At 42.5% G+C, this 72,089-nt stretch overlaps 2 protein-coding genes across 3 annotated transcripts; one reads left to right on the forward strand and one right to left on the reverse strand.

The window, feature by feature from the left end:
- Positions 1–16,741: 16,741 nt before the first annotated feature.
- Positions 16,742–41,034, reverse strand: cbarpb (CACN subunit beta associated regulatory protein b). 2 transcript variants are annotated; one of them, XM_049586920.1, is made up of 11 exons: positions 40,944–41,034; positions 38,936–39,155; positions 37,997–38,069; positions 34,301–34,449; positions 30,711–30,772; positions 28,194–28,356; positions 27,552–27,723; positions 26,631–26,783; positions 24,337–24,577; positions 23,585–23,774; positions 16,742–22,388 (listed from the first exon to the last, which is right to left on the reverse strand). In XM_049586920.1, the coding sequence occupies exons 3-11, from the start codon at positions 38,042–38,044 to the stop codon at positions 20,870–20,872; spliced, it is 2,697 nt and encodes an 898-aa protein (XP_049442877.1). In that variant the 5' UTR covers positions 38,045–38,069; positions 38,936–39,155; positions 40,944–41,034; the 3' UTR covers positions 16,742–20,869. The 2 variants fall into 2 exon arrangements, with proteins under 2 accessions (XP_049442877.1, XP_049442878.1); XM_049586921.1 differs by lacking the exon at positions 40,944–41,034 and adding an exon at positions 40,149–40,276.
- Positions 41,035–41,079: 45 nt separating this feature from the next.
- atp5f1d (ATP synthase F1 subunit delta) lies at positions 41,080–48,859 on the forward strand. The gene is made up of 5 exons (XM_049586923.1): positions 41,080–41,316; positions 42,377–42,530; positions 43,260–43,348; positions 48,438–48,567; positions 48,726–48,859. Exons 1-4 carry the CDS (start codon positions 41,200–41,202, stop codon positions 48,558–48,560), a joined length of 483 nt encoding a protein of 160 aa, XP_049442880.1. The 5' UTR covers positions 41,080–41,199; the 3' UTR covers positions 48,561–48,567; positions 48,726–48,859.
- The last annotated feature ends 23,230 nt before the right edge of the window (positions 48,860–72,089 follow it).

Below are 72,089 nucleotides of genomic sequence, written 5' to 3' on the forward strand. Positions count from 1 at the left end.
TCTTTGAATTGGAACATTTATTTTTCCATAGTGGAGCTTAATGAGCTGCCTGGAACTGTGACTGTGTCCACACAGGACCCAATTAAATTAAACATGAGGACCATCATTCTTCTCTGCCTTTACTTCTGTGTGTTGTGTTCCTCCTACCTCCAGAGCGGGAGGACACGCAGAGGGGAACGGTCTGATTCATTTTCTATTGCCAATTAATTGTAGGTTAAGAATGTCAGGCCGGAGTCTGGTGTGTTTGCGGTGGGAAATTAGATTACTTCCTCTTCCAATTTGAAGTGAAGACACATATATTGTTTTAACACAATTAAGGGACTGTACACGAATGATGAGTGAAGAGGGAAGGTCAGCAAAGGAGGTGGGGTCACGTATTTCTTTTCTGTAGTAAGACGAGGAAAGTTTGACTTTTTGGGGGGGAGAATCTTTTTTTTTAACACCCCAAATTAAGTGTGAAAATTTCAGCGCTCCCTTAAAGGATTAAAATAGTCATGAGCAGTGTTGGGATGTTACTTTAAAAACGTGTCCTTCCATTAACTGAATACATGCCCTAAAATACAACTGGTCACATATTCCATTAGTGGCACTCCTTGGAAAATTTGGAGGGACACAAACAACAGTTAAGGCGATGAAAGTCCGAGTAAGGTGGGCAGGAGGGGTGGTGGATGGACAAACACAGACCTTCACCCAGATATTGGCATCCTGTAAGATTCTAAAGCCAAACCCTGGTCTTTTTTTCCTTAACCTAACCACGTGTGTTAGCTCTTAGAGGCAAAAACACATCAATCCGCTGTGTTTTAAAGATGTAGTGCTTTTATTTTGAAAGAGATTGTATGTAAACTGTAAATTTCCTGTGAAAATGGAAAGGTATTTTGAAAGAAGACGATGCATGTAACAGGCTGAACTTGACATGGCGTTCAAGAACATCAACAACCAACGCACGTCGTATCTGGACGTGAAAGGTCCATGTCCAAACGTAGCTTTGTGGAGTACGGTCTCACTCCGAAGTCGTTGAAATCCAACACTTGATCAGAGACCTGCAGCGTCGGAAATCAACGATAGAAGGTGTCCTTTAACCTCGGTGTGATATGTCACAAGGCACCTCATGAACTCCCAGACGACGATGCTGGCACAGATCAATGCTACCAGGCAAACTTTGTGGTCTTGCTAAAGAAGGTGCTGACACTGGACGCCTCTGACAGAATCACACCAACTCAGATCCTTCAGCATCCCTTTATAACAATGAGCCATCTTGTTGGCGTATTTGACAGCAGCCCCCAGTAAGTGTGAGCCTAGATGCTGTGAGTATTTTAACAGTGCTGATATAAACAGGTGAAGTTGACTGAGTCATATGTCTTCCAGTGCAAAATGGTCTGCGGAGCTCATGAGTAACTGTCACTTTCTGGGCTCTGCTGATGGTGAGGAGACGACCTCCAACAGCCCGGCCCTCCACCCCAATGAGGGTCACACTGCTGAGCTGAGTGGCGAGGAGCAAATCAGCCTCCAGAGCATCAGTGAAGAAAACAGTCTAAGAAAAGGAAACGGGACTGTTCTGATGATTCACAATGTGACAACAGGTAGGTGTTTGAAATATCTTGTTGTATACTGATCTCATATTTTGAGCAACACTGTGGCAGATTTGGAAACTGTACTCTGCTATTATTTGCTTCCTTGCTGAGAATTTATGTGAATAAACAATAGAGTCGACCACATGGTGATCACCAGGAGGGAGGTAGTTACAGCACTTAACTCTTACTCTATTTTTCTTTCTGACATCGTCAAAAGAGGGAGGAGTGAATGTCAGGATGAAGCGGAGACAGTTGGACAAACAAGCGCACTGCTCCACAAAAGACGGAGGGATGAAGCAGGTCAACACTCAACCTCTGATATCACCTCCCAAAAAACAAAAAGGAGGCGTAATAAACCTCCATAAAGAACTGGCGTCAAAAGTAAGATCACCTATGGAAACACACGCACACACACACACACACACACACACACACACACTTGGGATTCATTTATTGAGGTCTTCTGTATCATAAATGGCTTCATATAGAAAAAATGACTGCACCATTCCCAGGACTGAACTTAATTATTATTGTTGAGAAAAAGGGTCAGAGTTGGTGAACCTCTTTTATTTTTATTTTTGAACTTCTGAGCGACTCACAAGAGGCCCCGTTCAGCTCGACACAGGTCCATCCTCTGAAGTAGAGGAGAAGAACCGCTCCAGAGAAGAGGAGGAGGAGGGGAAGTCTGCGTGAGGGAGACACCAGACAGATGAGGTCATCTCCCTCCAGTCAGACTCAGAGCTGACAAAACCACACTGAAGACTGAAAATCATCTTCCCATCTTCGATTTTTATTTATTTTTTTTTATATACGAACTTTTAAAATAAAACATTTTTTCATTAATTGCATACTTGATTTAAATATATAAAAACTGAGCAAAAATGACATTATTGGATTTAGAGTAAGACCTCTTTGTAAACTCATTACCTGGGCACACAATTTTCTGCCTAACCGTTCTCTGTGGGGAGCTGCTGCTCTACACCTCTAAAGCTGGCGGAGAGAGAGGTGGGGAAGAGTACAGTGGAGGAGAAGAGAACTTCTTCCACTGCTGCAAAACTTAAAACAGTACATCCTCCAGTTATCTTTACTGACGATCAAGTGATGAATCAAAGGTTTTCTATCTTTATTTTTATAATCAATCTGTGGTATTTGCAGTTTTACTGTGCTCAGGCATCACTGCACAAAAAAAGGGTGTCATAACTCTGTTCAGGGAGGACGTGCAGAGCAGCATGCAGGTTTAATGCGGCTGATAAAAAACATCCATAACAGGCAGGTAACTAAACAAAGTCCAAATGAAAGCAGAACTAAAACTAAACTGAAAACCAACCAGGAAAAAAAAGAAAATGAGGTAAGGTAAAAAGAAAAAGCCAAAACAAAAGATATCAGGCAGGATACAGAGCATGGAACAACACCAAGAGCCCAGAGATGAACAAAAGGAAACACGCAGGTATATATACACAGAAAACTAATCAAGAGAACGAGACACAGCTGAAGTAGGTGGACACGGGCAAAAGGTGGGAAATGGGGATTGGCTTACAACAAGGGTGTGATGGGGAACGCTAGGGTGGAGCAAACAAGACTAATACAGAACAGGTGTGAAGGGAAGACTCAGGGAACAGGGAGGGACTAACGAGACAGGTGTGACCGAAAACAGGAGGGAAAACACACAAAGACAGGAAGTAAAATCAGGCATGACACATGAGGAGAGAATCTACAAAATAAAGCAGGAAGCAGATTAAATATGAATGAATAACATGGAACAAGGAATCATTACAAACATTAACAAACGTTAGTCAACCAGAAAGGTCATCAGTCAGCAAGATTTCATTGGTCGCTTAGTCTTCAGGAAAAAACAAAACAAAAACAAAAACAAAAAAAGGTGAAACTCTATTAGGAGCTGCATCTGTATGACTGGACCATTTGGGAATTTAATTTGAAAGGACAGACACACAAAGTGTCCACGCTTAGCAGTCAGACAGTCACATTAATTTCCAGGGCTGGTACCTGCGGTTATTCCACAGGCTAGTTAATAACATGTCGGGCAGGAAATCCAAAGTGTGGGATCATTTTGAGAAGGTGAAGGACGAACCCAAGGTGATATGTGAACTCATCTTCATTGGTCGACTACTAACATGACGTATCATCTGAAACATGGAAGTAGCTACATGCCCATTAGCCCACAGCGTCATTAACAGGCGGCTTGCTCAGTGTGTGACGTGCACTTGTAGATAAAATATAGGCCTATATTAATGAAGGTTCATTAGTACGGTTTTGTATCTCTCTGTAATGTAGCACAGTGTTAACAATGTTACTGATACTATTCTTTCTCACACCTTCAACTCAAACCATTGTGTTGCCCCGCCCACAATATATAATCTAATAATTAGATTAATATCTAATTATTAGATATTAATCTAATTATTAGATTATATAGATTACTAGATTATTTAGATTAATATTGTAAACATGCAGGTGACTAGTCGACTAATGGCCCTAAATGATGACTATTGGTCGACTGTAGTGTCAGACGTTGGGTTTGACGCTACAATTATGCGGACGGGTTCGAGATTGCATTTTGGCCTCTGTGCTCTGCCTCATGCTTTACCTGCAGGCAACCAAAGCTCACTTAGACGTGTTTGGTCAAAACTACTCAGAATGCAAACGGAAACCGGAGCACTTGCAAGACCAGTATGTTGTCTCATTGCCTCCAGAGCAGTGGGACACATGTAGTGAGGTAAAATGTATTTGCTCCCAAAATCTGGAGGAGTAAAAGAACAAATACTTAAAAATTGTTGTTCAGCGCAGCACTTCCACTACAGGAAATCAAAGGTTTTATTCTGTGGTGTTTGCGGTTTTACTTCCAGCTCTACTTGTTACATATCACAGGAGGAACATACAGTATGAATAACTGGGACAAACAAAACTTTGGCTCATAATGAATTCTAAAGGGGTTTTAGTTTTGTGGTGGGAGGCCAGACTTTATCCTACATGGCTTTTACTTACCAAGGGCATTCGAGCTTCACACCCACACACATCAGTCCACTACAGCGGAGAGGAAGGAGCCGCTGGGTTTCATACTGCAGTGCTGAGAGACACAGTGAAAGAGAGAGCGAGAGAGGTGTGGTTGTAGCACAGCGTTTTGTTTTTGTTAATACCTTCTGCCTTTTTATATATATATATATATAGAGAGAGAGAGAGAGAGAGAGAGAGAGAGGCTTTAATGCTCCGTGTGTGCACCTGTACACTGCTCTCTGCTCCCTTTTACCCCCGATGATTTTTGGATACGTACATTTTCTCCCCTTTAGCCGGCAGCAGCTGAAATAGCACATTATGGAGGAGAGCATGTCTTTAAGTTGCCATAGCAACAGGGTGAGTCATTCTGCTGCAGTCAGTTTAGTCACACTCACACTGACTGTATGTTTCCCTCTCTTCCATTTTTTTCCCATCTCACTGTCCCTGCTACACACACACACACACACACACACACACACACACACACACACACACAGAGTCAGTCAGAGATAAACGGTTTAAATCTTGTCTCTCAGGTATCCTCCACTAAAATACAACATAAAGACGGGATTTAAAAAGGTGTGTGTGTGTGTGTGTGTGTGTGTGTGAGCGATAGAGCAGCCTGATAATAAGGGCGAGCGGAATGTCGCTGCTCTCACTTTGATTACTTATTTATGGATCAGGCTAATCAGTAAACCCACAGCTGAGAAGCACACTGCGAAGGAGGCGGGTAGTGTGAGGAGAGATGGGGGAGGCAAGAAGAGGAAGGGGGCACCTAACACTCTTTATTCTTCCAAGAACACTTGTTAGCTCTGAATAAATGAGCAAAACAAACTGCCATTACAGGAAGTTACTTCCTGTTTTTCTTACAACAAGTCTTTACAGCTGCGTCTTCCATCGTTAGCGCTACGCCCCTGCTTTACGAATGAATCATCAAACACCTCATTGTCAGTTATTCGTCACACGGCTTGGATGAAGACATGTTATGTTGGGAAAGTGAAAAAACGCTTTCTCAGTGTTGAAGTTGAGGTGGCGCACAGAGGCTGTCTGCTGCCCTGCTTTGCACCTGTTCGCCCAAAAAATAAATTAAGTCAAGGCCAGTTTTTTATGACAACTTGTTTACTTACCTTTGTTTGGGCTTTGTTTACCCTGGTCTGTATAATAGTCCTGTGGTGAGTTTCAATTTCATGTGCAACCAACATCCAATGATGGATTGAAGGCCGATGTCACCATTCAATGTCAGTTTTTTCTGTAGGCCTAAGCGTCGCCATTTTAAGAAGTAAATCAGCTTCATGTGAGGTACATGAAATAGTGCTGTGAGGCTTTGATGTGTCTAAAATCAGCTGCTTGCATAATTTGGAGCAAAAGTCTTTTACCATATTGTAATTACCACTAAATATGCAATAAGTAGTGTAACAGGTGTAACACAGGATCTGTTTTTATCTGCCATTAATCCATATTGACAACTGTTACTATATTTGCAATTCACACATGAACACTATATGACCAGATCCCACTTAAATCTCAAAATACTCACTGTCGTGTACATTTCTTCAAGCAGCATTCAAATATTGTAACAATTGGCACAAACTTTGGCACAAACATTGATGACCTGTAATAACTTCGGTGACATCCCTTATTTTCCACCGTAGCGCTTTCATCAAGCATTGGTTCAAACCAGGCTGCAACCTCTGAGGCTGAAAAAGTGGAAATGCCAAAAACTGCAGTTCCTCAAATGGCCACTTGAGGCTGGCTCCAAAAGTGAGTCCAATCCCCATAGACCGTCATGTTAAAATGTCCGACTTTACAGCAGAAATAAACATGTTTACAGCCTGGTACAAGAAATGATTTTGGTCTCTGTAGCTTATTTCCTCATTCATGACAATTGCACAGGGGATGAATTTTTATATTGGCTAACTCACTCATTTACATTCCATTAAGGCTTAAAGTTACAGATATTTGAGTGACAGGTGGGTGCCGTCCGTTGACAAGTTGCAAGCACGCCTACAACATTCGTTAGGTAATGTAAACATAGTGCAACCCCTGTTTCACAGAGTAGCGTTAGGTGTAGCTGCAGCCGTCGCTATTTCATTGTGTTTTCACTTCATGAAAGTTAACTGTAACGTTTTGGTTGCCTAAAATGTCTTGTTTGGTGTTTAGATGTACTAAAACACTTTCTAAGGAGTCTGAAGTTCAGTTTTGCTGCTAAGAACATTTTGTTTTAATTGTTTTAGGCCTGTTTTTTGTTGGCAGATATTAGCACTATCATTAATATTATCCCAGTTAACCACAGCCGTAAATACACTGTTCAAACCAGGCTAACAGCTAGTGTGATTATGTCTTGTCCAAATATGGTCACTTGTGGCTTTAAAAAAATTCAAAAAAAGAAATAAAAAAACAAGATGGCGATGGCCAAAACGCCATACTTCAGGCTTAAAATCGGAAGTCTGCATGCCAAATGTGGTGACACTGGTAAATGCACGAAAAGAACATCGTCCTGTTGTCACTGTGAACATGTTAGCATACTGGTGTTAGCTTCTAGCGCAAAGCACTTTGCGCTGCTAGCAAAGCTGTAGACTCTTTTGTTTCTCCATCGTTGAACCTGCAATAACAGATTTTTCGGCCTCTACTGGGTGGTGGAAACAAGTTGTGAACACAACACTGACATACCATAATCTTTTAAGCTGCAAACATTCAGCAGTTATGCAGTGACGTTAGCATTCATATATATCTGTCTCTCTAGCTGCTAAATGCTCCACTTTGTTTACCAGCTAGTCGATTACTGTGTCTGACTGTGATGCCGTGGTAGCTCACTGGGTGTAGTGTGTACCATTATACTGAGTTCTTACTGCAGCAGAGCAGGCCATGGATATATGTCACTGAATACTGGACAAGGTGGCGCCTATTCCGTCCAAAAGAATTGCTTGCATACACCAAAAATACAACAAGTGGCCACTGGGAAAATGGACGCAAGGCTGAGCTGCTTTCCTGGGAGCCGGTCTAGCCCAGGGCCCTTTGCTGCACGTTCTCCGCTTTCATAGTTCTCTCAGTATCAACGGAGCATGTAAAAGGCCCAGAAATATGTTACAAGAAAAATTGTGTCTGTCGTCTGTTTGCTGCTGAGCAGGTGGTGTGCAGCTGCCTGCTGCAGCCCAAAACGACACATGAGATTAGTGACAGTGAAGCAAAACAAGAGCTCTGTAAAGCCGAGGGAAGCTGCAGAAAATATTGATCATAGCCGCTTTAATCTTCTCTTTTTGTTTTTATCATTTCCTACTGGTCAGTCTCCTCAGCAACTTTATTCATCCCACTCACTTCCTGTGGCCCTGTGTGACCTACACCAGCATTGATATTTTGACAAGGAGGATAATTCGAGTCATAATCCTCCAGTCACGTCCCTGTGGCGTTGTTGACATTGGTGTTGGTATTTTAGATTGCATGTCCCGAGATGCAGTGAGTCACTCTTGTCGTAAGTGCTGACCCACGTTTCTCCCCAGGTTATCTTAAGGAGGACTGGCGAGATCAGCATCGTCACCGGCAGGCTTGTCTGAGTGCAAGCTGGACTCTCAGGAGTCTGTGTGTGACATGTTAACAAGAGCATCTCTGTATCTGCAGCATCAGACAAGGTCTGGACAAACGGGTTTCCACTCTCAGCTGCAGTGAGTACACACAGGTTCAGTGAGGAAACCCCCAACAACACATCCATACTACCATTTCATACAATCAACTGGCAGTTACATGAAACACAGAGATGGAAATTAAATCCCTGAGTTTCTAAAAGCTTTTCACCAAGCTTTATTATAAGGGGATTGTACAGGCTGCCTGATGGATACATGATAACTCTCCAGTGTGTGGAATAATGTCCGCGTGTGCGTGGGTGTGCTTTGTCCTTCAACCCATCATGAAGTGTAGCGGCTGTAACAAACGGCCCAAAAGCTTCAGTCTGCATGTAATAACAAAGCTGAGCGGTGGAGAGTTCTGCTCCGTCCCCCTGAGAGGTGGGAGGAGGGTGGGGGCGCACGCACAATGAAGTGAGCTGGATGACGCAGCTGAGAAAGGGGGGGAATGGATGGGAGCAGAATCCTGAACGAGGAGAGGAGGAAGAGGAGGAGGATGAGGATGAGGAGGCGGTGGAGAGAGTGAGCGTGGGCAGACTGCGTGGGAAGGAGATGCTGCATAATCAGCTTTCTAGGGTTTTCTCCGGCTCTCTTTCTCTTTACTTTCTTTGCTGTCTTTTTTTTCCCTGAGTGGTGCCGGCCCATTCATCCCTGCCAGCCCAATCTGTGTCTGCCTCGCTGGCTTGCTGTTCTCGTCTCCTTGTAATTTTCACAATTCCCTCTTTTTCTCTATGACTCATACAAGCTTTAATAGAGTCTCCTTCTCCCTGAATTCTTTCTAAAAGAATGAAGAATTGTCTCATCTTGTCTCACTGTCCATGTGCACCTCTGCAGGCACAGACAGTCATGGTGTCAGTGTTCTTTATATGACTATATTGGACTGTCTCTTGCTCCAGTTTCATGCATCATAAGCAGACAAACACAAAGAAAATGCAATAAATTAGCAGTGCACAATGCAATTCACAAAACAGCACTGTAGTAGTAAAAGCCCTTTTTAGCTTTATTGCCGTCTAACACACAGCTAAGGTCTGCTCAGTCAACATTACTTCACACTTATCAGCTTTTGGCATCACATTTATTTAGCCGCACATAATAAGTGAGAAGCAGAATAGCCGCCTGATCATGAGCAGAGAGGAACCCGGTGAGTCATCGGCATCTCTTGCACATTCGAACGCCGCCTGGAGCTGCTCTGTTGAAAGGAAATCTGGTGAGGGAGAGGTGGTGGTGGTGGAGTGGAGAGGGGGAGGGGAATGCGTGGGTGGAGGGGGTTCGGAGGAGCAGGTGGTGGTGGTGGTGATGAAGGGGAGGGAAGGAGGGAGAGAGGGAGGGAGAGGGTTTTCCTTTCAGAAACATCCCTGAACGCAGTCCTCTTATGGATGCAGAGCAGGCGGGGAGACGGAGGAGAAGTGGAGGGGACTGCAACTATGTGCTCATTCGTGTGTAAGGTAGAACCTTAAATGTGCAATGTGTGGGTGGGTGCGCAAAGCAAGGGCACCGAACAGGAAACACCACCTTCATCACTATTTGTGGTTCGAGACAGTTTGAGCAACAGTTGTGAATGGACTAAATAAGTCGGTGGAGTGATGTCACTGCACCAAAGATGTAACAAACCCTGACAGCTGAGGCAGCTCATAACGTCGTATTCATGGGGTTTGGATTTTTTGTGGCTTGTATGTCTGCCTGCAAGATTCTCCCAGTGGGCAAAGATCAACATCAGTTTTAATGCTGGAATGATAAACCAGGGATGCAGTGTAACGATCTAGGAAAACACAAAACACCTACAGGGTCAGAGTTCAAACATGTGAAGGCAGAAGAGTCCATAAATCCAAGCAGAGTCCAAAACCAAGGAATTAAACATGAGGGAAAGGCTGGAGAGCATGAACACCAGTGTGATCTGGCAACTGAATGGGTGGAAACACTGGGCTTTAACATGCCTTGATTACTAACTGCACACAGGTGAGTGGAGCAAGACGCAGGTGAAGCACATGGGGTCCGTCCCAAGTCTCTTATTTTTATAGTGCTACTGCTAGCTCCTCGCTTGAACTGGAAGTCGTTTGAGGTGCGCCATCTTCTAGGCCGTCCCAAGTCTCTTATTTGTGCAGCGAGGAGTTAGCGCTAGGAGCTAGCAGCAAGCTTTAAGCAGCTACGAGCTAGGATGGTCGAGAGCTTCCTATCCGGAAGAGTTTTTCAGCTGAACGCCATGACGTATAAATACCTGCCCCCTACATCTGGCTCATTTGAACGAGATGGCGGAGAAACAGCCAAAGTGTACCCATTACATGCATTCTTTGCAATGAAACGCTGTAATTCACATGCCTACGTGACTACAAAGAGTAATGTTAATGATATTTCGTGCAAGACTGTCATGCTGTAATTAAGTTTATTTCATTCACAACCTGTTGCGTTGTTCAGCGGACTGTCGATGATGTGTGGCTGTTAAATGTGCAGCTGCTCATGTCCAGAACCACACATGTTGATATAACACCATGCACACACACACACACGTACACACACAAACTGTGATTTGGTGTTACGGCTTTGATCAGTGAATATAATGTGACTTGGGATGTACGCCAAACGCTGGCTCCATTATGCAGCAGATCCAGCTGTGCCGCCATCATCAGGAATGGACGTCGCTTCATGCGACGCTTCAGTGGAAAGGACGTCTCATGTCTCTTAAACCGACAATGCTTGCTCATTGTTCCTAGCGCTAGCTCCTCACATTTTTTCCTAGGTGGGAGGGGCTAAACAGCTAGCAAAGTCGGCTAGGTAAGATAACTAGCAGTAATTTAAGAGACTTGGGACAGACCGTGAGGTAATTAACAAAGGTGGGAAAACCCAGGAAGTAAAAGAAACACTAAACACAATGAGGACACATTTCAAAATAAAACAGGAAGTGGGCACAAAGACACAAGCGTAAACTTGACAGAATATCACAGTGACAATGCTGGAATGCAGAATAAGAGGTGGAGAGGAAGGATCCTCTACACACAAGGTCACAGCTTCAGTCCTCACAGCAGCCATTGTCTCCATCAGGAGGCTCCATCTGGACTCTTAATTCATCATGTGCAATTTGAACTAGTCTAAATCTCTCTCCTTTTTTAGGTGGTCTCTATTGGTGAATAAATATTTTATTTTTTCTAGATATAGAGAAGATGTTTTGTTTTTTAGAAACATGATTGGGTGATTTCTAGTGCAGTGCATGCAAACCTGGCAACCCTTGAGAACGCAGCAGACACAAGGCAGCGTTCCTGGAGGGGGCTAGTTAAAAAAAACAACCTTCATCCGTCACTGCTAAACTACTCACAAAGAAAGGTAGCCAACATGAATGTGACTTTTGAGTAACTTATTAGCTTTGTGGCTGATCAAACGTTAGCTAAAATGCTAACAGTTGACCATGTCATCAGAATTTCATATGACTTGTGACTTACTTTACTTACAGCAGGGACTTGAATTGCTTGATTCTCACCACAGTAACTTGGGACATGTGTAAGACTGACTTACTGCATCAGTCTCTCTCTTCAATATTGTAAGACAAATTCCATGGTTTGGCCACTAGGTCAAATTGGCTTCAAAGCTCTGTGCCATTTGTCAAGACATGGCTTTTAACCATAGGCTGTAAACATAAATGAAGTAGCAACTGTGTTGTCACCTTTTGTTTCGTGGACTCTCATTGTGAAGTCTCAAGTTTGGCATTGTTTTTTTAAGCCAGAAGTGACCATATTTTGACAAGAAGCTGGCACAGTGGAGGAGTGATGGGTGGATCTGACTGAGAAGCCGAGGACGCTATCGGCTGACAGCCTGTTGCTTTTGATGATGGATAACTATAAGCCTTAATAAAATATTTACGGGCGAGTTAGATGAAAATTCACCCCCGTACAGTTGTCATGAAGGAAGAAATTAGCAATAGAGACAAAATCGTTTCTTGTATGAGGCTGTACACGTTTATTTTTGCTGTAGTGCTGGACGCTTGGGGGTCTATAGAGTGTGCCAGTAAACCCGGAACTCCGTTAGTGCTTTTAGCACTTCCGGTTCTCTCGTCTAAAAGTCAATACGTTTTTTGAATGGGATTTTGGTAAAATGCCTTAAATAAGGTCTGTGGTTAACAAAAGCTTAAGCGAGTTTCAGGTTTTGTTCTACGACATAAAACACGTCAGTGTATACCCTACTTGTGAATTTTTAAGCTTTTACGTGTCGTAAAAAAGGTGGTTGCTAACAAGTTGCTCAATACGACTACAAACCCTGTCGGGGACATTAAACGTCATCACCCCCGAACAGGCGAGAGTGGTGGCAGTCCGCCATTACAGCTTCTTATTTAGCTTAAACAGTCCGATTTCCCCATTATACAATGTTTTTAAAATAAAGTGGCCGAAATCAGTTGAAAGCTTAGTGGCGGTGACGTCAAGAGTCATGCGACTGTGGAGTAGTCATGCAGTCCGTTAAAGCCTAACGTTAGCTTTTTACTTCTGGCGATCGCATTTAAGCTTCAAATACGGTATGAAAGGTGTTCATATGTGAAGATTATCTCGCTGAACAAAACCTGTGACTATCATAAACTTGTGTTAGCCACAGAGCTTATTTTCTGACATAATCCAAAATCCAAAATGCAAAAATCACATTCACTTTCTCTTCCGGGAAGCAGCGCGATGCTAAACTTCCGGGTTTTGACGTCAGCCCTGGCACACTCTATGGGGACTGACTCACTTCGGGAGCCAGCCTTTAGTGGCTATTCAAAGAACTGCAGTTTTATATATATATATATATATATATATATATATATATATCTTACTCGTCTGTCTTTCAAACTTGGTGCAGACTAATTTGGAACAATGTTTGACTGCTGCTTGGGCGGAGACAGACGGTATTTTGTGGTGGTGCATTATTGCAACTAGGGGCTAAAATTAGCGCATACACCAGGGTGTTGGTTTAATACCTGAGCAATGACTGAGTTTTTGCTGCTTCATTTTTTTTTTCAGCCCTGGAAGTTGCTGCTTGTGTTTAACGCACAACGGCCCAAGGCTTATGGGTGTTTGTTAGAGGCTACTAATGAGGGAAAACGTGCGTACCATATGACATATTGTTGAATAAGGCTGTGTTCCAAGACTGGATTTTTAGTCATTTGTGCTATTATAAATGTCAGTGGGATTTTGAATCTTTATATGGAGCCAAAGTTGCTGCTGGGCCCTGGTTGCTTCCAAGTTCACAGCACACACAGCACGGAGGCTTACATTCACAGCCTCAAAGGATGTTACAGTGGATTTTCCACCCTGCACAGACGATGACGTACCCCCACATACTGCAGGAGGAACCCCCTCTGCAAACTAAGCATTGGCTGACCGTTGAGGTGTCATGCTCAGCGATTGGCTGACATGCAATAAAGAGTGACGGAGAAAAAGGCACAGGATGATGCAAAAGAGTGAAACGAACAGAGAGGGGCGGCAGTCTGAGGCTGTGACTGTCCCCCACCCTTCACTGAATGAATGGAGCTTGTTTAGACTGCACCAGTCATCCCTCAGTCCGTCAGTATGAAGTGCCAATTGATGTGTATTAAATCAGTCGACTGACAGTGATTTCATAGAGGACAATACATTTGCTGTTACGAAAATTGTATTTTTCTAAGTGAACAAATGACATGAAATGATATGGCTCGGGGCAGAGAGGAAAACAGACTGCGACTCAATCTACTGAATGTGTTTGACTTCATATAATCTTTGTTTTTCCTCTTTTTTAGGATCATTTAATGATCATTCAGAGACAACTGTAATTAATAACACAATATTTTGATAACTGCATGCCTGCTGTGTATTCATGACTTTCCTCTCTGCATCAGGAGCTACAGTCTCCACCTTATCCACCGACGCTCAGTTTGCTTCACCTTGACTTTCATATATCATCAGTGTCATGCAGTAGTAGGGGGGAGCGGGGTCAGTTGTGACAGGGGAACAAGTTGGGTGCCTTTTAAGCAAGTTATAGTGACAGGGTCAGGATTAAGGGGCTTGTCCTGCATGTGTTTTTTCCTTTGTTGCATGTTTTTGAATCTTTCATTTGATCTTAGAGTGTTTTTGTTATGACTTTTTATCATTTGAGTGTTTTTACTTGGATTGCTTTTAATCATTTAATCAGATACATGCCAAGATTGCTGTGTCTTTATTATTGCATGCACTCTGCCCCTGAAGTGCGAAGTGACAATCCTCAGGCTGCAATCAGCGAAACAAGTGTGGGATGTGAAAAGGTATATAACAAGGAAGCAGTGGGACTAAACGTGGAGGCCTACGGCAGAGAAGGATGGAACAATTTTCAGGCTTATTTTGTGGCTAAATATAATTTGTAGCTTCTTAAAATATGACTAAGGACAGCGATGGTGAGATACTGGCTACAGCTACATTTGTTATGTAGTAATGAAACAGTGAAAAACAGAAACAAAACAAGCATAAGCTGGACTATAATCACAATAAATACACCACGATAATATAAATAGTCAATGCAGATTAATCAGTCAATGAGAATGTGTGTGTGAGGGGCACAGGAACATACAGCGAGCAGCATCAGCAACCCACCATCTGACACTGGCACACCGCAAGGACGAAAACAGAGGGCTTAGCGGGAACGGAGCACCTGCGGCAGCAAGCGAACATGCTGTCTGTGGTCATTTTGACTTGACCAGCGGACTTCACTACAACCCAGTTGGCTGTAGACCAGCACAGATGCAGGTGACACCATGAGCCAGCTTGAGTCGAGCTCACACGTCTGCAACTTTTCTCTGCAACGTTCTAAAATGGTTTCATCTCATCGTAAATCATTGGTCTGAACAGGGCTCAAGATATAAAATGTCATCATTCATCATTTTATCTTACTGAAACTGTACATTGGGTTGGAATATGGCCAAAAACATGTTTTGTGAGGTCACTGTGACCTTGACCATCAAACTCTAATCAGCTCCTTCTTGACTCCAACTGGACGTTTGAGCCAAAATTAAAAAAACTTCCTTGAGGCCTTCTTGAGATATCGCATTCAGGAGAATGAGACAGCTGAAAGGTCACATTGACCTCGGCCTTTGACCACAAAAATCTAATCAGTTCGTAATTAATTCCAAGTGGATGTTCATGCCAAATTTGAAGAAATTCCTTCAAGAGGAGAGGAGGCATCAGTATGGAGGCGTAAAAAGTAGGAAAAAAATCAAGAAAGGCTTTTTTCCCCCCAAAATGACACAAACTCAAAAGCTTACTGAATTCTGTAGCCCACATGTAGCCTATGGTTACCATACAGTACAGCCAAATTCTATACCTCAGTAATTTATGAAAACATAATTCTACAAACGTTTTTCTCAAAGAACATATGAACAAGTGACATTTTAAATATTAGGTGTTCAAATTTAGACTGCATTGACCTATTGTCCTGACCTTCCTGGGGAGGTAGAACTCCCAAAATTGTGCCCTTCATGTTGGGTTGGGCTTTAAAAAACTTGATGAATTGTTAGTAGGCACCTGTATCTATTTCATTACTGTTGAAGTAGGCTGTGAGTAATGAAAGGTTATTTCATGTTAATTCAATAATGTTCCAACCAACCCTGCTCTCCCCTGTGGCTATATTTCTCTCTTTAGCTCTCTTCTAAACTTTGGCTCTGCACTTTAAGGCGTGGGCCAGCAGGATGGCTTTAAGGTCTGAAGAAGAAGAGGTCAGACATTTTGAGATGTTCCCTTTGTAGATCACAGGCTGGATTTTCTCTCCAATTAATTTGAAGGAGGTGATAAGGAGAGGCAAGAAATCAATACGAGCCCGAGCAACGGAGGAAAAAATGAAATGAGATTCATGAGAGGGAACCTTATCTGCGATCCGTTCCCACGCCTTGATTAACAACCATTCCCCTGAAATAAAGCGAGTTAGAAACACCTTTGCTTCATTCATTTATTCACAGATTGGAAAACAACCCTAAAATAACACCTTTTTTTATAATTTGGTCCCTCAAGGCTCAACAAAAGCAAAGTTGTTAAGAAAGCTCGTGTTTTTTTTTTTAATCTTTGAGAAATTAAGCAGTTTACTAACAAGCAAGGATTACAGAAATACTTTAACTTTCAAAGAGATAAATCTCACAAAATCTCATCACAGCATCCTAGCATGACTCGGAAAAGTACAAAATCTCTAGTCATACCAATGTTTCCACTTCTGCCTTTTGAACAAATGAGCAGTAACTATGGATCATTTTGTACCGTAAGTCTGAGAAAACATAAAGATCTGTACTAAAATGTTAACTCTCATGCAGACCTACACACAGCTATGCATCAATGCGTTTGACAGGCTACTGGTTAGTATACAAACACCATTAACCACAGTGTCCCCAGTTATACAGCATCTGTCTAAACCTAATAAAGGACATCCATTAAGTCTAGCTCCTGTGACATTGTGCTTGTATACACAGCAAAGTTTCATCTTTGTACACATGTAGGGAAAACCCTTATGGCCATTTTCTTTAAATGGTTGCTGTACTGTCATCTGACTCAGCGCTTAGACATTTTGGCTTTTGATCTGTGGGAAATGCAGCTGTCTTCCCCCTTCCTGTCTCCAACCCTGTCAGAATTTGCTGAGTAATTATTATCATCAGGGACTCATCAGTTCCATCATAACCATGAGGGGGATTAATTTCCTTTCTGCTGATTAGCTCCGCCATAAAAAGAACGTCGTTTGATTGCACAAAATTGTGCCGGAGCACATTGTGTTTCATGGTGACATAATGTGTGTGTGAGGGGAGCAAAAAAAAAAAAGAAACCTCTCTCCTCCTTATTTGAGTCCTTTCATCTCAGTCATTGCTCTCCTAATGAGGAACGCAGCTTCTGCACTTAGCCACAAGAGGAGACTCCTGTCACGCAGCGGAGAGAGATCTAATCTAGGCAGGCTGGAGAGGAGCATCATCATCATCACACCCAAACAAAGAGAGGAGGATAATGTTCTTTTCCCCCTGATTTGCTATTCAGGTCTTTCAATGCACTGCATGGTAACGGCCTCAAAGAACGAGGGAAGGGAGACGGGGGATGAAAGGCGGAAACCCCTCTCTTGTTATGATTAATATTCAACACCATCTTCTGCAGTGGCTCCCCTCGCTGCACGTGGGAGAGACGGAAAGCCCAACAGCCCCTCTGAGAATGAGATTTTACGAGCGTGACTGGGTTACAATCAACCTGCTGCTGCTGCTGCTGCTGAGGATGTAAAAGCAGAGATCTGTGAGCAAAGATGGATTTTCAACATAATTCTGGCAATCACTGCCCACAGGAAGTAATTCGCTTTCGGGGTTTCCATTCAAATGGCAGTAGCAGTTTGTTTTAATCTCACCAAGCGCCAAATAAGAGAGGGAAATAAAGTGGACTTAACTACAAACAACGTCTTTGTTGGTTTTACAAGCCGACAGGAAGTGAAGTCTTCGGCCCCCCCGAGGGAGGCATCTACTGCGCTGTCAACTTTCTCAGCAGAAGAAGAGGAAGAGGGGAAAACAAGAATGTCAGATGCGGACAAATCAAGCCTGTTCTGTGAGTCCCATGCACAAGGAAGCATGCCTTTCTTATAAATTCAATAAACACCAAACATCAGTGAGGGCAGCCATCTTGTCTCATAGCTTTAATGTAACTGCCCACCTTATGGCTGTAAACCTGTGCACGAGACTGAGTTTGTTCTCCCTGTCAGGACAGAGGTCATGTCAGTGACGCCTAGAGTACTAAGAGTCATAGCTTATGGAGATTACGATCGTGTCTATGACTGATAAAGAGTTTAGTTCTGTCTGTTGGCGCAGAACCTGTCCTCTTCAAACCTGCCGCGCTCTCTGTTTTCATTGTCATTTAAGCAAAGCAGACGTACAAAAATATATTAAAAGTCATAAAACAAACCAATAAAAAATAAACACAGTTGTCACAGAGCTGAGAGGCATTTTCAGTCAGAAACAACAAACATCATGACCAGTCGCCAGAAGAAAAGGTTGGCATTGTACATTTCTGCAAACCATGGTTACATTCATACGTTTCATACGAATCATATAAAAGTTTGTAAAGTGACGTAGTTCTGATTAGATTTATATGAGCTGAATTGGTCATCGGGAGGTGGAGGGGATGGATATCTGCCAAGCTGCACACCTCTGTTTTAGAGAACAGAGACGTGACATCAGCGGTATTTCCAGCCATGATTGTGCCACCAAAACTGGATGTTAAAACAAAGCATGATCTTTTCTTGGTTTCTGCACCTAAACGTGACCACGCATTAGTACATAATAACGTACAAATGCTACATATCCATGGATTGCAGTGACATACAATGCCAATATTCATTCTGGCGACTGGGCTGTAGTCAGACACGCAATGAGGACAATCAAAGCATATCTTCTTTTCAAAATAACACCTTATGGGAGAAACTTTTTTGGCCATTGCAAACTGTGTTATTCAATCGAAACCAGTGGTTCCCAACCTTTTTGGCTTGTGGCCCCATAAAATCAAGCACTGTCTACTTGTGGCTCCTGATGACTTGACTTGACTACTGAAGGCAGGATGAAGAATAGGGAGGCTATCTTCCGACATAGCTACCCAGCTGCATCCATGAAAAAAGGCCACAAAAATGGCAACAGGCATGGATGAGATGGACGTGACTGGACCATAGACTGAATACAAAGATGGACGACACGTCTGCCCTTCCTCCCATTGTACAAAAGTGAAGCCAAAATATCCCAGATACAGACAGTGCCATCTTCATCATTTGGAGTCTGTGCAGTAGCAATCAGAACGTGAAGCCGCTGTATTGAGTTCCTGCCTATACACACATCCGACCCAATCCCGAGCAGCGCTATAGATCATGAGCACACTGATTTACACACACAGCTGTCAATCATGACGTCAAACACCCTTTCAATAGAACCTTTTAGGGTCGACGTCACAGTGATGTCATTTTGTTAGCTGGAGGCAAATCATGACTCCACCACAGGGCTGTAGGCAACATATGAGTCTTAAAATGTCGTCTTGTTGTGTTACTGGGAGCCAGAATAGAAGGAGTCATGGCTCAAAACTTAACCTTTGAACACATACCAGCCATCACTGCCTGTCAATAAAAACGAGGAAAACTTTGGTCACATGCGATAAGACGAAAGAACTGGACGGAGGCGATCATCAAATATGCTCCCATGTGCAGCGCACACTTCATATCAGGTTAGGGGAAAAGTATTTCCTGTTGTAGGGATGAATAACGGTATGTGTATTATGTGTTATCATGTCCACCTCATCGGAAGTTGGAGAGGTAATAAGAGAAATATTGGATTTCTCCATAATGCTAACTTTTTAGCGCATTAGCTAACGTTAGCTTCGATAGCAAAACAAACTAAGTGACAGCGTAATGTTACATTTCGCCAGTTTGGTAAGTGTTTATTTATTTAAGTAACACTCACGGTCCTGCAGAGTGAGTGACCTGACATGGTGCGTTCGTAAATTCACTCGCATCATCTTCCTCCACCGTCTAAAACAAGCCAACGGAACTTGCTAGCTAGCACTGGCTAATGACTGTGTAGAACTGTTTTGCCTCCAGCTAAGCCCCGCCCACCAAAGACCGTCGTACTGTTAACTAATAGTAAAAGGGTCTATAACATCAAATAATTAAACATGTACTTTGATGGTTTAAGTTGGACCATGTCCTATCTGCTGACATGGAGGGGGCGGAGTTTATGACCTGCACTGCAGCCAGCCATCAGGGGACATTTGAGATGTTTTGGCTTCACTTTTTGGGAGCTGCCATGCTGTCAATCTTTACTGAGTTAGACAGGTTGTTGTAAATCGGCTCGTAGAATTAACAACATTTGATATCAATATCAGTGTGAAAAATATTAAGTGCTGCTAGAAGTTGCTGATTCATAGGGGACAGAGTCGTCCTTAACTATTAATCGCTTACGACAAAACCAACCAAAAAACAACAAACCAACACAAACCAAACCAAAAGAAAACCATAATTTTCTGTAAAAGAAATAAATAATTTTTTAATCATGTCAAACTTCTCGTGGGACCACCACAGGCTGGGAACTACTGTCCTAAACAACCAGTAGGAACAACTTAAGGATGCATAAAGCTTTGATTGATTAATGATGGTATACTAAATTATTTTTAAGCTCATGAATAGTGATACAACTACTTATTTTCCACTAATGCATGATGGGACTAGCAGGGTAACTATTGCGTCCAGATCTGTAGCTTTTTACTCGTCTAATAGCACCTGGTTTCACAGTGGATCAACAAGTACAGCTTCACTTATTCACACCAGAGAACAGGGACATGAGTGACAGCAGTAGAGACGGAGACAGACTGCAGACACAGAGACAGCTGATGAAGAAACAATTATTACTAAAACCATATGATATTTGATATGTTAGCTCTGTTTGTTATTATGAGTTGTATCTTTTCTCAGAGAAAAATGCAAAACGGCAACACTGAACAGCTTTGTAATGTTAACAGGCATGACGACAGACAGGCTGCATTTCTAGTGGATCAGCTGTATGTAGGACGATGACTTAAAGCATACTTTCCGTTGTGAGTTTATGGGTCTGGATCACACCATTCAAGCTGTACAAAGAAAAAAACTGAGGCGAGACAAATCAAACAAAAAGAAAAGTGCGTATCAGCAGGAGTGAGGTTGACGAGGAGGACGACTGGAGCCGTGCTACACTGGGCTGTGGTCCGGAGAAGCGTGTGTGGCCGTCACCGTCACGCACTCAGTGGCTGTGTCCTTGGTCCTGCGAAGGCCCATGTACAGCCTCTCATCCAGGTTAGCAGTTAGTTTGTCTGTGAGCTCTGCTGTGATGGTCTGCGGGCCGTAGCCTGAGGAGTCGTGCTGCTGAGGGGGCGAGCGCTCGTCTGGGGGCTCTGGAGGGAGTCCAGATTGTTTGCTGTCCTCCTGAGAGTCGGGGTGCTCACCCTGCCCTATGTCTTTCTCTGAGACAGAGGGTGGAAGAGGTGGTGGAGGAGAAGAGGAGGTGCGGTCCTCTGTGTCTGTGACACCCTGCTCCCTGTCCTTGTGCCCACTTTCAGTAGTCGTAGGCTCTACCTTTGGAGTGTCAGGAGTGCTGCCGGTCCCGTCGCTGGCCTCCTCATCAGGCGCACTGACGATGCGGGGCAGCGTGCTGTGGTAGCTTGTGTCCAGTGGGTAGTTCACGCTCTCACCCCTCCGTAGCGGGGTTCTCTGTCTGTCAAAAGAGGACTGGAAGTGTCTGACACCAGGGTCGCTCCATTGCTTGTGGCGCTGCCACTGCTTGCGGAGGTGAATTCGGGACCGGTGCTTCCTCAGCGGTGACTCTTGCTGGTCAAACTGAGGGTCGTGGCGGAGAAACTCATGGAAGAGGGCGTCCGTCTTCTCATCTATGCTGTAGTCTCGCCGATGCAGCGTTGGCGGTTGAGGTGAAGGCTGCGCAGCCTCTCGAGGTGTGAGCATCTGACCATATGGGAACCAGCTCAGTGAACCAGCACCTGTTTCTATGGAAACTCCTCCACTAGCACCCAACAACAACTCATCCTCCGGTTCCTCCTCAAAGAGATGAGACTCAAAGCTCTCACCGATAGTGCCAGTTCGCCCTGCGTTGGTAAAGTGGTGCCTTTTTTCATGAGCTGTTCTGTCCTTAGGGCTGCCGCTCATGCTCCCGAACAGCCGCAGGTCTTCTGGACCACGAGTTGGAGCCTCAATCGACGCATAGCCGCTGTCCATCTGCAGCAATTTACGAGTCCCTGATTCTCCGTCACTGCCTCTCTCCGAATCTGTGCTTTCCTGTTTCCTTCTTCTTCCCTCCTTCACCCCAAACCTCTCCTCCATATACATCGAAATGTCCTTGTCATCGTCTGCACCCTCTGCCTCGTCCCCTAAATCCTGGGACGGGTAGCTGGGCAGCCCTCCTCTCTCCATCTCCGTGCGCCCGCCCAGCGAACACACACTTTCAGCATCACTGCACACAGAGTTCCTGTCATTGTTGCTGCTCTGGTCAGAGGCGGCGTATTGTTCTAGTGACGCACGTAGGGTCCAGATGTCTTTGTAAAGTGACTGGGGGTCCTGGGGATCTAGGGGTTCCAAAGGGTCTGCACCTTCCCTTCTTGCCAGGGACAGTGCTTCGTCTTGGGGATCAGGGGATAGGCCAATCACCCCTGGTCCTCCGTGGCTGCAGCTGGGCTCCACCATCACCTCTACCTCTACCCTGTAGGGTGCACACAGGTGTGGAGAGACGAGATAAAATGATAATAGTAAGGAGAGAAGGAAGGGGAGGAACACATGGACAGGCAAAACAAGTGTCAGTGTCAGAGCATCTCCCTAAATATCACATTCATCTGACACATGGCCGTGTTCACAGTGCACAGAATGATTTTTATGACTTGCAATGGCTGCTGTTGCATGTCCTTAAACTAAACTTAGCTGAATACTGATGCCACGCGTGCTTGGAAATTCCCAGAAATCCAATGTTTTCATCTCGGGGCAGCAGATTAAAAAAGACTGCGTACTGTATGAAACACAACTTGACTGATATCAGAGGCAATTAGCTGTAAAGGAGCACGAGGATCATCAAATTTCTTAGCTTGTGGCAGCTTCCAGGAAATTGCTTTTATTTTCAACAACAAACATCTGCAAACATACACAGGAAATACTGGTTTTGTTTAATCTAATATTAAGTGAAGTAAAATAAATAGTTATGTAAGACAACACTTAATAAAGGGAGGTTAGTTATTTTAGTAGCATGACTTAATGTTGGGCACAATTTGTTTTGTTAGAATTATTAACTTAAACAAAAATCGCAGTGGCCCTTGCACTTCTGTGGACATCATGACATTCTCAGACCATGTCAGCGATGGAATGGTTTCCTATGCCAGAATAAACCCTGCGTCCCAGTTCTCCACTTCACCCTCTTAAAAAAAGCGCACTTTGGGAATCCCCCACATCTGGCTGCACATCGTGAAATGGTTCTTGTTTACAGGGATCTCATTACACACAAATCAGCCTGTGGCTGGACAGTATTTACAGTTACACAGCATGTTGTTTTAATCCAATTAAATGTCATCGCTAAACAGTTTGCCTAAAAGACACAAGACGGCTGTTTTCAAACAGGATTTTCTACATTTTTGAGATGACTTACAGTTTAATTTTCTTGACACTGACATTTCAGGTTTAATTGTATCCCTGCTCATCTGGCTAAAACAACCACTTTGAGTTTTTTGGCGATGGTGTTTCACGCATATTATAAAAGCACACTTTTATGCTCAGGTAAAGTGGTGAAGAATTGGGACGTAGGGCCGTATCTTACTGTATATCATTACCATATGTCTTCTAGCTACAGTAAAGAAATGAATGCAAGGCAGCAAAGCAGTGAACAGGATGAATGGGCAAGGGAATTAAAGATACCTGCCGAGGGAGGGGGGTGGTGTGGAGGGAGGTGAGAGGAGGCGTGTGGTGGGGTGGCTGGGACGGTAGGCGATGTCCTGGGTGCGGGCGATGTACTGGATGAGGTCTATGTGGTGCGCGTCGTTGTCGTCCTGGTCCATGCTCTCGCTGGCGGCTCGCTGGCGCTGGAACTGTCTCCTCTTTGGAGAGCCTGTCTCACAGCGAACACGGGGGAAAGAGCAGTGAGTTGTACAAGTTGTGTAACAGCAGGTTAGAGTGAAGTGATACTCAATTCAGGAGAAAGCTTCCATCAACTGTTGAGGTTTCTGAGGGGATTTTGGTATGATGGAGGGACTGAGCCTGGGGATGCGCAGGGAGAGAGTGTGTATATAGGATGAAGGGGATCGGCAGGGAGGATTTACTCAGGGGCTCAAATTGACTTGGAACGACCCAACTTTACGTCACTGAGCCATCTGTCTCATACGTGTGTGTGTCTGTGTGTATTTCCGAGTCTAAGCGGCCAAAAGCCATCTCACAGTTGGTTGCTGGAGCCCCCTGCTTAACTATTGTCTGTTTACCACCAGAGATTATTGCCAAAAATAGCAAACACACAAATAAAAAGAGAAAATACATCTACATAAGAAAGAAACTGTCAACAGTACAACTTTGTTTCCTCAGTTATTATGATGAACCACAAATAATCGTTGCACCTCCCTGCTGCATTGGCACAGAATGTTTCTAAAAATACACTTTATACATCAAGGATCCATTACCTCTGGTGTCCAGACTCGACGCTCTCTGGCTGCTGTCCAGCTTCCATTTCTTGATCTTGAAGTAGGGACTGGCCCCCTCCAGACTAGCATGGCGCCGCAGTTTAGTGAAGAACTGCAGAACGGGCCCCTGGCTTCCTGCGCCGCTGCCAGCAAGAGGGGCACCAGCGCTCCTCGACGCAGCCCCCTCTCCAACACTGACACTGCTGCCTCTGCCCCGGGGCCCTGCTCCCATCATCTCAATCTGAGCAGAGATAGGGAGAGAAACGTGGTGAGAAAGAAAACCTGCCAAGACTAGTGGTGTGTGTATAATCCTCTCTGACAGTGATGTTGCACACAGGCTTCCTTGTTTACCCATCAACCATCACTTCTGTTGGTCCTCCCTCAGGCTCTGTGACCCTCTAATGTCCTTATGGATGACTCAATGGCTGACTGGCTGCTTGAATAGCTGTTTAGTGTGCTGAGTGACTGTCTTAAAATAATTCATCACTCCACAAATGATTAACTCCACACACTTCACTCTGACCTGTATACGGCATGTTTCCACAACATGAGCTCTTACAGGTGATTTGTATGCACACTCAGTGTTAGTGAGTAGGGATGTTCCTTACGACTAATTTCCCTGACGTTTAAACGGAAGTTTAAACTTAGACTAGTCGGCTAGTTTAAAAGTAAGTAAGCATTCAGACAACAGACAAAACTGAGCTGTTGAACTGAAAGAATGGGTGAATGCAATGGTGGAAATAGCATCTTATGAATGTATGTATGTAAGAATAAACTGTAATCAGGAGAAAGGAGTATGTTCTTGGGAGCGGTTATGGACTCATATCAAAATGGAAGATAAGCCTACATAATATGACAGTAAACACTGTCAGAAAATATGATTGCATACATTATAAGAGCTATTTGGAATCATTAATCACATCTTTCAATAACCAAATTGTATCTTAAATGCTGCTGAAATGTGGCACGCTTTGCTCCGTACATTATGAACAGCTCACTAAATAAAATCAAAACACTGTCAAACTACGCTGGTTTTATGAGACGTCATCTTTGCCCAACTTTCCACCTCCCTTCTTGTGGGAAAAATAGACAAATGTGGGGTTTTTTTTGGTTTGTTTTTCCTTCGTTTTTCTTCTGTAATCCAGCCTTGTTCACGTCAGTAGCTAACAGATGCTTGTTTTTTATAAATCAACATTTGACTGGAGAGTCATTTTGATGCAAATTATGTATATAATGTGCGTATCAGTAAAATAACCTGAATTTGTATCTGTGCACAATAGCATCTATAATGTGTCGCGACAATATAAATAAGAAAAAAAAAAGACCTATTCTATTAGTGGTAGGCCGTCTGTGCTGGTGCTTTGTTGTAATATGCTCCGTACAATAAAGCGATCAATTGTCCCACTCACGGCTTTCTCCTTTTAATTGTCATCATCCCTCACACTGGCTGCCAATCAGAGCTTATCATGTGTCACACTCTTGTAATTCCCACACACGAACAGCAAAAAATAGGTTTCTTGTGAAGGTTTTTTAAATTAAATTACATTTTTCAGCTAGAGTTCGCCTCTTTATTAGGAAATGGTTGCACACAACACACTGACACAATCGATTAAAAATTCATTCTTAACGTTTTGTATAGGCCCAGTTGAATATTGCAATAATAATGTGTGGTTATCACAAAAGCCCACAGCACACTGGACTGACTAGTCGATCAGCTGACTCGTGCACATCCCTACTTGTGAGATATTTGCACCTGTGTTTTCAAGTGTATTTCATGTACAAAATCTCTCTGTGACGAGCCAAACACAGAATTCATTACCAGAGATCCTACAGCTTAAGACAAGTGGTTTTTAAGACTATTTTAAAGCCACTCACAATGACATTTAAGACCAATTTAAAAAAAAAAAAAAAACAATACTAATAAAACACAAAACAAAACACACATCAATTATTTAGAGTTAGGGACAATTCTGCCCAAATGTTATTTAGTATTGTAACATAAAACATCACTTTGAGTGATGTTAATCTGAGAGGCTTCAGCAAATTATATATATATATATATATATATTAAAAGTTACCAACTATTTTGAGATTTTACAATGCAACATCAGAAAAAAACAATTCATAAAATCCTACTTTCCATATCTCACCATTCTGAAGACTTACAAAAGATCGATTTAACATTTTTTAGATTACTGAATTCAACGCCTTTTAAGACTTGTTAAGGATCCGTAAGAACCCTGCCTTCATCACTTGATGTGAAATATATTTAACAATAGTTGGAGGTAACTCACAGAGCTGGAGCTCGGCTCTTTGGTGCCAAGAGCGAGAGTGTTCTCACTGAAGCTGGTGTCCACCACAGAATTGAGAGCATCTCCAGGGAGGGCACAGCTGGGATTGACGCTCAGGCTGGTCAACGCTGTTTGTGGCAGGGGGCACAGCATTGGCTAAAGGGAAGCACAAAAATGACATTTTTATTCCTTTTGAATTAGAGCTGGGCAACACATCAATATTATATCAATACCACCATATGAGACTAGATATATATGAGACTACATATCGTTTTAGATTTTGGATTTAGTAATATCGGAAGTGTTGTCTTTTACTGGTTTTAAAGGCTGCATTACAGTAAAGTGATGTAATTTTCTGAACTGTTATTTGCTTTATCCAATTAGTCATTATAGCCACATTACACCATGTGATTATTTAGCAACAACCACATGGTGAAAATTTCATGTGAAAGCATCAATAGTCAACCCTACAATGTTAATATTGGTATCAAGGTATTTGGTCAAAAATATCATTATATTATATTTGATTTCTCCATATTGTCCAGCCCTATTTTGAATCAGTTGTTGAACATGCATGTTTTCTGTGAAGCTCTGTTGAATAATCCATTTATTCAGAATCATACGACTGCAGACATGTTCTGTAGCTCCACTTGTTGTTTTCATGTTTAACATCTATGAATGAATATTAAGTCCAGATCCTCTCCCCAGCTGTCAGCCCTGCACCAACGATTGAACATCTAAATGGGAAAATCAATGTGCGCAGTCTGTTGAAATGAGCAGGCAGAGCGCTCTCTGAGAGATCCCTGTGTTTGGCTACATTAGCTTGATACATTTTCTTGCCCTGACCTCAGTGATTGATGTTCTAATTGACCCCAGTCACGTCTAACGATGCATCTGGACTAATAGCAGGTTAAAGGCCGTCACCTGGAAGATGGAGAGGGCCGACTTAGTGACGGGGCGCGTCGTCATGGTGATGCTGTTCTCGGCCGAGTCGCACTCGTGGATGGTGACTATCTTGAGAGCCGGGGGAGGGATGTGGAGGTGTGTGAGCCGGGCGTTCTTCAGGTGGTGAAAGTCGCCCTCGGTCAGAGTGTACCTGGGGTGAACGACACAGAGTTAAATCAGAAGCTATAAAATCTTTTCAAGATGAGACATAAGTTGGATACATTCTCAGTAAGTCATAAATCATGAAGCTCATCCCTGTGTGAGAGGCGAACAGCCAAGGGGAAATGTCTGACTTCAAACCCATCACAGCTTCACTGGATTCTGCATTTAGCCCCAAAGAATAATTCCTTCTGAAGAATTTGCATATCAGGCTCAAGAGAAAAGTAGGGCAGTGAAATAATGAGGAAGGGTGAGTGCTCTTTGTGTCCACAGCATACATAATGCATCCTGGATTCATTCTTAACCCTAAACTAACACAGAAGAGCGATGGACACAGTTAAACGTGTAAATCCTTTGATCTCAGAAAGCAGTAAAGCTGCAGCGCACAGACATTAATGCGAGTTGAACACTGAATAAGAAGCATTTGCAAATGTGGGCTTCTGTGTGCGTTGACTCTCTAACCTGCGGCCCTTCTCCTGGGCTTTCTTGCCGTGATCGAAGAGCGCAGCCTCATTGAAGGAGACACGACGGCCTGTGGTGCCCGTGGAGAGGAAGCGCTCAGTCTCCTGGTCGTGAGAGCTGGCCATTGACAGGCACTCTGACTCATCCACCCTGATGGTGATTTCTACCAGAGATACAAGAGGAAGGAGACAGAGGAGGCAGACAGAGAGATGGGTGAAGGAAGAGCAAAAGATTTTGTCATTCAGTGAAATATCTCAACATCTATTCAATGGGGTGCTCAAAATGTTAATTTCTAAATACTATGGTTTATAACCAAATACCTATAAAACTGTACTTTGTATTCAGCACTAATTAGCAAAGGTTAGCATGCTAACAGGCTATATAAAGACGTGAAAATGGGAAACATTATACGTGCTTAACATTAGCATGTTAGCATTGGCTCTTAGAGCATGTTAGCCCAGAGATGAGGACTTGAGTTTGAACTTGGACTCAAGTCGCAGTTTAGTTGCACACACAGTGACTTGAGACTTGACTGAAGACTCATCCTCAAAAGACTTGAGACTTGACTCTGACTTAAGATTTGGGACTCATGAACAGTTTTTTTCGGCACATTAAGTAAATGTCTGACAAGCTGAATATCATCTCTTCCTTTATTATTGTGCATAATGTGGTGTGTGCAGCCACAGTGACTGCAGCAACAACACCATGGTGAGCACACATGCAGCTGCAGTGCCATTTGTCATAACCTTTGTCTATAATATCTTCATACAAGGCCCTAACAAAAGAATCACTAAATGCATCGTTTGCGGTATCAAAATAAAGGACGGTGGTTCAATGATACTAAACTTCATCATTCTTCTTTAAAACAACTTGGACCTACCCTTCAAAGACTTGAGACTTGACTTGGACTTGCAAAAAATGACTTGTGTGCATGTCTGTGTTGCCCTGCTTACCCTGCAAAAGTTGAACTATAGGCTACAGCTCACAGTGTAAAAGTGAACCACCACATCACCGCTGATCACCACAGAAGACAACCAGCTGTGTGCAGATGAACGGTGTTTGGCTTCGCCCCCGTGCAGCTGCCAGCACACGGACCTCCACCACCGGACCTCTGCCGGAAGTCAAACACCGTTCATCTGTGCACAATGTGATGACACACAGCTGGCTGAATATCAGCAAAGTTTCCCTGCTTCCCTTCACTGGTTCCTGTACAGCAGGGTCGGTCTTTGTTTCACTGTTATAATCATTAAAAAGCAAAAGCAGCATGTGTATACATTCAGTAGGCTACATCTTCAGTAGCTAGCTAGCTAACCCTACACTTTTCAGGGTTTGATTTTGGTTTTGGAACAGGGAAGAAACGTATATCTTTTTCCAACCTCTCCAGGTAACGAGTATCATTAATACACGACGTGCCCCAGGCACAACATTTAGCTCCAAATCCACAAAACCAGCCTGAAAATGAAGGAAAACTGAAACGACTGCATTAGAGTCAATGGAGCACAGCCGTGTTGTTGTCCGACCCTGGTCTGAGCTGTCCCAATGCTACGTTATGATTGGCCAGTCTCTGTCTGGGAGCGGGATTTTCAGTTCAAGTTTATTATGTAGAGTACAACATTCACTCTGTTGCTTTGCATTTTGTCGCTGTATAGGAACTTCCAGTGGTGTAGTGGTAGCTGATGAGGTAGATGTACTACTTGGTAGATGGGTAGATGTGGGTATACCCCGTATACCTGCGTATACCCTCCACTACACCACTGGGAACTTCTTTTGGCACATTTTCAGACCACAGGCTTTAGCAAAGCCGTTGGGGCAACACTTACGCACTTATGTTCGTAAAACTTTTCAGCTTTATTTCCCGGTTTAAAACATCTGTTAAAAAAGTTATCAAAAAGTCATCAAATGTAGTAAGTTACATTACTTTGATGAAGTAATTTCAATAGTTACATTACTTATTACACTTTCAACAGGGTAACTCGTAATCTCTAACCTGTTACATTTCAAAGTAACCCCCACAAACACTGCTCAAGTGCTCTGATGGGGGTTCAAAGCACCAACCATGAATCACACTGTAAAAATCTCCATGCCTGCTACACTGTATATTTACAGTGAAGTGAAGCGTCTGATGTTCAGACACCTCTGTGGAGGATGAGTATGGTAACATGGCAAACTGCTGACTTAAAAACTAAACAAAAAGCCTTACAAAAGCAGTTTGGTGCCAAACTGATGCTGCCTCTTAATAAATCACTTTCATCTGAGACAGAGTGCATCCACTGGTCCCAAAATGTCAAAATGTGTTCCAGGAATGGCACAGCTACTTAAACTAATTGGGTCGGGATCACAATATTTTAATGGAATAGACATTACGCATTTGTGCTGATGCGATAAAAATATCCCTGCTTGCATCAATCCAATCCCTCCATCTCCCAGCCTGCCCGTCTCCATTACTCCTCCCTCCCTCAGTCGCCTCCTCATCCTTCCCTGCCTACATTTCTTCCACTTTGTCCATTTTGCTCTTACCATGGGTGGGCTGAGACTCCTCCACGTAGGTGGTGTTGGTTTTCTCAGGGTCATCGCTGGCCCTGGGGCACACAGAAACATTCACATCAATGCTGTGACACGATCACACCTGAAGTCTGTCTTTCATCTGTAGAACCCCACTGATGCCGGCGACCAAACAGGCAACCACAGTACAAGGCTTTACAATCAGCTGAGTTCCTGTTTGACCTTTCTATTCAGCTATAAGACAACTATCAGGACATGATTCTAGGACTGAGCGTTCACCATGCTCTTTGTCTAAATGGCTGCCTGCCTGGCTGTATAATCAATGAGGACCTAAATCATTGCCAGTAACTTGATAACCCTGAGGGCCAGGGGACCTCTTGAACTGATAAAGCATGGTGCTTTATTGGATTGCACATTTCCACTCATCTTTAAGGGCACAGAGAAAATACACGGTAAAGGTCACATTGTTTAGAGGATGGAGTTTGCATCATCATTTCAGTATATTCTGTATTTAAACCTTCCCGTTTCAACTTCTCTCACTGCCGCTGACTCTCCGTACAAGCTTCTTTAAACCCATACCCAGGATTTACATTATGAGGTGGAAAAAAGAAACCGAAAGCTCTTCCCAGTCTCCATTTGATTTCATTGTGCAGAGCTATGAGTTGCATGTGTGTACTTGTGTGTGTGTGTGTGTGTGTGTGTGTGTGTGTGTGTGTGTGAATCGACTTGAGGGATTTCTCCGTCCACCCAGATCTGTGCTTCTTCTTGTCTTTCATTTCCTCTGTGGCTCCCACTTCCTCACAGTGTGTGTGTGTGTGTGTGAGCTATGTGTGCACACGGGGCTGGGGTTGAGATGCGAGATTAATCACCGCCGATGGCTGCTATGAAATCTCATTACACTCATCATTTGTACCAGTCTGCCCGACTCTCCCCTGCTCTCCTCCCGGCGAGCCTCGCCTTTTCACGGCTCAGCCTCTGTGCTCGCTGTTTATCTGCATCTAGCTGGTGCGCTCTCGTATATTCAAGTGTACTTGATGATGCGTGCTGCTGTAGAGAGGGACAAAGCGTCTGGAGGGTAGCCATGTTACTGCTGAATAAACACAGATGAATCACAAATAGATGAGCATGAATATTGAATGTTTTCCCGACAAGGTGTTTTCATAACGGCCCCACAGGGGGTCCTGACAGTCAAACGGCTAACGCATTTCATGAGTGAATGCACGGCGTCCTCCTGCTTTAACATGCTTATATGAGTCTCTGTGGACTTACGTAATTTTTTTCTACCACCTACTGCTGCACAGCTTCAGATGCTTGAATTTGTTTAATGGATCACTGCACTGTCTGTTAATGGAATCATGCTGAAGATGGGTTTGGGATTCACTGGGTGGAGCAAACTGGACGAATGCACAGGAAGTAGTTAGCTCCATCTGCAACTGAATGAGCCTTATCTATTATACAAGTATACACATTCAACATAAGTATCAGCCTGTCTCAAAATAGTAGTAGCATATGAGGTTAGGAGGAGTAGTCTCTGTCTGTCAACTGTGTGTACTCATGTGTGTTTGATACAACAGAGTACAAGAATCACCTGTGCACCTGCAGACTAAACTATCGTTGTGAAGTTTGGTGTCATTAAGGTGGACTGCATCATAGGAGTAGGGTTGCAGCAGTATACCCTGGCATGAAAATTGACAGTTATCATACCATGAATATTTGTTTATCAACAATATTGAAAAAAAAAGCAACCTGACGGAGTCTCACCTTTATTTGTTTTCAAAAGGGAGACTTTTCACTTATCCATCTAAAAATGGTGTTAAGTTTTAATTATAATTAAGCATTTTTTTAAAGAAAAATTGTATCATTGCAACCCTACATAGGAGGGTTTGAGGGTTTAAAGGGTAACTTTGGTGTTCTCCAGTTTGGCCACTATTTTCCCATCTTTTTGTATCTAAGTGACTAATGGGAACAACAGTTTCTGAAATTTGTCCAATATTGCATGAGATCGCTGCAGCCAGCAGCGGTGAAACAGACTGCAATGTAATCCCTGGGGGCAATTGAGCACCGTCAATTGACATCCACTGAAAGTGTTTGTTTTTACCACTGACAGGCTCAGATTGTGAGTAAGCGGGATTTATACTTCTGCGTTAAACTGACCCCATCCCTATGGCATAGGCTCTGCGTTTACATAGAACCTACGTCGTAGCCTGACGTGCACCTCCCCATAAATGTAACTACAGGTGAAATGCAGGCCTCCTGTCTATTTTTGTAAGCTGAAACATTTCCCTCAGTGGAAATTAAGCTTTTATTTACTTTAATTTCACAGACAATAAAATAAATAGCATTTTAAGTGTTGCATGGGATTTATCCTCGTTTCATATGAGCAGAGAAAACCCCCGCTCATTGCTAGGCTAATTTATACAATGTAAAATGCCATAGGCTTGTGCTAATAACATTAGTATGTTGTATTTGTGGGGAAAATGTGTCCAGATTAAGACAGATGTTTTGTCTGTGAAAGCTGGGAGTTATGGTGAAGCTGATTTGTGTACGTGTTTGAAATTGTCTCTATTAAGCCATGTTTAATGACACAGACACGCCACCACACAAGTATAAATGCTCACTACAGCGTAGGCTCTGCACAGAGCTGACGCACAAGTAAAAATCCCGCTTTACAAGTGTCTGACAACATTTTGAAAAGGATTCCTACTGACACAGACCTTTTTGTTTAACCAGAAACAGACTTGAAATTACCATCGCCAAACACACCAGACTCCAGACGCCAGAATATTTGCACATCTAACTGGGTGAGTTATAGGTTTAATTCAACCAAACTAGAGTTGGTGATTGTTGCACATTGGAAAGACAAACTTAAGGCACTTCTTGAGTTTCATTTTGCCTCTGTTGGCTTTAGATAAAGTGTGTTTTACAATGATAAAATTTGATGATAATGATTTGTCGGCTGTTTCTGGTTAAACAACAAAGATCTTACACTTTGTCAAAGAGGTCTATCTCAGTAGGGATCCTTTCCATGATGTTTTCAGACACTTACAATAACAATCTGAGCCCGTCTGTGGCAAAAACAAGCACTTTTAGTGGACCTAAATTGATGAAATTGGTTGAATTGGTTGAATACATTGTGGCCTGTTTCGCCGCTGCTGGCTTCAGTGGTTTTGCTCACTACTGGACCAAATACAAAAACCGTTGTTCCCATTAGTCACCTATACACAAAAAACATCAGAAAATGTGGTCCAGGTTGAAAAATACAGAAGTCACCCTTTAAATAACAGCAAAACCAGCCGACAATATAATATATTATAATGAAAACCAACACTACAATGCTACATCCTATAGCCTCAATCAGTTGAATGAACACCTCTGTGCCACAGTGTCAACAAAGTTATCTTTTATTACAGTGCTCCTGTTATTAGACTGTGTAGCTGCTGGCTGCTGTTATTAAGCCCACCCCTCATATAGGTCCTCACTGTTGGTTACTTCCAGTGTTCTGGACTTTGAGGTTGTGCTGCTAAACTCTTCATAAGTCGCTCCAGCTAAGTGTGTCACATGAAGTGCTAACATGCTGAATGTAATGCATAGTTTTTGCATCGCACCTGGCACAGCATTGCCCTCCTCGACAGCAGCGACGGAAGGCGATGAGGAAGACAGAGATGAAGATCAATGTTCCTACCAGGAAGATGGAGAGGATCACCAGGAGCAGCACGTAGCCATCTTTCTGCTCCTCGGCCTCGATTGGGATCTCCTGAGATACAAAGAGGAGGGCACAGATGAATTAGATGGATGGAAAGATTATTAGTAACACCTGTTCTTTTTCCTACAATGACAAGCCAAAGGTCTGCAGTGAGAAAAGTCAATATATGTACCTTCATTTTACTGTAGCGACGGATCTGTTAGCTGGTAATTGTACCTTGATACAACTCAGATTTATGAGTGGGCAGTGACGGGAAGTTAAGTAGATATATAACAGGAAGAAATGTAGGTGTCTTCCTGTGCTGAATTTGGATATTAAGAGTGCTACTTTAACAGCAAAGCAAAAAGCTTCCCACATAAGCATCAACAAACTGAAACTATCCACTGATGGAAAATGCTGCACCTCTCTGAGCTGAGGGAGAGGTAGAAACACGACTACTCTCAACTCAGATTCAAAATAGCCTTAACCTGTTTATGAAACAGGTTAAGGCTGTATCTCAGTTCAGATCCAGGAGTCACATTTTTGTAATAAGACAGAGGGACATGTTATTAGTATGCCACTCATGTGATCAGAGAAATGCCGTCCCGATTCGACACATCAGCTGCAGCCTTGATTTGACTACCTTACTCTGCAGCTGTTTTACCTTCCTGGTAACTCCACGTAGCTTAAAGGATTGATTCAGCCCCACTGCCTGGTTGGCCTGCATAAAGTGAATCTATAAATGCAACAGTGAAATGAATCAATAAATGCCAGGGCTATTAACCTGTCTACAGTGTACCTTAGCTACGGGAAAGCTCTCACAGGGAGGACTGCAGCTGAGTGAATTAACCACACAAGGAGCACCAGTAGGGGCTCTAGTAACAATATTCCGTTAGTTTTGTGAGGATAATCATGTTTCGACAAAGGAGGACATCTTGAAATCTCTCTCTCTTTATTCATTGGAAAAACTTATTTCAATCTGCCGACAAGAAAAGCAGATGGAAAGCTGTTACTAACAACAGGCCTGTGTCACTCACTGCTTAAAGGGCCAGTATGTAGGATTCAGGGGAATCTATTGGCAGAAATAGTATATAACATTCATGACTGTTTTCATTAGTTTATTAATAAGTGCATTAGTTACTACTTTTCAATATCTTGTGCAATATTTTTCACAACATCGTGTGCAATACTACTTCTCATTGTTATATCATATTCAATATAACTTTAACTATCGGGCGCAGTCTGCTTTTTCCACCATTTTAGTTCATTTTTAGTAACTCTTTTACTTACCTTACTCCTGTTGTCACTCTATTAGACACTGTTTTTTTCTTTTGCTCCCTTAAAACACTTGCATATTTGTATTTTTTGCCAGATATTTAATATTCTGTTGTTCTAAAACTGGGCCCAGTGAGTGACCCTGACTTATGGAACCCACCGGTTGCTCTGGTTGTGAATGTTTAATTGTGGCTACTGTACTTAGTGTTACTGTAATTTGAAGCATTCTCTGGCACAGGAACTTCCTTTGGGAAAAATAAAGTTCTACTGAATTGGATTGAACTGTAATCACCTAAAACTAATACCCCATTTCCACCAAAATTAGCGTGTGTATGTGTGTTTTTCAAACACTGGAAAACCCATTTTCACTCATTTTGCATTGCCAGTAGACCAGAGCTGTGTACATGGCTCTGCAGCAGATCAGTATGCCTTTCTGTTCTGTTCTGTTCTGTATGTTGTTGTTTTTTTCTGGTTTGTCACAATCAATGTCATGGATGAGCTAGAAAACAGGGTTAGTAAACAGCAAAAGCAGTATTGAGGCCAGTGAAAATGTTACGGTGGATACTTTTTCTTTATATTTCTTACTTATTCAGTCTCTTTAACTGTTAAAACTCAGTGCAGACTAAATTTTAAACAATGTTTGAGCGCCACTTGGATGGAGACAGATGGTATTTTGTGGCAGCCAGTCATTGCATCTTACCGGCAAAGGGGCTAAAATTAGCGTATCCACCCAGGTGTTGTATTTCCATCACTGCCAATTGAAGCTGGAGCCAAAAAAATACCAGTGACTACTACAGAGTCATTTGAACCAGGAGTGATGGGGATTGTGACCTTTCACACTAAATACCAAAGCCAGATGTTAACAGGTGTTGGTGTTTTTTTGTGTGGTGGGAAAGGGGCCTTACCTTAGAACAAGCCATTTATGTCTACATACGGAGCAGGTCCTTGGCCACTGAGTCCACCATGTTATTTCCACAGCTGCCCAGAACGGACAAATCAAACACTGGCTCTAGATAGGGCCATATGCTTTTTTGTGGTTTCACATCGGCCACCATATTTCTCCTACTCGCTTGGCACACCAGAGAAGTTTCAGTTTTGCAACCTCACCCCTAGATGCCACCTTCATGTATGATCTGCTGCCTCAACAAGTACATATTTTTGTCAATATAAGTCCATGACTGGCCCTAGCATTTATCTGGACATTTGCATTACTGTGAGTCCACAGTTATTCCTTAAAACAATCAGCAGTTCAGTGCTCGCTGCTAACTGTTAGCTAGGAATCACATTTTACTGTGGAAACCTGATTTATGAGGGATAAATAAAGATAGATAGATAAATAAATTCCAAAAATAACAAAGAAATAACAAAAGGATACACAGGTGTAGCTTTCAGGTGGGACTCAGGGCGCACGTTCCCCTAAATATTTAAAATATATGCATTTGTCCCTCCCAATAAAAATATGAAAGGAGTAGAGGACTTTTACTTTGGCCAAATTAAAGAAATTTACACCATAAATTGAGGCAGAAAATGGACGTTTGTGTTAAAAAAAAATTCACCAGAGAGAAAGAAATGAGGTGTTTGGTGCTCAAAATTTTCTGGCGAAGGACCTCCAAACCCCCTGTTTCATGTGTCCCCCACAATAACATATATGTATTTTAGTTTCTTCTCTTGTCTTGGTAACGTTTTAAATTATTTTAGATAATAGGTGTATAGATATGGTGGAATTAATTTACTACATTACTATTTAATTGCCATTTTTTTAGATTTTATCTCTGAATTTACTTGTTTTTTTTTTAATTTAATGAATAAAAATAATAAGCTGAATTTTGCTTCCCCATGCGGTTTCATCATGTTCATGTAGGCTAAAGAAGAAAGACTGAAGAGGTTTAAATAAAATGATAGATGGCAACATGAGTGGGAGAGTAGAGAACAACAGAAGGCTTTGTTCTTTTATGGAGCATCAGAATGACGTGACAGCCAATGTTATATAAAGATAACAGACGTTCAGAATCAGAATGATGACCTTATAGATGGCGTGCTGTGCTGAACTCTACGAGGGGAGCACACAGAGCAAGTGTTAATGAGCGCCAGACTCTGACGTCACATTTTAATTTCTCTGCGAGAGGAAATTAAAGCTGAGATTAGATCAGAGATTTAATTATGTCAGGTCCAGGTCAGGATGTTCTCTATTAGCCGGTCAATCGGCCAGAAGAGAATATGAGGGAAAGAATGGTTCTGGTGGGGAGCTGGACACAACACACACTGACACAAAAACACACACACACACACACACACACACTCACAGGAAGTTTGAGAATAAGCCGGTGGCGAAAGGCAGACTTACTGTGGAGTTTTTTGGTAGGATGTTCCAGACGGTAGACTCATTGCTCATGGTCCAGGCCAACTAGAGAGTCCCCCTGAGAGATAACACATGCACACACACACAAACACACAGAGGAAATGACTGTTACTGGAGCTGTTCATCAAAACACAAAGTCAGCCACCAGAGATACTGCGTTTTATCTGTGTTGATAAATCCAGACATGTAAACAGAAAACTAAACTTAAAACTCAAAAACATAAAACTGCTGTCTGATTTATCATAACACTGTACGATGTGATAAAACATTCCCGTCACTGCAGAAAAATCTTGTTGCATCTCACAGCCATGAAAGACAGCAAGACGAAGCAGAAACCAAATGTATGTGTGTACGGCGTGTGCTTGTGCGCCTGCGTCGAAACCCACAGAAGATGCAAATGTTAGCATCTTGCTTGCAAATCATCACCCATAGTTCCATATCAGCCTGCAGACTCTATCTACCTCCCACACACACACACACACACACACACACACACACACAGAAAGAAACACCAGATTTCACTAAACACTGGCTCCAGCAGCTCCACTGCCACTACTGCTGCTGCTATGCGTTTGCTCTAACAGATCATGGCCATTAATACAGCTATTGCTGCACCAAACGCCCACACACACACACACACACACACACACCTTGGATAGATCTACTCACCCAGCAGGGTAGAAGCAACATGCCAGCAGCACTCAGCGCTCCTTGCTCTCCTACCAGTCACTGCAGCACTCAACTTCAGCACCACAACCTGTAAGCTATTGCCGCCGTAGCTGTTTTGCTGCCAGCCTGTCTAACTCCCTGCACCTACCGTCCGAGCGTGAAAACAGTTACGGGAAACACATCAGGCTGTGACCAGAATGCTTCCCTTCGCAGTACTGTACCACATCCTGCTTTCTACCAGCCCCAGTGTCTTACCCTGAAGGAGGGCAGTGCGCAGCAGCAGCGAGCTCTGGATGTGTGTGTCAGGCTGTGGCTCAGGAGTCTCCTCCTCAGCTCCCTTGCTGCATCCTCAGCCACCTCAGCAGCCCACCCAGCCAACTGAGCCGGAGCAGCAGCAGCAGCAGCAGCAGCAGCAGCGTTCACCCTCAGGGCTGGCCCACTGGCCTCGGAGCAACAGGACGGCAGTGCTGCATGGCTGATGAAAAACATACGGCAGAATGACTGGTTAATTATTCAGTTTGTGTAGATAAGTTTGGGATTACATAACTGCCTGCATTCAACACATGCACAGGGTTTCCTTTACAGTGTTTTAGTAGTGATGCTCATGGAAAACACAACATTTTATCACAAAAAACATCAGATTTTGAAGAACTGAAGAATTCTTACAACATTGGGAAACAAAAAATGTACATTAAATGCAATAATTCAGCTTGATGACCAGATATAAATCCAGGTAACCTACTTACACCTGTTGTTAGGCTTTCATAAATATCAGGAGAAATAACTTGTAAAAGTAAGCAATGCAAATCAGTGCAGCCTTGTACTTTGTTGAGAATTGTTTACTTCCATGGTGTTGCAAACCCTGTAGATTGCTCTATTGATTGGTTGGCAGAGCAGATGGTAAGACACAGGTGTCCCAGCAAAGCCATGTCCCGTCATGCCTAACAAAATTTCCGTCTATCTATGCCAGCTGCATTACTGGAATTATACTGGGTCTGATTCTCGCCTTCAGTAGCCTTTTATGTTGCGTCCCATGATTACCACAACACCCCAGCACAGCATTGTAATGGCTGATTTTGGACATTGTAATAACCTGTTTAAAATGAGACGTTGCTGCACAAAAGAAAGCATCCCGTTTCTTATTGTTCGCTGCTGCAATACAAAATAATGAGCGTGGTCTCAGGCTCTGGCAGCTGTTTCCTTGTGGAGCTGTGGCTGATAAGATCTTTTGCAAACAGACAAAAATCGCATCACACTACGTGATGTAATGAAGCCGATAGTAAACTTTAAAAATGGATGAAAAGCAGCCACGCTCCGGCGAGGTTAATAAATATGCCATCTTGATATTTCACAGGCGCCTGTGATTTTCATCAGTCCGGTGGCACCGACGGAGAAAGACGGCAGCTCACGATATGAATCGACTGCACGGAGCTAGACGAGCAGGCATGCGGCGGAGGTACGCACTCACCTACTCAGCTGGCCGGGTCCATGCAGGGGTGGAGGGGCAAAGCCAATAACATGAAACTCTTCTGTGAACACTTTAATGTGGATTTTAAAGCTAAAAGTATTTATGAATGAAACCCCACTGTTTAAGACACGCCCACCACCCAGTCAGAGGCGCACCACGTGACGCACGGAGTGAGGTAAAGCTGAGTGATTGAAAGGTTTCTCCTAATTAGCCTGATGCTCAGTCAGTCCCAGACACTGTTTCTGTGTCAGGGAAGCCTGAATGTCTCAGTAAATGTAACCTATAACATCCCCTCTTTTATAGATACATTTTTACATTCACATTTATGCTCTTTACTTCATTCATAGATTTATTTTACATTTGTAAAACGCAGTCATTCGCTTGCAGGTGTGGGCAAAATGGCGACGCAGTCCAGCTTCACAACTCAGCTAGTCTTTCTGTATGTTGGGTCTTCAACAACGTACAAGTGGCGGACAAAAGAGCAACAAAAACTTGATTTCAGACCACACTGGGGGGCATATCTGTTGCTATGTCACATAACTTTGGCGCCATCTACTGGTGTTGTGTAGTCAGTAGCCTCACAGCCTCAAAACCAAAGTTTAAAACAGTAAATTAAGGCGATAAACGGTTTGTAAAATGCGATACTGTTAGCAAAAATGTTGCTTCTTTAACGTTCCTCGGTAGTAAACCTCGCGAGAATAAAACACAACGGTATTTCTGATTTAGTAGCTGAAACAGACACATTTTGTTCGTGTCTGAAGCTACGTTTCTTCAAATAAATGATAAAATACTTACCTGAGTTCGTTATGAAGCTAATAGGATGATAACCGACCGCTTAAATTCACAACTCACCCACAATTCAACCTCAAAGCTGTCTGCAAGCTTGTTCATCAAAAGACTACGCTACCCAGCATCCCTTGCGCCCCCGTAAAGCCTTATGGGTAGGTTACCAACGTCCTTGTCCCAGCAAGCGCACACCGACCGCCTTCACGCAAGGGCTCGAGGATCTCTGTCATTCACTTGAACTTGAATAAAATCAGATTTTTCAGACATGATGGCAGCAAGGTTTCTCCGCCGTGGTCTCCCTATGCTGAGGCAAGCTCGCTCCTACGCCGAGGCCGCCTCCGGTGCCCCGCAGATGTCCTTCACGTTCGCCTCCCCGACACAGGTTAGCTAGCTTATGTTACTGGCGAGGCTTGTCGGGCCCAGCTAGCTACACGGCTAACTTGTTGTAATGCACTGTCAGAGTTTGCAGGGAAGAAAAGCTGCACCTGCGTATTAATGCATGGTTTCGCTGCCATTGTCACACATAGTATTGTTATAGTAGAGTTAATGCACGCGTGCAGTTTAGGTGTACTGCACTGTCAGTTAAGGGTTTAGCTTAGTTAGCTAACGGTAGCTAAACTAGCTGTCATTCACTGTCTTTGACCTGCACTGTGGCAAAAATAAAACACTGCAGCGAGCCGGCACTGCTGTTTTCCAGTTCATTGGCTTTATATGTAATATTTGCACATGTGTTTTGAAATGTGTGTCGATAGTGTAAGGTTATATCCATTGTAAAGCCGTCACTCAACGAGAGTGTTGACTGCAGAACTATCTAACCTTGAGCTATGTGTCACTTTACTCTATGTACTTCACTGTCCCAGCAGGTTTGAGAGTCCAGGTTCACACAGTGCTGCAAGTCTAACCCACATTCTGCTGCAAAATTGGTGTATTTGAACTAATAATCAAAGAGAAAGACATATCATCAGTAGTAATGCATCATATTGAATGAACAGAGAGATGACAGACAGTGGTTGCAGGGTTTTAAAAAAGCACATGGCACCAGCCAAATGCTGGTAAAATGTACTAAATGTACTGCTACATTTGCTTCACTCACAAGTAAAATAAAAAAGGGTAATCTATTGAGAGGCCATTATATTATTCTAGTAGGCTACCTGAAGTTAAATTTGTACTTGTCATTTTAATAACATATATAATAAATACATGGCATTGTATAACGATATGATAGTGCCACACAAAAATATCGCCATACTATGCTGTATTGATTTTTGCCCCCCACCCCTAAGTGGCAGGTTGACAAAAACATTCATCTCCAAACCTTAGTGGTATTCTCACATTATAGTGGCTATTGATAGCATTCTGTTAAATATTATATGGTACTGGTAATGCAGAGCACTCCACAAGTCAGTGAACGCATCTCTCCATCCCTTGTCTCCACTCCCCAGGTGTTTTTCAAAGAGGCCAGTGTGAAACAGGTTGACGTGCCCACACTTACCGGTGCGTTCGGTATCCTTCCTGCCCACGTACCCACCCTGCAGGTGCTCAGGCCCGGTGTTGTCACAGTCTTCAGCGATGACGGTTCCTCTGTCAAATACTTTGGTAAGACTTTGCTTCATCCTTATTTTCCTGCTGTCCATATGAAGCGCTGAATTCCTAATGTGTGCTTTGATTACGCAGTCAATACCCAATAATGCTTTGTTGCACATTATTAAAACCTAAATGTCGGATCCCCATCTAATACACTGTTATAGTCGTTTACATGTGTACACCATCTCAGTTTGATGTCTTTTCTGTTTTCAGTGTGCCAAATGTTAATATCTGCTTTGACTAGTCATTTAAGATATGAGTGCTGTCAGTCTAGAGAACACCACATTTCTCTCCCACTCTCAGGCTGCCTCCTCCTGAAGTGCTGAAACATGATACACACATTATTCTTTCTGTATGCTCAGCTAAGTTATTCACAAATGATCTTGCAAGTTAATCGCTCTCCCGTCCATCTGGGTTTGACAGTGTGTCTGTGTGGCAGACTTATGGAAGCTATAGCTATGTAATGCCAACAAAATCATGAAAATTATCTTTATTAAAACAATGAATTCCACCTTTTCTCTTCTAAAAGTTAAATAGCAGATGCTAATAAAGCTCATAATTGTGAATATAATATATACACGCGTATCATGTTTCAGCAGCACGGTGGAACAGAAGCTTGCCTGAGATGAGATAATGCACATTGCATCATCGGTTATAAAGAACAGTGAAGATGACTGTGTTGGCACGTGTAGTTACACTGTTTGTCTTTGTGTGTGTGTTTGTGTGTGTGTGTGCGCACAGTGAGCAGTGGGTCAGTAACAGTCAACGCTGATTCTTCAGTGCAGCTGCTAGCTGAGGAGGCTGTTCCTTTGGACCAGCTGGACGTTGCTGTGAGTAAAATGTCAAATCCATTCCACTCACACATACACCAGATTAATGTTGGGCAGCCTGGACATACATAGCGTGAGATAATAAGACATTGTCAAGTGTATTTTATGATAATATCTTTGGATGTATTAAGTCTTTGCTGGCAATGTTGCAAATCAATGAGCAGAGCTGCTTTTCGGAGGAACCGGATTCACAGGATTCTTCAGTAATAGCAATAAAAGTGATGAGTGATAAATTTGGCAGGTATTTTAATCACTACATTAACATGTATTTTATTTTGTCTACAAATACTTTCTCAATTTATATTCCAGATTTTGAGAATTGAGTACTTACAGAGCTGAGAAATGTCTTTATGTTAAAAAAATAAATTATCTGAAAGGTTTGATAGAGTGTCAGGATAAAAACTCTGCATCATAGATTTGGGGAAAAGCACATGTTCACATGCAGTCTAACATCCACAAAATTATATGGTATTTTGCATTGTTTAAACACAAGTTGGCAAGACTGGGATTATCCTTCACAACACTTCTGTGTAGGCGAGTTAGTCATCAAAATAAAGCAGCTAAATGTACATAAAGGTGGAGTCTGCGATTCTTTAGAAAGATTGCTGATATTTGAAGTTAACACCCAAACAAATGCATCCCAGGCATCAGTGCTCCTTCAGAAGCTCCTGTAATGTTTTTAATGTTGTGTCATGACTGTCATGGTGTAGCTCTGATGGAGAAAATGTGGAAGAGAGAGAGTAGCCGGCATAGTGTTTTTGTGTTTTGTAGCTCGGTCAGAGCCACTTTGTTAGTTTCCTGGGTTCCTGTGAATTCTCAAAGTCTGAACATGTAATGAATTTATTAATCTACACCAGTGCTTTACTATTAAAATTTCAGAAATCAATCTTTCAAAAGTCCTTTCAAAAACCCTGCTTGGACAGAGATGCAGGATTTTATAACTTGTAAAATCTCAATAATTGTTAACATCTATTTCTGAAAAAAGATATCAACATGCAGATCAGGATCGGGAACCACCCACTTATATTTAGTTTCTGGCTGTGATGCTCAGAGGAGAGGATCCGCTCTTCGCTAGCTAGCTGTTACTGCACCCTGAACGACATGGGGAAGTGAAAGTGTGAGGCGATGTGTACCAGAGTTGGTGTATTTTTTGCAAAAACTTTTTCAAACTCTGCAAGATGGCAATGGAATCTTACATGAGGAGTGAGAATCACAAAATTGCCAAGAAAACTTGGAGACAAACACCAGGTATTTCCCTGTTGTGTTTTACCCTCATCTCTGCCACAAGACAAAAATAGCCATGTTTTATGTTATAATAAATATTTGGGCAAAATTGTTCCAGACCCTGAGTAGTTGTAGTTCAGAGTTATTTTGAAATTGGTCTTGAATTTAGTTCTTAGTGGAGTTAAAAGAAGTCTGAAATCGAACATGTCTTAAGCTGTAGAAACCCTGGTGTCTCATTTACAGAGGGCTGTTTTGGTGTACACACAGAATGGACAACTAGCGGACTATGAGGAGATATACACTGAATTTGACAAAAAGAGTATCAGATAGAGAATCACAGACTCCACCTTTACATGCTGCATTATGTACAGGAACATCACAATGAAAAATTACTACAGAAAAGTAGGATAGGACAACACAATACACAATAACATGAACAGTGATAAGATTAGTCCAATAAAAAGAATAACCACTTCCTCACAAACGCTGAACACACCTCTGACAGAAGTGGTATTTAATGCAGGGCTCATTGATTGTATCGCATTATACTGTACAGGTGATCCTCTAATTGCTTTCAGCGACCCTGTATTTACTTAAATGATTTTGACTAATATCAGTATTGATCCACTTTATAATAAACTGTGTAATGGGTTATGATGATCTAATGCTACAAATTTTTAATGAGGTAGCCGTAAATGCTAGAGATCAATACTTGTGGGCTTTAATGAGCAGGAGCACTGCCTTTGAACCTGAGGACTGGGATTCAGAATATCACAAGGAGGTCATTTTAAAAACCGAGAACGATATCTTCAGTAGTTATTTATACAATTAAGTTGAGTGTATTCACTCTTCAGGCACATCATTTTTAATCCCTTTTTTAGGAAACCAATTGAACTTTTTATTTCCTGTGCCCTACTGCATTTAAATTACAGAAATTTGAATCATTATGTGTAGAGGCTGGTTGTGTTTTCCAGCACATTTGCTCTATTTAAAAATAGACTTTGAATTGCTCTTATTCTTTTTAACCTTCGCTTCACAAAACCAGCAGAGACCAAGCAGCAATTATCTTTGTACCTGTGGTGCTCTTGAGTGTTTGTAATCCTGAGCAGCTCTGTTGTTCTGCTGTTGGCTCTGAACTTTGATTTCACTGCGGAAGTGGGCAAGCAAAAAGATGAATTTCTTCTTTGATATTATTATGGTGGTAGTTGTGGTGTGTGTGTTTGTGCGTGCGTGCGTACGTGTGTTGAGTTTACATCTGCAGGGTGGATGTAATTCTTTATTAGTTCAAAATGATAGTATCTTCCCTTCACAGTACACACAAAGATTGTACAGACAGGAGGAGCTCTGTTCACATGCACAAAATATTAAGTTTTTTTAACCTTATTTTGAAGAAGACAGTATTCTGAATCATTTACAAAAAGAAAGACGACTGGTTGCCCTGTACATACACGTGTAGATTGAAATCTTGTGTCGGGTGCTCGTGGAGAGCAGGAAACAAAAAGATCGACAGGAAGGCAATCCAGGCACTCTGAAAAAAAATGTAGAAAAACAAGGTAGGAAATATTAAAAAGCCTTTTATTGTAGTGGCTGAGTCATTAAAAAGCCAACATGTTTTGACCACTGCAGGAGCAGTGGTCAAAACATGTGTTCAGGAGCCAATCAGAGGCCATCACATGATCCAAGTAATGGTATGACAGGTGAAACAAATAGGCATTAATGAAAAAATAAGTTAATAAAAAACAGAGATACAAAGATATATATATATATATATATATATATATATATATATATATATATACACACACTGTCTTAACACATAGGTTGTGAGAAAAAAAAATGCTCCTCAGCTGTCTACATGGCTGATGAAAATTAATATTCCTTTGATATTCCTACTTACATGCAGCTGTGTATTCTCCAGTTAGCGTGTCTATAATGTCGTTTTATCATGCCGAAATATGGGAGGCGCTTGTGCCATTTTGCTTTTTTCCATCAACCACCTGCTTGAAGAGGTCAGCCTTGAAATATTTGCACATATCCAAAAACCTGTTGGTAATCAAGTCTTTCATAATGTTTAAAAGTAGGTATGTGTTTCCAGAAGTGTTGTCTTTTGGGCATTAATCTTTACCACAGCCTTGCTGACTGTTGGCGAGTTGGTTCATGTACAATGCATCCATGACAACACACAGAGCTGAACGTAAACAGGCAGGAAGTCATGTGTCGCAAACTGCGGTAAAAACCCCAGTCGAGATGCATGTTCCAAAGAATGCTGATAAAATCCAGAATAATATCAGCATATCCCACAAGTGATCACACAGAAAGCATTTTCGCAGCTAGAGGCACCTTTTTGGAATTGTTTTTAGTGAGAATGAAGCTTTTTTTTTCCTTGCTGTTTTTGCATTGCGACACGTCTTGTGTTTCTGCACGCTAGGCTCCTGGCGATTTTTTGCCAAAGCGCTCTGAACTCCTCTAGTTGAAAAAACTTGAACTCAGAGTGGAAAATCGCCCCACATCATCTCTTTTTTCGTCACCTTTTTTCATCATTGTCCAGTCGGGTTATTTTAGAGGCGGGCCTTCTGTGGTGGTCATGACAACAAGTATACAGTTGGTAAACAATGGAGGAGAAACTGGTGGTAGTGGTTGCTGGATACCCAGAGCTATACGGCCCAATGATAGACAGCAGGTTGTTAGACTGCCCCGAGTCATTCTGAAATACGCCTGGAAACAGTCATCATGGAGGCGAAGCTCCTGGACCAACTCGTGGTACTCATGTACCCACACAGATCTCCATTCCTCGCACCCACAGCCAGAGCAAGAGCAAGTACCGTCTGCCTGTCCATTTTAATAATACTGATTTCACATGTATGTGAACATAGTTATTTAAACACATGGTCAGATTGTGCTTTGTCACATTTGTACCATGTGAAATTGTTGAAGCTATGCTCCTCTTAACATCTAGCAAGAACCACTAAGTGTTAACAAATTATATCTTCACAATGTCCCTCTAATGTAGGTTAGTCAATTCTTTATGGATCCTTCATGTTTAATTGGATTATTTGATGGGTGTCAGTATCCAGTTTGTTGTTCACCCTGTTTATTCTCGCAGCAGGGACGTGGTCTCTGACAGCTGAGGCTTTGAAATGACACTGTATTTTATTTTTTCCCTCTCTCATTTTGATCCTCAGTGCTGATGACCACCTCCCAGCTGATGCTTATCCGTCTGATCAGCATTGTAGTTGGACTTCAATGTTGAGTCCTCGTTTAAATGTCAGTCTTGTTAATGCTAGGCTGCGTTATCCTGCGCTCGCCGCAAAGGTGTCTGCCTTTGACCTTGGGCAGTGCCAGTGTCACTGTCAAGTTGACTTCATAGCAGTAAATGAGTTATTTTTTCCTCGTTGTCTTCTACTCTGCAGTGAAAATGCACATGGGCCCACGCTGTTAATAAGGAGGGAAAGGTCAGTCACTGTTGAGTTATAGCAGATGTGTCAAATCCCTACTGGGAGACCTTTAACTTCCAGCTATGTTTGGCATTTCTCGTTTCTAATCACTACTGTGACAAATGGAGCTTTCACAGCAAAGAGGCAGTGGGGATTTTCTCTGCTCGTCTTACTCCCCACTTCTGACTCGCTGTTGCTCAGCCTCGCTTTTCTGACTTTTACATCACAGTTAGCCCCAAGAAGGCTTTTTAGGATGAGTAGAGCTTTGCAGGCTTTTCTGAATAACAGCCTGCTCGAGGCTTCTTATACAAGGACAAGTAACAGATGATGCGGATGTGTTTAACATGGCAACAAAACTAAATAGTGGGCTTTATCATTTGCTTTCCTGTTCTGTTTCTTGTTACTCATACTGTTTTCCTGTCTATTTTTAGGCTGCCAAGGCCAACCTGGAGAAGGCACAGTCTGCATTGGCCAGCGCATCTGACGAAGCATTGAGGGCGGAAGCTCAGATCAGCATAGACGCCACTGAGGCCATCATCAAGGCTCTGGAGTAGACCTGCGGTACGACATCTGAGCTGCTGCATCATGATCTGATTATCAGACAGATAACGATGATGCATATGTTCACTGTTAATAGACGTGAAAATGGAAAAATTGACAAGAAATGAGAGGTCGTTTACATCGTAACTGAGTCACTGTGTTTCTTTCCCCCCCTCTAGGTAATCTTTTCTGTTTCTTCGATGGAAATGAATGGTCCATCTGTGTTTCCAGCTCCGTCACGTCAGTGTCCAGAAGATTCCATGCTTGCTTTGTACAGTGGATAAAATTACAAAATAAATTTATTTGGAAATAACCTGGCGGTGGAGTTCATGGTGCTTTCTTCTCCTGCTTTTTAATGATGATCATATGTATTATTTTTCATGCACGGAGACAACTGAGTCTAATTGACTCCCGGAGAGTTGTATAATTCAGCTGCGTTGCACAAAAGTAAAGCTAATCAGCGTGACTTACAGCAGTCACATAGACTATCTTCAGGAAATGTTTTGCTCATTAAGCAGACTTGCCATGTCGTGTGGAAAAGTCAACCCAAATTAAAAGGAGCTTCGGTGCCAGTTTGTTTGCTGTGTAGTGAGTGTTTCCGCCACTTGGAGGCAGCAGATATCAGCTGTATTTCAGCAGCAGAGCTTCTCAGATCATCAGACTTCTATTCCACTTCTCATCAGACCGCAATTTCAGGGAAGGAACTGTCATTGGCTTTGTCATATAACCACTGCTGGGTGTGATTTCCTTCAAGCCGACTCCTTAAAACAAGGATCCTCTTTTTTTAATCGTACTGTCGTGTGTCCGCTCCTGTATCTGGTTAGATCTTAGTCACTTTCATGGTTGCAAACCCACACATGGTGTTGCGCATATTTGGAACCCGGAGTCGCCGCATTGATTTAAATGTGCTGGCAGTGCTTGTTTGTTATGAGTGATGACCTCAAGCTTCTGTGACAAAGCCAGGAAAAGTCCTTCGCTGCCCATCCTGTGGAAAACTGGGCCTTTCTCTTGTTTCATAACCACAGGTTTCAGCTCAGACTCGCTCCAGGAGGCGCTGACCTCATTCACGTGCCGACTCGAGGCTTTCAGAGCTGAAACCGCAACCAGTTTATTTTGAATGTCAAAACTCTTGAGGGCCTTTAACAAGTTTGAGTAGACGGAAGTATCAGTGTTTACACAGCAATGCGCTCATGACTGCTGCTTATGCTTTTTTTAAAGCAGTACTATCTACATAAAGGTTTGACTTCTCACTTCAAAACAGGTTTTTCCAATACAGGACACAAATGTATCTCTGTAATCAGCGAAGACAAATAACGGCATGTTTCCTAACTGTGTTGAAATATCTTTCCACTGATTAAGCACGTGCTGTGCAGACTTACAGACTGTGGCTTAGGTCAGCATCCATTAATAAAAATGAAAAAAAAAAGACGACTTCTCAACACCTCTCACACATCCTGCTCTCTGTTCTCCTTTCCAATCTGTCTGTCTCTTTCATCAAACCCTCTTCATCCCAGCTGCACACACACACACACACACACACACACTCACAGTCATAAACAACACACACTCATGCTCACTCATCAGTCAGCCCTCGAGGGGCCTGGAAAGACATGTGAGTAACACTACAGACAGACGAGATGAAACGGTCCTGTCAAAACCACCACTTCTTTAATCCAGATTAATGATAGGGGATCTTGAAACCGAGCTCTATACCATTCTCGTTTTCGGCTCCGCTCTGGTAACGCCACTCTCGTCGAAAGGCGAAGCAAAAAATGACCATGTGCTTTCCACGCGTGCACTCTGTTCCCTCAGGCTGCAGTCGTGTAGCTTAAACAGAGACTGCAGGACATTTTAACTTTTCCAAAAAAGAAGATCCTGTGATTGAGGAACCAGTCTGTTAGGTCTCTCCAGATTTAGTTTTTAATGGACTTGCTGTCATAGCAAGCATTTTTAGTGACAAGTATGAGTCAGAGTTGAATCATGGAATTCATCTTTTTAGTGTTATGCATTTTCTCTCTCAGCAGTTTCCACCAAAAACTGTCAAGCTGCCTCAGCCACACTTCCTAATGAAGTAAATGTCTCCTAAACGAACTGTCTGACCCGAGCGCTGAAGTGCTGCACATTGATATAGAAGCGATGAAGTGCTGTACGTTGATAAAGGACGATAAGTGTCCAGTGAGAGCTCTTACTCAAGAGCCACTCGTTGGTGTTTAAGGGCTGATGAGGCCTGTGATAATAAGTCACTGTCTATCTCCCATGGATGGCCATGTACTGTAATTAAAAGATTGCACCGTCTGCACCCGGGAGTGAATAACATGATGCACGCTATGACAATCCATGGTGTCATCTTTGAGTGGTACTCTTAACACAAAGCGGCTCCCGGCTTGGTGAGAGCTTCATTGGGCTATATTTACTGAGTCGACCATGGCAGGAATAAAGGAGATCAACCCGTGTGAATCATCATCATTTAGGATGATGTCAGTTCTGAAATGATAGTAGAGCAGTGTATTCTCTTGTCTTTGAAAGAAGCCACGACCATAAATGCCTCTGGTGTCACCCGGCAGCTGAACAATTTTAAGCTTAGAAACCGTAGCGGTGGAAACAGTTCATCGATCAACACAAAATGAATCATCAACGATTTGATTCACTATTCAGACCGTTGATGAAGCAAGTGTGAGAATTTGCTGCTTTTCACAGTTTCACATCACTGTAGAATTATTATCAGTGGGTTTTAGATTGTTGGTGATACAAAGCAATGCTGCAGCCACTGATGTCTGTTAATATTCAGTTTTTGAAGTGATGACGATCCCATTAGCTTCAGCTGTACTTTGTGTTTAGTGCTAATTAGCCAATGTTAGCATGCAGCCATGCCAAACATGGTAAACTACCTGCTGTACATCATGTTAATATTGCCATCATTTAGTTCAGTTTAATGGGATCCTCATTAGTGGCAGCGACATTGCAGCTGTTGTTCTTCATCAGGAGCATATTAGGATGCTAATGTTAGCCTTTAACACCAATATGCCAAAGTACAGCCTTGTAGAGTCGCTAGCACAATCTTTTCAATTTGTCCGTCTGTTCGTCCCATTCCCGTGAAAGCAATATCTAAAGCAGTGGTTCCCAACTGGTCCAGCCACGGGGTCTAGATTTCTCTGTAGTCATTAGTTCAAGGTCCACACAGTTTAATATATTCAGCATCATACTTGCGTTTGGCCATGCTGTCAAGCTAGTTTGCTGTCTCTGTCAAGTAGCTGTCTGTTATTCACTTGCTCAACAGCAGGAAACGGCACTTCAAAATATAAACTCTGTGCCAGAAATTCAATGTACCTCAAAATAAAGTGAATTTATTTACAAAATTTGACACATTCGTGAGTCTTGGGGTCCATTGTGAATGGACCCACAACCCAATTTTGGACCAGGGCTCGCCAGTTGGGAACTACCGATCTTAACTACACCTTGTAGGAATTTCTCCGACTTTGGCTAAACGTCTACTTGAACCTAAGAATGAACTGATGGTCAAAGGTCAGTGTGACCTCACAAAACATGTTTTTGGCCGTAACTCAAGAATTCGTATACTAATTATGACAAAATTTCACTCAGATGTCTAATAGAATGAAATGATGCAGTGGTTACATCCAAAAGGTCAACTTCACTGTGACATCATGTCCTGCAAAACCACTTTTCTGACCATATTCAGTGCCATAACTGTCATATTCAATGAGTTTTGGTTAGTAACCTAAAGAATGAGATAGCAGATACAAGCAGCCAAAATGAGTTTACTCCGTGGGGTAGCTGGGCTCAGCCTTAGAGATTGGGTAAAGTGCTCTGACATCTGGAGGGAGCTTAGAGTAGAGCCGCTGCTTCTTCACGTTGAAAGGGGTCAGTTGAGGTGGCTCAGGCATCTGATCAGGATGCCTCCTGGGCACCTCCTTTTAGAGGTGTTCCGGGCATGTCCCACTGGTAGGAGGCCCCCAGACAGACCCAGAACACTCTGGAGGGATTACATATCCCATCTGGCCTGGGAAAGCCTCCTCCTCCTGGTCCCCCAAGGGGAGCTGGAAAGCATTGCTCGGGAGAGGGACATCTGTGGTGCTTTGCTTGGCCTGCTGCCCTTGTGACTCCGCCCCGGATAAGCCGATGAAAATGGATGGTTGAATTGGTCACATTATCTATAGATATGACATAGCTATCTTCTATGCTGTTGGGTTTACGATGTGTGTGAAGCGTTGTCGACTGTCATGGCTACATATGAGTCTGGATGTGCATGTATGTCAACTGTAACTGCAACTTGAGTGTTCAAGAATGCATACGACCACGAAGCAGTAGGCTACATTTAGTTTCTTGATAAATGGCTTCAATGGCAAATAACTGATTATTAGAGGTGCAGTATGTGGTTGTGAAGAAAGACAGTTGATTTATTCCTAGTTTGTCAAATACAGACACAGCCTCATTCCCAGGTCATTAAATACCAATGCTCTGGGTTGGTGGATTGGTCCAACTACCAACCTGAAGTTTCAGTATTTGACAACCTGGGAATACGACTCAACAATCAACTATTTTACTCCAGAACTGCGCCTTTAAAATAGTTCACCGTGACGTTTAACTAATTAATCAATAGGCTAATCATGTCCGCACTGGACAGAACAAGCCATTCGAAGGTTTTACCTTCACTTCTATGAAATTCGATTGGCTTTTGTCACTATTTTCTGACATATAATAGTCTACATTTTTGTTAAATAAAAAAATAAGAAGTTATTGATGATGAAGACAGCAGGCCCAAAGTAGTGCATAACAAAAACAAAGAAAAAATAAAGTAAAAAGTTAGGTAATGGAAATAGATTTAAGCTTGCCCATTTACAAAGCCAGCAGGGAATAGTTAGGCTCGCGCCCAGGCATCTGTCGCTGTAACGGTAAGAGCTTACAGTCAAGTGGTGAGCAATAAAATGAATCATAAAGCCGATGGAAAGAATCAAGGCACAACATTTTCTTTATGTACTGGCGGAGGCTCCAACCTGAAACAGACTGGCTGCGAGACAGCGTAATATTTTCCTATACGCTGCATGAGCGTCCTGCCTTCAGACCGTCTTGATACAGGCTGAGTCATCGGCTGTATGCATCAGGATACGTAGTGACTTTAACCTCATCAGACTTGAAACACAGATGAGAGTCTCTTAGTAGACACTCAACCCAAAATCCTCTTCATCTCTTTTATATCAATGCTCTTGTTAGCCTCATGAAATCATGGGACACACTTCACATGCTCCCCCATTGACATTTCACTCCTCGTGTTAATGATAATTCATGCAGCTGACAGCATCGGGAGACCTGTTAATTTATCAGGCATGATTATGGAAAAATAAAACCATGTAATAGGTGAATAATTAGGGAGTTATGCATAAAACGGGGGAGTGACAGATGACACATTATGAGAGTGATCTGATTTTTAAACAGGTGCTGTGACTCGACAAAAAACATCGAGATACCTTCAATTTCAACAAAAGGTATGAGATCACACTTCGGATTACTCACTTACAGGAAGTAATGTCATGTTTGATTCCATCCATCAGCTGGGAAATTAACTCTTCCAATGAACCCAAACGTTTCTCTGTCTCGTTCGTCCTGTTTTAGTCATCGTCTGTGCCGTTCAGACAGCTGCCTCGTCTTGTCATGTTAAATAATAACTGAATTGCAATTTTTGATCATTTGCAGAGAAAGTGTTTCCCAGGGGCAGGTGGTAGGCTACAGGATATTGAGAGTGCCTGATGTGTGAAGGCAAATTAGAGACCTGAGATGGAACTGAGAGGAAATTAAAGATCTGGAAAGTTTAAATGCTTGGAGCAATGAGCCGGCTATATGACTTTGGGGATGGCAATTTTCCACACACCAAAGTGCACAAAAATTACACATATCATCCAGCGCGCATAATAACCTGCCTCAAAACTTTAAAGGTCCAGTGTGTAGGATTTAGGAGGACATTTTGGCAGAAATGGAATGTAATATAATAAGCATATTTTCTTTAGTGTATAATCACCAGAAAATAAGAATCGCTCAATTTTCGTTACCTTAAAATTAGGTCCTCATCTATGGGGACTGCCATGTTGCACCAACTTTTTTCTGCAGTAACCATGAATGGACAACCCAAACACTGGCTCTAGGTAGGGCCGTTTGCATTCTCGTGTTTTCTTGTCGTTGCCTATGCTATTATCACTTACGATTACCATGACCTGGATGACTGAAAATCTTTACTGACATGCTTTATTCAGTGTTTTTACTGGTTTAAATCATTGTATCTATTTGTTTTGGAGAATAAGAGACCTCTGCAGATAATTCGGCTCCTGTTAAAAACCTCCTGAACATCTGGATCTTAAGTTATCAGAGAAGAAGATGAGCACACATTAGCAGATGCTGGGCTAGTGGCTCGTCTGCAATGTACCAAACAGCATTGGAGAAACACTAATTTGTAAAGTGAATCTGCTTTGTTAATTGTTTATAGTGGTTTTAATCACTGGGTCCAGTTGTTTTGGATATAGGAGGAGACCTCTGTGGATAATTCGGCTCCTGGTAAAAACCTCCTGAACATCTGGATCTTAAGTTATCAGAGATAAAAAGTGAGCACAGATTAGCAGGTGCTGGGATAGCGGCCTGTCTGTAACACGATGAACAGCATAAGAGAGACACTGATTTGTCATGCCTAAACTGGTTTATTCTCTGTTTCCAAAAGTTTAAATCACTCTGTTTGTTTTAGAGAGGAGGACACCTCTGGGGAAAATTTGGCTCATGGTAAAAACCTCCTGAATGTCTGGATCAGAAAAAGATGAACTCACATTTGCAGGTGCTGGGCAAGTGAGTCATCTGCGAAGTGCCAAACAAGGTAGGAGAAACACTGATTTGTAACATGAAACTGATTTATTCAGTGATTTCATTGGTTTTAATCACCTTGTTTGTTTGTTTCGAAGAAGAAGAAGAAGAAGAAGAAGAAGAAGAAGAAGAAGAAGAAGAAGAAGTAGAGACCTCTGTGAATAATTCGGCTCCTAGTAAAAAAAACTTTCTGAACAAAGAACACTGAAGGAATACTAAACAGAAGTTTCAGGTGGTTGCAATCTGCAATCCTCACAACTATGTTGCCTAAATCCCATTAAATCTTACACACTGGACTTTTAAAATACTGCGGATGTCACATGGTAAAGATACATAGACTCATTTTGGGGCTTTTTTCTTGTGCAAGAGAACTACATTTGCACCTGTGAGATATGGTCAAACACGGCTAAGTGTGCATCAAGGGGCCTGGTTTGAGGCTCTGCAGCGGTAAGGGAAAAAGAGAGGCATCCAGAGAGCAGAGCTGATTGAAGTGCTGACCTTTTGGTGGGACTGTGTAAAGAGGGGGCCTGCAGACTCTCAGTCAGCTGTCAGATACTGCATCCAGCCTGGTAGTAGGAGTAGGGCCCTGACACCAGCCTCCCACCACTCTGCCCTGTTTGTGTCATCCATCCCTCCATTCTTACAGCCTTCCATTCCACACAAACACCCACCCACCCGCCAAACACACACACACGCACACACACACACAGCCAGGCACCGCCGCAAACACTCACCCAGACGCAAACATCCACACAAACACAAACATATTTCAGCTTGTGCCAGCTAGGTAACATTTCTACAAATAGCAGTGTGGGCATTTGGGAGAAAATCGCAAAGCCGCAAACACAGCCTGCTGTAGGGGTGAGATAATCAGCTTTGTGGTAACAGCAAATGGCCCCTGAGTGGCAAGGCAGGTAATCATTGCACCGAGTGTTTTTGTGGGAGAGGAGAGGAGTGCTTTTCCATCCTCATGTGTGTGTCCATGCATATTAACACAGAAATAAGCAGCCAATTTAAAGACATGCTGCTATAAAAACTAAGGCTATACACCTCTATATGCTTAATTACCATGCATATACATATGGATGGTGTGGTTACTGCATATCTGCCACCTACACCGTCTCTACACCAAATTAATACAGAAAAACTCCTGAATAAATACACATTTACGCAACCATAAAGCTCAAAGCTGTTGTTGTTTGTGACATACTGTCTTGATAACCTGGGCCATAGCTGTGCAACTCTGAGGAGACACAAAAAGGTCCCTGTTGTATTCAAAGCTGCTCTTCCACTTCCTAGATTTACATAAGCAGTGAGAAAAAAAAGCTGCAGATTTGCTTAAATCATGCTTGGAGTTATTCCATATCCTCAGTCTGTTTCCAGTTTTGCAATGCTTTGATGATCTTCACTCAATTGCACATTACCAAAGAAAAACATCCACTCTTCCTTTTTATTGTAAATTCAAGACTGTAATTAGCAGATTGAGTGGTTTCATGCACATTTTACAACAATATGCATATAAATGAAAACTAAAGGAAGCAATAGCTGTCAACAAAAGATGTTGCGAGCGGAATTAAATCTTCCCTTAAAGAAAGATTCAATAAAGAAGATGACTAAAAGGTTGTGTGTGTGTGTGAGTGTGTGAGAAAATATGAGGATGACGCGAGGCTTACTTTGGCCCGGGACAGATGTGTAAAATATCTGTCTTTCCCCGAAGCTGCTGACAATGGGTATTGTGACTGTTTGGCATTCCACCTAGAAGTGTCACATGCTAGAGGGTTCAGAGGAGTGCATCAGCAGGGTGGGACCCAACCTGTGTGTACAGTTCAACGAGATTAGGCATGTGTGCTCGTGCGAGGGTGCAAGCAATGCTTTAGAGATGGTTCAGACAGAAACGGGAGATTTCAAAAGGAGTGTCATGGTATAAGGTAAGACTAGGTCAGGCTGCGCACACACACACGCATGCTGGTGCTTTTCAAGGAAGTGTGATGAGAGCAGCTTGGCCTTTCGTGCCCCTGCTGACAGTGTGCACAGATCTATGTTTAGTCATGAGGCAGATGAAGGGGCTCACTTCAGTCTGGCTTTACATTTCTCGTGCGTTTCTCAGCAGGACTTCTCTACCTAAATTACCAGCAACACAGAAATAGCTCATGATGCTGAGCTGCATGCTTCAAACCTGTTCAGTGATTCCCCGATGGGGAATCACTGAACAATCCGGAACAGGCTGTTACCTTCACTAGAGCTACCTCCAAGTTTGGTTAACACCGATTAAAATGAACTATTTCACGTTCGTAGTTCACAGTTTGAGTTCACATTCATGCATTGTTTTTTTTTTTTTTCATAAAATAAATTCTTGTGATCATCACCATCTTCACTCGCAGATATTTCCCAAGACTGGTTGGATGCTTCTACTCCATGTGTTGTTTCAAATTCGCTGCCAATGTGGCTGATCTTAGGATTTGTTTTTTCCAGACCTGGCAGGCAATTTGCATAAAAATGTGAGATTTATTTCTGTTGGAATCTGCACTGATCTGTTCATAAAAGTGCTTCAAATACCCATATGAATTGTCTTGAGCAGTACCAGCATTGTCTAAAATGCCATCAGCACTAGCCATGGTGGTGTTGTATCAGCATCATAAAGAGAAGTGGATAAAGCGCTGTAGGCGGGGATCTATTCTTTGTCATGAAAGTTGCTCAGTGAACATACAGCCAAAAAAGTTAGATTAACATTAAATAACCTGGATCCTCCGTATCCATGGAGCAAGTGCAGCAGTGTTTCCTTTAACCCCTTCCTCTAAACAACAAGGTCTCGTCCTCACTTGACATGAATGAAATTGGCTTCACAGCCTGGCGCTGTTCCTGGGGGATTAGTCAGCATGCTAGGTGCCAAAAATCCTTGCGTGCCCAAAATAAGCGCCATTAACTGTCACAAGAGAAAATGATGTCACGTTCAAGTTCATAAGTTGCAAACTGGTGTGTTCAGGTCACTGTTCACTAAAAATATGAGCGTGGTTATGGACAACAGTGAGGTTCTTGTACACCAAATGGTACCTGTGCAGTTACTTTACGGTAAAGAATTGAGAAGTAGCTCAACTAATTTAAAGTAACGGATAAACAGTTAAACTAGTTATCCTAAACGTAACGTTAACAGATAAACAGTTGAAATAGTTAGCTTAGAGTGAACAGTGAAAGTAGTAAGGCTTAAAGTAATCAATAATTACCTCATAATTAACGTTTTTTTAATTAAGATAAATAGTTGAAATAAATAGCTTAAGTAACACATAGTTAAAATAGTTACCTTATACGCAGAACTAAAGTTAAGGGATAAACAGTTTAAATAGTTAACTTAACATAATAGATAAACAGTTAAAATCGTGAGCTTATAAGTAATGCTAACAAATAAACAATTGAAATAGTTAGCCTAAAGTAACAGACAGACAGTTAAAATCCTTAGCTTAAAAGTAATGATAATGGATAAACAGTTGAAATAGGTAGCTTAAAGTAACAGATACTTAGAATAATTATTTTATACATAGAACTAACGTTAACGTTAACGGATTAGTAGTTGAAATAGTTAGCTTAAAATAATGGATAAACAGTTAAAATTGTTAGCTTAAAAGTAATGATACTGGTAAAACAGTTAAAACTGTTAGCTTATAAGTAACGTTAACAAATAAAACACTTGAAATACTTAGCTAAAAGTAACAGAAAGACGTTAAAACCATTAGCTTAAAGTAACAGATAAACAGTTAAAACCGTTAGCTTAAAAGTACATTAACGGATAAACAGTAAAAATAGGTAACGTTAGCTTAAAGTAACAGATACAACCGGTATCTAAATACGTAGAACTAACATTAACGGGTAAACAGTTGAAATAGTTAGCTTAACATACTAGATAAACAGTTAAAACCGTTAGCTTAAAAGTAACATTAACAGATAAACGGTTGAAATAGTTAGCCTAAAGTATAGGATAGTTAAAACAGTTATCTAATAAGTAACGCTAACAAACAGTTGAGATAGTTAGTACACAGTAATGGATTAACATTTAAAATAGTTATCTTACAAGTAATTTTAGCAGTTAGCTTAAAGTAACAGATAAACAGTTAAAATAATAATCTTAAAGTTATGTAACGGATAACAAAGGGTTAGCTAAAAGTGACGGATAAACTGAATAATTAGCTTAGAATAAAACATATATGGTGAAATAGCTAAACCTAATGGATAAATGGTTGAAATAAATGGTGAGAGGGTATCTGAGCTCATCTGACAGGGCTGTGGGAGTACATCTGACAAAAAAGGTTGTGAAACAGTGCTGTACATAATCTGGCAACCTAAGCATCACACAGTGATTGATCACCTTGTCAGACAGGTGGTACACTTGCCACCTGTGTAACAGTTCATGTTAGAGTCACCATGCACCCCTCAGCTCCTGCAGGGGGGCCACCTGGGCTGACAGCTGTGAACCAAAGCTAACAGTAGCACCAACTGAATGCCACTAATTCTGGAGCAGACACTTGACTCTTCCAATAAAGGGGCCACACGTCGATCCCTCAGTGCGGATGACGTCTGATTGCTCCACTGTCCTTTTGCGGGGTTAGTCATCTCTTGGATGATGGCAATTTTCCTGTCCTAGAGATCGCGCACTCTTTCCTCTCTCCTGCTCTGTTCAGATCACTCAGTCCCATGTGATCTGTCCATCAGGCCCAGGGTGTGTTTCCCTGCCTGCTGGGACTCCTTCACACACATTTTCCTATAGACTGTCTTTAGCTGGGTTAAGCTGCTCTGCCCCCTGTTTCCAAAACATCTCCTGGATCTGCCTGGGCACGTGAGGATGCATTCACACATGAGAGCACATTAACACACACACACACACACTCATCATGAAAGTGCAGTCGGTTATTTGTTGCCCTTTTAATTGCATGGTTAGCACAGGTGAGGGCCTTGTTATATGTCTGTCTGTGTGTATATACACACGCTCAACCACAACATGTCAAAAGAGGAATTGAGATAGAGTGTAAATAACACCAGAGGAGCACCTCCGGGTTGCTTTTCCTTCCTCTTGAGCTGTGTTGAAACATTCGTGTCATCGTATCTGTTCTGCGACCTGTGCTGTTTTGAAACTTCCCAACTGACACAGAAATTCTTGAAATCTCAGTGATGATGTCACATTTCCTGAGAGCAGATGTAATGTATTAAATAACTGCTTCCATTGGGGTGTCACTTTAACACAAGGTAACTGACTTCCTTCATGCTGAGCACAGTGATGACACTGTCCAATGGTAACCAGCTTGTGGCATTATGTAAAGAAGAAGCTCAGTTGAGTCATACACAAATTAGACTGAAAAGGACAGACAGAATGGCTAAGCCTTTTTTTTTTTTTTGGAGTTTTGAGTTTGTGCTACGTTTCTTTGTGCCTATACAAATATGTCTGGCAACACACAGTCAGTGCATAGTTACATCATGGCTTGTGCAATGTGAAATTCACCATTACTCATCTACGTATGTAAAACAACTTCCTCAGAAATGCCCATTCTAGATAATCTATCACAGGAAGCACAAAGCCCGTAACTTTTTGCCAAATCATATGTGACCAAACCTCTTTCTTATTATTGTAATATACTGTCACTCAGAGGAAGTCATTTGGTAAGCAAAATACACCCTCTTCTAAATGTTGTCACATCATGCTGACATATACAGTGGCATCCCTAAGGAGGGCCAGAGGGATTGATGGCCGACATTACTGTATATAAGAGGCTTTGGCATACTCAGTTTTTAAGCTAGTACAAAGTAGTGGTATCTTGTTAAACTAGACAACCTAAGGCATACATGTGGATCAACCATGTGGACATATCTTGTCGTGAAGGAGGCTAAATAATGTTCCAAAGCCAGGCTACATTTAGGTGAGGGGACAACAGGCATGGCCATTTTCAAAGGAGTCCCTTTAAAGCAGGATTTATATTTTTGCGACAGCTCTGTTTAGAGCCTACACTGTACCCTATGCACGTGGCCCACAACGTTGTGAGTATTTATGTGTCTGTGTCTTTCTGCAGTTACACCTCCAAAACACTAGGAAGCTGGGTTTCTGTGAAGTGCTGTGAAAAAAAAAACATGGCTTAAAAGCAACAGTTTCAAGTACACAAATCAGCTTCACTATAACTCGCAGCATTCACAGACAAAGCACTTGTCTTTATCTGGACACATTTTCCCCACAAATACAACACGCTAATGTTATTAGCACAAGCCTATGGCATTTAACATTGTATGAATTAGCCTAGCAATGAGCAGGGATTTCTTCTTCTCATTTGAAAACAGCAACATTTAACAAAGGTAATGTTACAAAATTCAGCTCCATTACAACTCACAAGGTTCACCGACAAAACAACTGTCTTATACTAAAGACGTTTCCAAACAAATATAACATGCTAACATTATTAGCACAAGCCTATGGCATTTTACGTTGTATAAATTAGCCTAGCGAAAAGTGGAGATCTCCTCTGCTCATATGAATAAAAGCTTTGTTTCCACTGAGAAAAATGGTTTCAGCTTACAAAAATAGACAGGAGGCCTGTGTCGCCGTGACGTGTAGTTACATTTCTGTGGAGATGCACGTCAGGCCACGGCGTAGGGTACGGTGTCGGCTCTGCTTCGACGTAGAGCCCTCACTGTACCCTATGTAGGTATAACTTGAGGAGGCTTGTTCCCAGTAAATTTTTTTGTTGTTCCTTACAGTCAACGTACTCCTTCAAATTAAAGCTGTATGTGTGTCTTTTTCAGGAAAAGGACAACTAGCCTATTTGAAGAACATGTAAGCTCCAGTGTTAACTGTACTAGTATTAGTATTCGTCCATGCATATCAGATACTTAGTAATATTAACTGCAACTTAACCCTCATGTTGACATACTTTTCTACGTCTATCCCACATACTTCCTGAAATTCAATTCAAATGCAAAAGAAGAAATGAAATTACACGTCTCATGCTTTGCAAGCTGACTGGTGTTAATGTGTTCTCCTTTAACCTTCACCAGTCCAGCTAATCCCCCTGTGCTGGGTGACGGTCACTTGTGTCCCCAGACTGACTGACAACTCATTGTGGCTTCATAGTCACAAGCCTCTTTGCTGAGGCGCTATAGGAAAATATGCCAACAAGCTAGTTTCCACCTAGGACACCCAAAGCAGGCAGAAATAACTCCCTTAACACGCACGGACCAGCTCTGACAGACAGGGCCTGGATTCCAACACCCATGGGTGGGGTAGGGTTCAACAAACGAACTTATAATGGTCAACATGTGACTTTGGAGTACAAACAATAAGTAGGAGATAACTTTTAAGCTTGAGTGGCTCCTATTAAGAACATTTATGACGGGTCGTCACAGCGTCATGTGTCATAATGATTGAATATAAGCACTTTAATCTCCTTTCAGCTGTAGGTGACATGTCATATTTGACTGATAAAAGCTGCATTCTGTCACCGTCTTCTCTATCAAATGAAAAATGAAAGGAAATGCCCATGTACATTCCCACTGACCCCCTTCTGGATTCCTATTTCTGCCCCGTCTTCCTCACCCATCTCCCCTCTTGATCCCTCTATCTCTTCCACTTTGGATTTTCCAGTATCACAGCATCTGGGTCAGCACAGCGATGACAGTGACCGCTAATTAAATGTCCACAGGATAGCATTACACACAGGATTATTTACACTGCAGAAGCCCAAAACTCAACTTTACCCTATTTCACCAACAGATTTGTGTGACCCTGCTGTGTTGTAACATGCGTCAGCGTGTGTTTCGCGTGAGTTCAGCCCAGGTCAGACATCCTCTGAATGCAGCTCCTGACTGATTCTACACGTGGAGGCTCGGGAGGTGGGGTTGTTCCATGACTCCAAATAGAAAGCCAAAGTACTTCATGAACAGCTCTGAAAAGGTCAGATAGATGGATTCCAGTACAAAGAAACTCTAAGTACAGAAACTATTTATGGTTGTAATGTTTAATCAGCATGCAGCCTTCACAGATCCAGCTAATTCTCAGAAATGTGATGTCAGAGGAAAAGAACCATTAAATAAAGGGATTCAATCTGATACCACATATTTGCGAATATGTTAAAGGAACAGTTATACATATGAGGAAATAGGCCTATGTGCTGTCCTGCTGGAGGGTTGAGAAGACTGATACCACTCCAATGTTTGTGTGGTAAATATGTAGCTAGCACCAGTAGCCACTTAGCATAGTATAGCACTCAAACTGGAAACAGAGGAAAACAGCTGGCCGGCACTGTCAAAGGATAAGACAGATAAGTCCCTCCGCTGTTACTCATTTAATCCATACAAATACTGAAGTGTGACATGACGAGTTGTGGTTTTACAGAGGTTATGTGCTGGACTATTTCTGGGACGGCGCACATAAATTTCCTGTCTCTAAAGCCTGGTAGGGTGCTCTACATTTTTGATGAGTGTCACTTGACAGAAATTATAGAGCCATGCCGCGCTTTCAATTTACTTCATCGAAAGGTTTCAGTTGTAGCCAGGCGTTGTCCTCCAGCCAGCTTGTGTACTTATATTATCTCAATCAGTACATATTTATCCTTCTGACAGCTGTTTGTTTTGTTATCTATATATGTATGGGTTAGCATTGTCGCCTTACAGCAAGAGGATTCCTGGTTCGAATCCAGGGTGGGGAAGCCCCTCTATGTGGAGTCTCCATGTTCCCCTCATGACAGCCAGGGCTTTCTCTGGGTACTCTGGCTTCCTCCCACAGTCCAAAGACATACAGGTTAGGAATTGGCCGTAGGTGTGAATGGTTGTCTGTCTCTACGTGTTAACCCTCCAATAGTCTGGCAACTTGTCCGGGGTGTCCCCCGTCTCTTGCCCAATGTCCACACCACTAAAACTGTATCTACACAAACTAGCAACGTTATAGGCAGAATTGTCATAAAATGCACATTTTACTGCAACCAAATGTCTATAAATTTAAATAACAAGCATGACTATAAACACATGCCATTCAGTATGTTGATGTAATACTACATGAATAACCACCTAGTTAATTATTTGCTGTCTGCTAACAATTCAGGGGTCAAGAATCACACTGATTGTAGTTGACATCACGGTGAACATTAACCATAAAAGTGTCAGGGAGTTGGAGGGAAGCAAACCATTTAATGTGTTTGTACTGTTAGTGGGAGATGTGAATGATCTTAGTCATGATCTAATCAAACAAAGGATCAAGAAGGTCTCGTTCAAAGAGCCCATGATGATACTGATTACCTGACTCGATTTATAATTAATTCCAACTTTGATTAGCACACTGAACAGCTTAAATGGAAAAATCTTACACCACTGTACATGCACTGTAATGCATGACAGACATTTCCCATCCACAAAGGTCAGAGACTAAATTAACCTGATCTGCCGATGACATTGCCTGACAAAACATTTTATTTTATGATGACACACTATGTGCTACTGCCTCCATCACCATTTTGTAGTCTCAAATTACCCTTTAAACTGCAGCTGAACTTGGCACATCACAGCCACCAAGAAATGTCTCTGATTATGTAAATTTTTCATCCACATTCTTGCTTTTGTGCAACACACGCTGGTGAGTACTTGATAAACACATCCTTAACAAGCAGTCAACACCAGACACGTCAGCTGGGACAGTATAAATAGACACAACTGACTAATTAAGCATGAACTCATAGTTGGCTGACTGGCTGTTATCAAGTAACATCAAACAGAAAGAATAGACATGGCTAAACATAGACAAGGACAAACCCTGGCAAAGTGAGGGAGATGAAGTTAGTTGTCATCTGGTTTATTACTTCAGAGCTTCAGGCGTATTGATGAAGGTGAAGAGCCGTCTGATAGTGAGAGACAGGAAGGGGATGACACATGACTGGAGTCAGTCGAATATGAACTGGGTTCTGTCTGATGTCGTGATTATTCTGATCTGAATGGCACATTTTTTAATGCCTCTGGTTTCTGACACGTCAGAAAACCAATACAGAATGGCGCATGAATACAGCAAATAAAGAAGTGATGATGATTTAGTGACTCTAATCCTCCTTTGATACAGTTACACTTCCTACAAGAGCTAACAGCCACGCTACTGGCTCTGTGAGGCTCCTACTGAGGCACCATTTCAGCCACCACAGGAAAATGCTGGCATTACATGTTTCTGCAAACCACAATTACATTACATTTGCATGTTGCATTCGAATCATATCAATGTTTCTAAAGTGACTTTTGTCAACTGGAGGTAGAGGGGATTGTGGGTGGCGTGGCAAGCCACCTGCCAAGCTGCAGACCACTGTTTGAAACCAACAACACCCAATGTTTTATATCAGAAAATCCCAGCAGTGTTTGTCACACAGAACCTGGGTGTTTTAAATCCAAACATGATCTTTTCCTAACCACAAACAAATGATTTTGGGCCTAAACTTAACCACACCTTCACCACAAAGTTGGTAAGAAACATAGAGTTAAATGAATCCGGCACAAAATAATGTACATATTTGTAGCTTGCAAAAACGTAAAATACAAACTTTTTTTTCTGCCGATTGCATTGCATTGTTTTGAGCTAATTGCTAACGTCAGCATGCTAACATTCGCAAAGCCAACGTTGACATTTAGGAGGTATGAAACTAACCACGTTCATCATCTTAGTTTAGCGTGTTGACATGCTAACATTTACGAAATCAACCATAGCGTTAGTTCAGACAGGACACGATGTCAAGCTCAGCTCACATCCCAGCTACATCAGCTGATCTCAGACAGTCCAATCACCTGATGGAGCAGATGATTAATGGAGGGGAGTCAGCTGATAGATCACATGATTTCTATCTATGCAACCACTTGGCGAATCTCATTCAGGACGCCCTTTTTAAACTGCTCTGGCCTGCCTACTGTTGCTGCTTCTTCTGCAAACCGCTTTGCCACCCACCTCCACCCCAGCTGTTGCGCATGAAAGGGCAGGGAGGTTTGCTCTCTGCCTCAGGCTTTCCGTGTAGGCGCATGGAAGAGGATTTCTGTATAGACCTGAGGAAGGGCAGAGAGGCCCCAGAACAGAGCCATGCTGCCAAATATAATACTGCAAATGGAAATTAAGTTTTCTTTGAGCAAAGTGTTCCTGACTGAATTAGCAATAGACACAAAGTTTAATGGGAATGTCAGTAATTTGCACATATTTGTACATAAAACAAAGTAATGAACAGCTTAAAGACTTAAAGACCAGATGAAGGCTCCAGATAAAAACTTAAGCGATCAACAAAGTTATCACAGTTCATCCTGAGAGGGACATGAGCATGTGTTTCAATTTCGTGGCGATACATCCTGTAGTTGTTAAGACATTTTATTCAAAATCACAAATGTGAATCTTATAGTGGTGCCAGAGAAAAGGTCAAAGGATCACCAAAATCATTAGGATTTATCCTCTGGGGACTATGACAAGATGTCCATGGTGTGGGTGGTGGAGCTGTCACGGTAGAACAAACGGTGCTGCGTTCGTGGACAGGGGTTAAAATTGAAGCTTCGCCTTTGATCATTAGTTATACAGATACAGAGGGTCAACGCAGCCTTCCCTGTGTGACTCACTTTTGCCTCACGGTATTCCGCCCATACACGGTAAATATTTAACTATAAAAGTGGTGGCATTCTGTTTTCGTTATCCAAATGCACCTCTTCTCCGAAATTACACTGGCATTTCAGCGCATGAATGTGTTTTTTTTTTTTTTTTAAGTGCTGGGCAAGTGGCGGGCCGGGGAAGGGCGCATTCATTTGCATGTTATTGTTATCATTTTTCAGGAGAACAACCCTGAATGGAGGTTTCCCTTACTGAAACTGTTATGGAACATGTTTTAAATTTGCTGACGTCAATGTTTTTAAATTTTTAGTTTCCTATGATAAGAGAAAGTCGTCTGCTGGAGAGCAATCAGCATAAAGTGCAATGAACTCTCTTTTATGGAATTACTGCTGTTATCGAGAAACGCAAACAGTGAGATGGCAAAGAGGAAGAAAAAGAGAGAGGGGGCCAGCAAAGCCTGGAAAGTTACAGGAGGAGGGGGTGGAAAAAAAGAGAGCAAAGGGGGAGAGTGCAGAGGAGACGGAGGGAGAGGAAGAGGGAGAGAGTGAGATAGCAAGAGAGGAAAGGGGGCGGCAGAGCCAGAGGGAGACGGGAATGGGTGACGTCATCAGTGGGGACGGAGGGCTATTTTAGGAATGTGATAGGGAGAAGGCCGCTGCGCACTCCTCTGGGCCGACGTCACAGATGAGATCAACTCTCTGTGCGACCTGCCAGCCAGATCATGTGACCCGTAATGACCTTCGCTATCAGTGATCAGATTACTGCATGTCAACTGCAGAGCAAAGAGCTGCTGTCGGGAGCAGATACACTGCTGCAACGAAAACAGCAGGAGAAAGTTAAGGAAAGCACAAACAGAAAGAAGAACCGAGAGAGTGGAGTAGGATCTCTTGAGGAAAGAAGTGGGGGGGGTAAAAGCAGATGGAGAGATATAGAAAAAAACTAATTAAGCAAGAGTGTGAGTGCAAGGACCAAGGGTGGAGAACAGAAAGACAACAGGAGAGATATAAAACAGAGGAGCACCAGCCAAGATTGAATTAGCCTGCAGCTTCGGCTACCCCTAAGCCTAGGATGGAGGAGGATTAGTGGGCAGGGATTCTGGAGTGTGTGTGGGTGTGTGTGGAAGTATTCAACCGTGTGGGAGGAGAGCAGGGCGATTTGGCAAGTTCTGAACTTGCTTGCACCAACAAAGGAAATGCCTGCATCTGGTATTCATCACTGTGTACTGTACACACACATACACATACACACACACACACAGGCACACATTCACTGCTATTATCTCCTATCTGTTTTCTTTCAGTGCAAAAGTGCTGGGAGTTCTGGTGCACATCACAACATGTTGCTCTTAAACTGAGTTGGTGTCCCTTCTACACACGCTGACCTCAAAGAGCAAAATTTTTACAACTGATACTACTCAGTGAATGAGCGGAGCTATTGCAAAAGCCATATCTTTGTTTTACCAGAAGTAATACACAAGAAGTCCATTCTGCATTGCCAAAACCACCTACCCAGCCACCCACACTTCCTGCCCTGAGTCTCTCTCTCCTCCACTCTCTCTCACTTCTATTCTCTCCTGCCTCTCTCTCAATCGCTCTGCTCTGTTCTATTTTATACACTCCACGCTGACACCTAACCTTTGTCGGACCACCAGTCCCTCTGGCGCTACGCCGCGGGCTGTCAAACAGACAAATAAACAAACAGATAGAGCTAACACCCTCCCAGCTTGGCCGAGTTTCACAGCTATAAAGGTTCTTATCGTGCCCGGCTTGTGTCCTGTGGGTGGATTTCATTAGCTTATTTAGCACATTCAGCCCAGTTCCAGGCTGAATCCTATTGTGGGCCTTTTAGTGTGAGCAGACCGACTCTGTAAAAGGCAGCAATTATCAGGTCCACTTTGTGGGGGTGTCGAATTTACACCATTTGGATTAGGCTGCGCAGTAAGTGGTTGACAGGCCTGGATCTGGGGTTTGGGAGTACTGTGCACCGCCACTATGAGTCGTGCAGCGTCACGACACAACAGAGACTGTGAACAAGACAAATGGTCTGCTGCACACGGACAGAATATGGAACGGAGTGTGAAGTATCCTGTTACAAACGTGATAGGCTAAGCCATAACAGTACATCGTATTCTCACAGGATTCATGAGGAGGTTCAGATCACAGTGCTGGGCTGATTCACAATACTCTACTACTACAAGCCAGTGGTTGTGCTGATAAATACTGCTTTAAGGAACAGTTCCACATTTTAGGGGCTACTCTAATTTGCTTTCTTGCTAAGAGTTAGATGAGAGGATTGATATCAGTCTTATGTCTGAATGCCAAATATGAAGTAACAGCTAGAGCAGTTAGCTTAGCCTTGCATACAGACTCAAAATGGGGACTAACTATTATTCCGATGGGAAAAATTCTGAAGTGATGGCAGGGGGAATACCTGTGCAATTTATTTAGGACATCCGTGCACAAAAGGAAGGGTGCTCAAAGTGCAAAATGTGAATAAAAACACCAGCAAACGTTTCAGTCCTTGACTATCATCAGTGCAACTGACATGAGTGCTTATTGTTTGTTCACAATACTTTTTTTGTGCACAGATGTCCTGAATAAATTGACTATTTTTTACATTGATCTCAGCCTGTGGACCTTCTTGTGGCTGTCCAGCCCAGTTGCATTGGTATCCTGATATCTCCTCTGCCGTCCTTGCTTGTTGTCTCTTGTCTCTTGCACTGACGCACCCAAAACAAACTTTTTCATTGCCCTAAGTAGGCACAATTTCACAGCAGCCCTGAGACTTTCCAAAATTCTGAAGCCTAATTAAGGCCTTTTGGAGACTAAGTCCCAAAAGCAGAGATGGGTCGGTGAAAAACACCCAGGTTTGGCTGCTGAGAAACACCTCACCACCTGGAATCGGTGGCTCAAACGACACCAGGGAATGCCATTAAAGATTGGTAAAAACACACAGGACTATTGTCTCAAATGCTGCAGGGAAATGTTGGCAAAAACATCCGTTATTGGTGGCTAAAACCCTGTGGAGAAACTGAAACTGTATTTTCAGAGAAATGGGACACACCCGGTGAAACAACAGGTGTTTGTTTTTGGAATAATGGGCTGCTGGAGAATTGGGCTTTCGATCCAGTGGGACATTTTTAGGACTAATGGGGCTTTGGAAGCCAGCTAGCTACACCTGCCACCTGGCCAAGAAATAGCCCAGCTCAACTTGTTTTTACACTTTTTTTTAATATGTTTGTTTTTAAATAAACAACGTATAATTCATTCCGATCATTGGGAGCTTTAGAAGTGGTGGTGGGTGTATCAGGCTAGCTATTTCCCTTTGCTTCCACTCTTTATGCTAAGCTAAGCTAACAGTCTCCTGGCTATAGCTTCATACTTATTGGACATAAGCGCTGTATTAATCCCTCTTATCTAACTTTCAGTAGAGTGGGACTCAGCTCAAAAAGATAACCCTAAAAAAAAGTTTTTGCGGGTGGTATTTTGTCCTAATTTTACTCCTGGGTTCAGGTGTGGCTTAATCAAAGAACATGCAGGTTGGATTGCAGGTGCTGACGATTTGAATATTAAAATGAAATGAAAATAATTGTAATTTAATTGAATGTTTTCATTTTAGTCTACCCTTTCAACATCTGCTGACTTTGTGTGTTGGCTGTCCTCTGCACTGGAATATGAGAGCCACCTCAATCAGGCATGTTTCTAAGGTAGGTAGGTACCTTAAATGTGGAGATGTGCTCCTCAGTATTATCAGACTAAGCAAAAAAAGAAATCCTGAATTACCTTAATTTCAAATTAGATTATCCTAGTTTCACTTGTATGAAATGTCCCACAATGATCCCTTAATGTGCTGCCTAACTGAGTTATGTGAACAGCACGTGGCTGTTCCGTGGGGCTGCAGATCTTGTGTCGACGGGTCCGTTAAGGTCATATGTGGGGGCGGCAGGACGGGTGTGGTATTGCATGTCGGGAGCGGGTCTTGAAAATCAGACCTGTGCAGAGCTCAAATAATTTACCAAATACATAAATTCCTTTTAAAAAAAACAAAGAAGTCTGTGATTAAACTCAGGGTGCAGCTATGCTACCGTAAAAAGACCTTTCATTATTACATGATTCGGTCATTGTCTCACCAGTGGTAAAGTCGTTGGTCAACACTCTGCGAGTATCAAAACATTCACTTGCCAAGATATGAGTAAAGATATTCTGATTACACACCTTGTACAGTAATGTGTCTCATCAACTTCACTTGCCACATTGGAATGTGTTGACTAAAGACGGAGTGACAAACATGTACTAAATGTTATATAGAAACAAAACACAAACAGTACATAATGTTACTCATCACTATGCGCTCACACACACACGCATAAACTCGCCATATGATGAATGTGCCATCTGTAGAGAATGAATACAGCCAGCTTGATTGTGAAATGTTTGGACAGAATCCAGCGTGCCTCTGGGCACTGCGCAATCTACAGAGGTTGTTGTGTTTAGTCATCACTCACTCAGCACCAACTGAAAATCATAAACTTTACAGTAAGTATCCGAGCTGATGCTGTGAGTCATTTATCACTCACTGACCACTACATATGGAATTTGTAAAATGAAGAATCTGCTTCCCGGAACTCTCAAGAAAAAGTTTCTCGGACAAAAGTCAAGGGAATGTTGTCGTGACTCGCAGTTGTGGAATACGGGGGTCTGGTTGAAATGTCCGTGGCTTGGATGTTCAGAAGTTACTGTAAGCTGTGACTGTGACTAAACCATCGTCTGATGTGACACTTTCTTTTCTTGTCCCCTGTCACTGCACGTTTTGCACATTTTCCACTCTCTTTCTCTCTCAGGCCGGGGCTCTGACACTCTCTCGGCACATTGTCTGCTTTGGTGTGCAAAGCCGTAGAGCTCGAGATGTGTCATCAATCATCTGTGCTGTGAGCCGGGAGGGCAAGGGAGCAGCACTTCAAACAGGGCTCCTTCTGCAGGTGTGGGATCAGAGGCCCTGTCCACACGGAAGCCCTTCCCACTCCCACTCAGCTCCTCATCCCTCTGCTCTCTGATGACTCCTTTTTTCACCCTACGCTCTATCTTGGGTCCTTTTGAACTCCATCCCA

Source organism: Epinephelus fuscoguttatus, linkage group LG10 (assembly GCF_011397635.1).
Source record: "Epinephelus fuscoguttatus linkage group LG10, E.fuscoguttatus.final_Chr_v1".
In the NCBI taxonomy this organism is placed as follows: Eukaryota; Metazoa; Chordata; class Actinopteri; order Perciformes; family Serranidae; genus Epinephelus; species Epinephelus fuscoguttatus.

Bases quoted from the DNA above. Each gene is read 5' to 3' on its own strand.
- atp5f1d (XM_049586923.1), top strand. From the start codon at position 41,200: ATGATGGCAGCAAGGTTTCTCCGCCGTGGTCTCCCTATGCTGAGGCAA. The intron at 41,317-42,376 runs GTTAGCTAGCTT...TCCACTCCCCAG, and splicing joins CGTTCGCCTCCCCGACACAG to GTGTTTTTCAAAGAGGCCAG. The intron at 43,349-48,437 runs GTGAGTAAAATG...GTCTATTTTTAG, and splicing joins TGGACCAGCTGGACGTTGCT to GCTGCCAAGGCCAACCTGGA.
- cbarpb (XM_049586920.1), bottom strand. From the start codon at position 38,044: ATGAGCAATGAGTCTACCGTCTGGAACATCCTACCAAAAAACTCCACA. The intron at 30,773-34,300 runs GTGCGATGCAAA...TGTGTGCCCCAG, and splicing joins GGAGGGCAATGCTGTGCCAG to GGCCAGCGATGACCCTGAGA. The intron at 26,784-27,551 runs GTGACGGCCTTT...GCTTCCCTTTAG, and splicing joins CGGCCCTCTCCATCTTCCAG to CCAATGCTGTGCCCCCTGCC.